This window comes from Pezoporus occidentalis, unplaced genomic scaffold, assembly GCF_034315485.1.
Source record: "Pezoporus occidentalis ecotype Australia unplaced genomic scaffold, CSIRO_AGI_Poc_V1 ctg265, whole genome shotgun sequence".
Classification (NCBI taxonomy): domain Eukaryota; kingdom Metazoa; phylum Chordata; class Aves; order Psittaciformes; family Psittacidae; genus Pezoporus; species Pezoporus occidentalis.
Genome location: NW_026914556.1, coordinates 532,243 through 603,549, shown reverse-complemented (window position 1 = coordinate 603,549; position 71,307 = coordinate 532,243). Strand labels below are relative to the sequence as shown.

Genomic DNA, 71,307 nt, shown 5'->3' with positions numbered 1-71,307 from the left:
CTTAATACATGAAGCTTGACTGGCTTCCAGGACATCAGGCTGGGCAACCAGATTAGAATAACAGAAGTTAGGGGCAGGACCTGGGTCCCCAGAAGGCTGCAGCAAGCTCACCATGGAGCAGCCATGTTTCAATGTGTTTTCACATACAAGAGAACCACTGGTCACCACTTCAGCGTATAGGAGAGGTGTCACTATGCCAGTGTCTCTCTTCTGTTGTTTCAGACAGCAACCAGGTTCTCAGATCACTGTGGAAATGCCCCCTTATCTCTCCCTGTCTCATCCATGACCTCCCTCACTTGCTTTTCTCTCCCCTCATCCGGCATGTGCTTTATAGCCATGTTTTAGACATGTTTGTGGGGAGACTGAATTACCACTACCTCCACAAAAGCACACAGACACGCTGCAGTATTTACAGCCCCATATCTCAAGGCACCATACGGATAGGTCTGAAGTGACAGTCCCTTTCCTCAGCTGGATATAGACAGAGCAGGCAAAGGCAGACCCAGGTTATTTATTATAGTTACTCAGCTGCAGAGAAAAAGGACAGGAAAGAAATGCCAGTCCCAAGCCTGGTGCTCTGCCCAGACAATTTTACCATTCCTGCCTTTAAATGCATTCAACTTTTCCTTTAGATGGCATTTAGTTGAAAGGAACTTTATGGTCCATAGCATCAACAGTACTAAAATACAGCCATTAGTAACAGTCAGCAGCTAAGTTTCCACTGAGTTCAAGCATTTAAGTCACAATTAGCAGACACAACATTTCAGGATCTCAGTTTAGTCAAAACATCAAAACGCTGAACCAAGTTTGATCTATGGCATTGGCAGAGATGCAACCCGCCCATTATTGTACAGCTGTATTCATCATAATTTATCTAGTCTGCATCAAACACTTCTATGTTTGCCAGGCCATGAAAGAAAGGGCTATAAGCGACCCTTGAATGTGATGATAGCTCAAACCTAGCTGGCCTAACAAGTTTTACTGTCCCATTTCTCACATGGATAGCCAGTAAAGTTCCTGAGAATAAGTGCTTTAAGGCCCAAAAGATCAAGTTTTGCACTAACAGGCTCCAATAGAGCCAGACCAGCTGCACATTCAGCTCTCAAAGATGCTGCCAAAGCTATAGCAAACAGCTCCAAAGCAAAGGAGGCCTCATCCACAGCTTACAAGCAAAACAGTGCTCTGCTGCTTACACCACTAACAGAGCAAACAGCCACTGAACACAAAAAGAAAGGAAAAAATACCTTTAACTGTCAGGGAGCTTGCTTTCTTCACCTCTGTCCTTACAAAGCCAGCGTAGCAATTCACAGAGGAGCTGCAGAGAGGGTATATGCAACATAGAACAAGAGCTGACTGCTCAGACTCTTAAATCTGACCACCAGCAAATCAAAGCTCTTTCCAGGGCAGCTTCAGGTGCAGCTGAAAGACTGGCACAGGTGAAGCAGATGGGGCTAAAATTGCCTATTGAGATGCATGTTCCTGCAACTGTGCCTGTCTCCATTAACACATGTAAGGGGGTCCTCGCCTCTGAGCTACCTGCTCCTCCTGAGTCCTCCTAATTGCACCTTGCAGCTGGCCAAGGCCTGAAACTCCCCTCCCATTCAACTCTGGCTTTATCCAGCATCACCACCAGCTCCATATGCATTTTAAGTCATCAAAGAGGAATAAAAGCAATCCAGCACATATTAGAATCATAGAATCAGCTGGGTTGTAAAGACCTTTAAGATCATCAAGTCCAACCATTACCCCAGCACTATCAAGTCCACCACTAACCCATGTCACCGAGGACCTCATCTACACAGTGTGTGAACACTTCCAGGGGTGGTGATTCCACCACTGCCCTGGGAAGTGCTACAGCACTGATATCAACATGTCTGTCTTAGCCCACACTGACACTGGGCTGTTCCAGCCTGAAAGGTACTACTGGAATTACAGATGTTATACACTTGGCATGGCACCCACAGAAAGAGAACTATAAATGGACTATTCTCAAAAAAAAAACATCTAATCAAAAGAAGCACTTCCTGCTCTACCTGGACAAAAAATAAACTAAATGGTTGAAAGCAGAGAAACAGAAATGTAAATCAAAGAAAAAACACAAAAAAAAACCCAAACCAAATACTAGGACCGGTTTGTTGCTTGGCAGTCACTGATGAATAACAGTGTAGAAGCAGAAGAGGAAAAATTAACCCCAAAGCATTCAAGAGGCTGTGCCCAGTGAGACTCAAGTGTTGCTTGTGAATAAGCTGCATGTAAAGGCGCATAGCTGCGATGTAGAGAGCAGATCCTGTGAAGCAAATTTATTCCCTTCATCTTCCCACCCTCATGGGTCTCCACAATCCTACTGAGCCTTCTGCTTCTCTGTCCATGAGGGCTGAGCAAGGTCATGGCCAAGACTCAAAGCCAAGACTGCTGGGTCTCTTTTGCCCTTAGTCCTCTGTGATTAAGCCCAAAGAGGCAGCACATCACTGCCCTGTGCTTGGTTGCCCCTTTGGGGCTGGCTAGACAACCACCACTGTCATCCTCCATCCTCCTGCACCCACCTCCTGAAATGGAAGAGATCATAGAATCATAGAATCATGGAATGGTTTGCATTGGAAAGGACCTTAAGATCATTCAGTTCCACCCCCCTACCACTGGCAGGGATGCCTCACACTAGACCATGTAACCCAAGACTCCATCCAGCCTGGCCTTGAACACAGCCAGGGATAGAGCCAGATATGGGGATATTGAAGCCAAGCCATTTATCCAGGTGTATGGCACAGTGCTCCAGACTTTTCCTTCTCATGTGAGCCTGCACTGACCCTCTTCCATGCTGAGCAAGAAGATGTCTTCAGCCTGAACCCACACTGCTTAGTATCCATCAACACCCTCTGCCTCTGAGCTGTGCCATTCCCTGCTGGGCACGAGCCATCTGGACTGTGACATCTTCATGGCATTGATATGGATGTCTCTGAGCTCCCAGAGCAATGGATGCCCCATCCAAGTCTCTACATGTGACCAAAATGACCTACTTTCCCTACTTGTCTGGGTTTAAAGGTCTTATAAACAGATTGCACATAGCCTGTTTCTGGCTTGGCAAATGCATGCTCTTCTCCACAGTGGACTTCTTTAACTGACGGTGCTTAAGATGATTTATAGGTTCCCAAGAGCCAAAGTCAAATCACATCACTGGGTTATTTTTGCATTATTATTCATGAAGCCCATTCAAAGCTCCATTCAAAGGGTATCTGAAAGCAGTTGGTGAAAAGCTGGAACCCCCCCTGTAACAAATGAGTCATTTCTCAGTGGAGAACAAAAAACTTACCATGTCAGCAAGATGACTGCACATGGTGCAGATGAGAGAAAGAAGAAATAGGATGAAGGAAATGGAAACAAGAGGAAGCCTTAAGGGAAACAGAGAGAGCAAAATACAGAGGTGGAAAGAGCCTCAGATGAAGATGTTCTCCAAGGACAGAACAAGGATCCAGGTAAGAACAATTCAAGGTAAGGGAAAGAAAGAGTCAGAAATATCTTTATTTCCCCCCTGTACTGTCCATAACAAGTTTTTGATCCTTAAGGACAAAAATTACTCTTGCATTGGGCAATGTCAGCCTTTCCTAAACCACCTAGCACTCCCGCCTGATGCTTGGTTAGGAAAGTAGAAAGTGGCCTTAGCATTGTGCGAGCTAAATCTGAGCTAAGCTACATTAGTGTCTATGCAGTCATGGGAGTAAATGTCCTACAGGGGTTACCAAATCAGAGCTAGGCATCATCTATCTAATACACAGCCCAAACAGCATCAAGGATGAAGGCAGATAACCTTCATAGCTGCAGTCACATGCAGTTGCTCACAGAAGGAATGATTGCTTTCCAGGACAGACCAGAGCTTGCTGACTTAGAAGATGGAGGACAAAGGTTCATCTGCTTCTCAGTCTGGTTTAGAATAACCAGGTGTTACAACCACCCTGGTTATATTCTTGCACTCACTAAAACCTTCCTCACCTCAAAGAGGAGTTCTCCATTGTGGCCAGCTTCACTGCTGGCTCCTATCCCTCTAGCTGTCCCTAACCCATCCCTCCTGCTGTCTCCATCCCACTAAAGACTGTATCTTTGGAAACATACTCCCTACTTATATTTTGAGGACAGAGGAACTACTGATGTCTTCTTGTTCTTAGAAGTATCAGTTCTTTTAAGTCACTGTGCGCTTCTCAAGGAAATCTACTGGCTCCAGATTTCCTGGGTACTTCTGTATCTGTCCCAATGTGCTTGTTTTCATCACTTTAAAATGCATTAGGAGGGTCCTTGCTTTAGACCAGGAAAGCCTGAGTGACAGACACACTTTTACAGCATCAACTTGTATTCGTTTCTTTCAACAGAGGCTTTTTCATAGGGCTGATTATTCTCTGAGCTCTTCTTATTGCTGCCCTTTGCTTTCCCTAACAAGGTGCTCAGAGTTACACAGGCCTCAACCTATGGGTCTCAGTGACACAAATGACACAATGCTGTGATATTTGCAAATCTGTTCTTAATATAATAATGGGACTTGAAGCAACCTGGTCTAGTGTGAGGTGTCCCTGCCTATGGCAGGGGCTTGGAACTGGATGAACTTTAAGGTCCCTTCCAACCCAAATCAGTCTATGATTCCATGATAATCTACCATCTTCTTTGTTTCAGGAGCCTTTGCTGACTGCTAAGCAGAAAGACTTTATACAGAGCTGACAAACATGATGATAGAGGCTTTTCCCCTGCGTGGTGGCTGCTGCTGTGAAGCCCATCACCCCATAGGGGTAGCAGGAATAGCTCTCTCTGAACAGGGAGCCCAGCAGATCAGCACCCAGCCCTGCAAACGCAGCATTTTTAGATGTAACACCTCAGCTCTTTTCCAATGATCATGCCCGTAATCCTTCACAATCACCTCAGAGTGCCACTTCTCCCATTGAAATGATTAATGTTGTGCAGGGACCGCCAGGAACATGTCAAAGGAGGGGAAAAAAAGGAGCGACAAAAGAAAAAGGAGGTAACTGAAAGGGAAGAGAATACTATGGAACTTCTGCACTGTCTCCTTTTTCTCCCTGCATCCCTCACTTTTCCTCTCTGGATTATAAATATGGCCCAAAACATGCAGGTTCTTTACAGAAAATGCTGAAATAGTCTGCAACAGCAGAAGTGATGAATGGGTCCCACAAATGTGGAGCATAGGAGTGAGGGACCCTTCAAGGCCACCAAGCTACGGGTCATGCTACATTCCACATCACTCTGTTTTGGCTTCTTGCCTCTCCTTTCTCATTTCCCACTGTACAGTGAGCCAGAACGTGAATGATTTCTTCATATTTCTAGTTTAGTATACCCATGTCCAGCCTCTAGCACTTGTCCCTGTGTCACTACCATCACTTCAGAAGCTCTTTTCCTTCCTTTTCCAACCTTAGCAATGATGGAATCATAGAATAGTTAGTGTTGGAAAGGACCTTAAGAGTTCCAAGCCCCCTGGCATGGGCAGCAACACCTCACACTAAACCATGTAACCCAAGGCTCTGTCCAACCCGGCCTTGAACACCGCCAGGAATGGAGCATTCACCATTTCCTTGGGCAACCCATTCCAGTGCCTCACCACGCTCACAGGAAAGAACTTCTTTCTTATATCTAACCTGAACTTCCCCTGTTTAAGTTTTAACCTGTTACCCCTTGCCCTATCACTACAGTCCCTAACGAAGAGTCCCTCCCCAGCATCCCTATAGGCCCCCTTCAGATACTGGAAGGCTGCTATGAGGTCTCCATGCAGCCTTCTCTTCTCCAGCCTGAACAGCCCCAGCTTTCTCATCCTGTCTTCATACGGGAGATGCTCCAGTCCCCTGATCATCCTCATGGCCTCCTCTGCACTTGTTCCAACAGTTCCATGTCCTTTTTATGTTGAGGACACCAGAACTGCACACAATGCTACAGGTGAGGTCTCACAAGAGCAGAGCAGAGGGGCAGGATCACCTCCTGGGACCTGCTGGTCACGCTCCTTTTGATGCAGCCCAGGATATGGTTGGCTTTCCGGGCTGCAAGCAAATCAAGAGAAGAGAAGTCAGAATTGCTAAGCCTTCAAAGAAACAGTCATTTCTTGCCCATGTCTAAATGAGGACAGGTATTGCTCTAAGGCAGGTCCCATTTGACTGCCGAAGCCACATAGTTCAGACACAACTTTCCTATTAACTGTGATGTGCAAGAGCAATAGGATTATTTTCTTTTAACACAGCTTGAAGATGAGTGACTCCACTTCTAGATGAGGCAATGAGTACTGAAAAGCAATCAGGCTCTACCAATAGACACAATTCAAGATTCCATATAGACAAAGAGCTTAAAATACCTGAACTCTACTGGGGGTGCTGCAGAATCAGGCTGCAAAGAGGAAACTGGAGGGCAGGATAATGATGGGGATATAGAGCAGAGAAGAACAGCTAGGCTCCAAATAGCAGCTTCCTGAAACAAACCCAGCCTGGATTTGCTGCAGTGACCCCATGTCTGACCCTGCTTGGAGCAGGAGACTGAGCCAGAGGCTTCCTGACATCACTTCCCAACCTGTATTATGCTGTGATCCCCCAGCCACTGAGGGATCACAGTGTTAGTAGACTTTGGTCTGGGGTAAAGTGTTAGTAGACTTTGGTTAAAGCCCTCCAAGAACAGTTATCCACGGTACAAATCCAGACAACACAAAGCACGCATTTGGGGTGAGCCCTGGGGTGTTATATTGAAGTCTGCAGAACAGAAATGATTTAAGAGGTGCGGGGGTGTTGAAAGGCAGAAAAGAACCATCATGGCCATGGAGAGTGACCTCCTGAACACACGGGCCAAAGTGTTTTAGCCAGTGATCTGCAGCAAACACTTCCTTGCAATGATTGCTTTGTTCATAGATGCAGAAACATTGCAAACACCTTCAGAAGTTGACATACCTTAAGATCTTAACCCCTTACAAGGATGCCAGTGTAGCAAAGAGGCACTGTAATCCTTCTGCACACCCAGTGCTTGCTTATTAACCACAAAAGGATAAAGGAGACCCCAACTACAAGTTAAGACCTCAGAGAAAAGCCTTTTCTTCTCCAGCTATCCCTGTTCTCTCCATAGGGTTCACAACCTGTGATTAAGGTCAGGTGTGGAGTTCACATCAAACTGAAAGAGGCTGTGAGGCTGTAAGAGCAACCCAGACTCAAACAACTTCTTAAATGTCTTTGCAAGGAAAAGGGACACAACATACACTTCATGTCATAGGCTCTGGAGGACCTTGAAAACTCTTCTGTCAATTCAATAGACAACGCTAACAAATATTCATATCACAAGAGACAGACTGATCACACTGGTCTGGGAGCACCAGCAACTCCTCAACAGTGGTAGAGCACAGAGACGCAGATGCTGGTCACTTTGGTCACATAGCTTGATAGACTCACTAGAGGAGGAAGTTGGTTAATGAATGTAGCCTGCTGTATGTCAAAATTCACATATACACCTTTTATTTTTCATTCAGTAACAGTTAAAATGGGATTCAGCTCCAGAGACACCCACATTTTGGCATCCAGACACAGAAGTTAGCTGGTTGTCTAAGCTAAGTCTCGATGGACATCTAAGGGTCAAGTTAGCAGGTGGCTAATGTCGGTTTGGATGTCCCAGGCTGCCCTCCCTGTCTTCCACCTGCTCTCCTCTAGCCCATGAATCTTCCATAGATGCTGTATCATGTTCACAAGCCCCATCTGGAAGTTTTGGCTACTTTGGCATGTGGAAAGTTGAATCCCATTCCTACATTGGGCAAAAGCTGGATTTAGGACCTGAGCAAAACCATTCTCCTCCTTTTCTGTGCCAACTGTTCACACCTGCCCATGGAAGGTGGATTGGAACTGGAGGATCTTAAGGTCCTTTCCAACCCAAACTATTCGATGGTTCTATGATTCTATGTCTCTTCCCCTCCTACACCACCTTACTGTCTCCTCAAACCCCACCTAAGCAGTCATCTGCTAGTTTATGCTTCCAAAGAGCTTTCAGGCTCTTTAGTGGGTGGAGGAAAAATCAGTCACTAGATAAGTCATTAATAACCAGGATACCAACATCCTTGTTCCTGACAAGCAGGATTTAACCTGTCCCATCTGTCAAGGAGTGGTTCAAATCTAGGTCTGCTTCTTTAGTATTTTGCATATGAGGGCTTCACCAGGCCAAAGGAAAGAGAGCAGGAATGGTTTGATGCAAACAGTAGGTAAACCAGAGGTCATCAATGGCTCAAATGGGTCATCAGACTTAGCAGGCTTCTGCCCTTTAGGGACCTTCTGCTATGCAGGATAATTAGCACTTATTAGCTGTTCTTTAGAGCTGCACCTGTGGAGAGCATCGTTTTCAAATGCTAAGGCTGGATTTATTTCTCTACTCAGAAAACGATACACATAAAGCAAACAAGTGAACAGGATAAAAACATTCACAAATGGAATGCCAACAAGCTGCTAATCTCACCCTCTCTTTGATCACCTGGTTCATTTAGCTAAGTCAAACAATGCTGTCTTTGGAAAGAGTCCAGTCTTTGCTATATCTCCACAAAGCCCAGCTCCCATGGTACATGGTGCTGGGTATTTCTGCATCCACATAGGAACAGGGTGTTTTATAGGCCTGAAAAGAGACAGAGAATTGGGTGTGCTTATGTGCACGTGGCCGCACACCATCTTTCCTTTCCAGGTAACTTCCAGCTAAATATCCTCTTGGACAAATTGATGTGGGGGAATTAATGGGTGAGGAGAAAACCTTTTAAACTTGCAATGCTTTGCAGAGAGGGATGTGTGCAGGATATTGCTTTCTCCTGTTACAGCATGGGCACAAGAAGCAGGTTAGAAAGTGCAGCTCTCCTTGTCCTCCTCTGGACCACGTGGAAAACATCTCCTCCCACCACGTAACCCCACAGCCCTGAGATAGCTTCGCATTGACAGAACAGGTCTGGTCAGGAAAGTAACTTTTCTTTCTCCCATGTTCAGCTTTGCTCTGGGAATTCTGTCCAGGTTGCTTGATGGCTTCAGAGACTGGAAACTGCTGCAAGGGGCAGAAGGGCCCTCGAATCTTCAGCTCTTTAACCCTCCAACAATTGTTTCCTTTCTTATGCCTTTGCAGAAAGGAACTCTCCAACAGAATGTTAAGGCTCTGTCTATCTCCAGAGCACTCAGCATAGTCTTTCTGATTTCAGTTTATAGAATCCTAGAATCACAGAATGGTTTGGGTTGGAAACGACCTTATGATCATCTGGTTCCAACCCCCTTGCCATGGGCAGGGACACCTCACATTAGACTATGTTGCCCAAGGCTCTGTCCAGCCTGGCCTTGAACACTGCCAGGGATGGAGCATTCACCACTTCCTTGGGCAGCCCATTCCAGTGCCTCACCATCCTCACAGTAAAGAACTTCTTCCTTATATCTAACCTGAACTTCCCCTGTTTAAGCTTGAAGCCATCACCCCTTGTCCTATTGCTACAGTCCCTAATGAGGAGAATTAGCTGACAAGGCACGTGACAAGAACTTGAGAGACAGCAGCATCACTTCTGGTTTAAACTTTAGGCTGACTTCCTCTAATCCAAATCATCGTCCAGCTTCTGCATGACTGATTTCAGGTGACCCTGTATGGACCCAAGAGAAATGAACCAAACCCCAGTTCATTACAACCATCCTCTGAAAAAAATATGTATATTTTCAAGCTGTAAATCCCAGCACACAGACTCAACAGCATAAAAACAATCTATCCAGGAGAAGATGCTCTCCCCATCCCGCTAGCATTATTCACGCATTAAATCAGACCTGACAACACAATCTTTTCAGCTGAGCTGTTCTCATTCTTCTGCTTTTTCACTACGATGAAGTAATTCCCCTTTTTAACAACCTCCAAATGTTTGTTCTGATGCATTATTGACGTGACAATGCAGGTTTCCAAGGGGACAATGTGTTTGGCTTCTTAAAAAGCATTAAATAGGCAGGACATTAATGAATCGGCAAAGTATTAAGGATTTGTTTTGCAAAAGGAAAGGTTTTCAACTATACAAACTGTTGCCACAACCACTGATCCTATTCCCACCACAAGAAGGCAGGTGGGGCTGATTTACAACAGCCACCCACCCTAACTGTATGATCAGATTTAATACCCTTGCCATCCCACGGCACAATGATGTATATTTGTGTGGCAATCTAGAACACAACTTGCAAGGAGTAACAGCTCCTTCTCCAGCCATCAGCCATGAAGCTGTAAGGGGAGGGTCTTCAGCCCTGCCTGCAGGACAGTGATGTAGTGAGGAGGATTGCAGAACCCCATGGGCTGAGGGCAGAATGGGAGCATCCCAAATATATGGGTATGAGCATTTTCAAGAGACTTCTTGTGAGTGAGTTGATTTTGAGCATGAACCAAAGGTTTATGTTAAAGTCTCCTTAAGAATATGCAGTGTTGACCCAACCTCACTTTTCATTGGCAAAACTTCAAATGGGATCTTACTGTCTGAGTTGACAATGTGGCATTTAGGTGTCTGGAGGTATCTGGGAATGCTTTCCCTCTGGGAAAGCTGAGGTCAAGGTTAAGGAGAGAAGAGAAGGGTAGAGCTCTTCAAGTGCCTTAAGGAAGGCTGACAAGACACAAAACATCGTGCAGGAGATCATAAAACACAATCCCAGGTTGGAAGGGTCCTCAAGGATCATCTCGTCCAACCTTTCTAGGCAAAGCATGACTCAGACCAGATGTCCCAGCACCCTGTCCAGCTGAATCTTAACAGCGTCCTGATGTCTCGGATGCCCTGAGATACCCACATAGCTGTGCAGATCCAGCCAACACCTTCACTCTTGGGCTGGCAGGGTTATAAGGAAGCTCCCAGTGGATGAGCAACCTGTTTTGTACCCTCATTAAGTGCCTCACATAAACCAATTTCTACCTATTTCTCATAAGCAGAGTTAATAAATAACAAGCATCTTGTCCTGTGCTTCAACCTAGGCTGCATTAAGTAGGTGAGCAGTAAATACAGACAACCGCCTTTCCCCTACACCATTCATAGAATTATGGAGTCATAGAATGGTTTGGTTTGGAAAGGACCTTAAGATCATCCAGTTCCAAGCCCCTGCCGTGGGCACGGACACCTCACACTAAACCATGTCACCCAAGGCTCTGTCCAACCTAGCCTTGAACACTGCCAGGGATGGAGCATTTATCACTTCTTTGGGCAACCCATTCCAGTGCCTCACCACCCTCACAGTAAAGAGCTTCTTCTTTTTGCTGTCCATCTTCTTCTTCTGAAGCTCTTTAGCACCCTCATTTAATGAGGGTTTGGGGTTTTCTCTTTCATTTCTCAGATTGCTCGATGATCCCTACCCAGGGTACACCGGCTTCCCCACCAAATCTCACTGTAAATCTGATCCACATGGGCACAAATTCTTTAGTTGACTAATTCTTGTTTATTTTTTGAAGGCTGCTGCTATAAAATTCACAATTCAATTACAATTTCCAGGCTGAAACAAAGGCTTCTTATCATATTGTTTTTCATCAAGGCAAGAGCGAGTGGGTTAATGCTGTATGATTTCATCCCCCGTACAGGAATCAGATTCCAGGGGTCTCAAATGATTTATAAAAGACACATTAAATCAACCATTAGCACTGTTTCTGCACCAGAAATGGGCTGTGCCATAAACAGGACAAATTGGAAAGTACGGGTTTGCTGCTGTGTTTCAACGCGTCAGGAATGAGGAAAACCCAGCACATACGGAGTGAAATGGTATAAACTTGACACCAGAAGGAAAACTCAGGTGGCCTTTAAAATGTGGTCTGGCAGGAACTTTCAACATGAGTTGGGGAAGTCACTTGGCCAAGAGGAGAAGGACCTTAGCTCCAGATAGAGCCACTGAGTTGTCCTGCTGATGGAGCTGTCTCCATGTATCACAGACTCACAGACTGGTTTAGGTCGGAAGGGACCTTAAAGCTCATCCAGTTCCAACCTCAGCCATGGGCAGGGACACCTTCCACTAGAGCAGCTTGCTCCAAGCCCCATCCAACCTGGCCTCGAAGGGATGGAGGTGTGAACGTGTGTGCTTTGGGTGTCTAAGTTTCTGTTATAATCAGTAGATGCCAATGATCAGATGTAGATCGATGATCAAACCATTTCGGAGGTTCTGTTGGCCTTGCCTTCTTTCTCATGTGTTCCCCAAGCATTCAATTCTGTCATGTGTCTAAACTTCCGGAGATGGATATAGATCTTGCCTCAGATTCCATGCTTTAGGAACACGTCTAGGAACCAGTCTAGGCATCTAGGAAGCTTCTGCTGGATTTACTCCCAGTTTGTCTATACTGCAGGAAAGAAGGCCAGGTTGGACAGAGCCTTGGGCAACATGGTCTAGTGTGAGGTGTCCCTGCCCATGGCAGGGGGTTGGAACTGAATGGTCTTAAGGTCCTTTCCAACCCAAACTCTTCTATGATTCTATGGTTCTCTGTAGCACCTGTCTTGAACAAACATAACACTTGCCTACAGAAGGATAAATAAAATACATCCAGTTAAATGCCTGAAGTGATTGGAGACTGAATCTCCTGCCTATTGCTTCTCCTTGCAGCCAGAGCTACAGCTAACAGTGAGACCTGTGCTCTGAAAGCAGGACAAGGAAGGAGGGGATGACCTTGAGCAAGACCCAGTCCTTCAGGCTGTGAATTCTAGAACCAAATCAGTCTGACTCTAGAGAAGCAGGAGAGCTCCAGTTCCTTATGGCACTGCTCACCCCTCGCCCTGGGTACCTTCAGCATACAGAGCCTGATGGACACAGCGGTGTGGGAGATGCTTTTCTTCAAGGAGCTCCACCTCTTGCTGCTGTCAGCAATTGGTGAGTATTTCATAGGGATGTTTTACTGCACACTGGTTGGGTTTGAGGTGTTTTGGGGTTTTGTCTGTTGTAACTAAAATACCTTTTAGTATTGACAATTCCTTTCCCTTCTCTCTAACAGCCCAAGCTCTGCTCCCCTTCTTCTGCCCTCCAACCTCATACAACTGAGTAAAATCATAGAATCGAATCACAGAATAGTTAGGGCTGGAAAGGACCTTAAGATCATCCAGTTCCAATGCCCCTGCCATGGGCAGGGACACCTCACACTAAACCATGTCACCCAAGGCTCTGTCCAACCTGGCCTTGAACACCACCAGGGATGGAGCATTCACAACTTCCCTGGGCAACCCATTCCAGTGCCTCACCACCCTCACAGGAAAGAACTTCTTCCTTATATCTAACCTGAACTTCCCCTTTTTAAGTTTTAACTCATCACCCCTTGTTCTGTCACTACAGTCCCTAATGAAGAGTCCCTCCCCAGCATCCCTATAGGCCCCCTTCAGATACTGGAAGGCTGCTATGAGGTCCCCATGCAGCCTTCTCTTCTCCAGGCTGAACAGCCCCAACTTCCTCAGCCTGTCTTCATACAGGAGGTGCTCCAGTCCCCTGCTCATCCTCGTGGCCTCCTCTGGACTTGTTCCAACAGTTCCATGTCCTTTTTATGTTGAGGACACCAGAACTGCACACAATACTCCAGGTGAGGTCTCACAAGAGCAGAGCAGAGGGGCAAGATCACCTCCTTCGACCTGCTGGTCACGCTCCTTTTGATGCAGCCCAGGATACGGCTGGCTTTCTGGGCTGCGAGCAAATCAAGAGAAGAGAAGTCAGAATTGCTAAGCCTTCAAAGAAACAGCCATTTCTTGCCCATGTCTAAATGAGGACAGGTATTGCTCTAAGGCAGGTCCCGAAGCCACATAGTTCAGACATTACTCATACCAGCTTGTAAAGCAAGACATTGCAACATCACGGACACACTGAAAACACAAGGAGGAAAACCAGGTATGTTCTTCACCACCTCTCTCCAACTCGCATAAAAGGGTATGATCACAAATCAATACAACATCCAGAAAGAATAAAGTAACAGTGGTTTGTTTTCATCTTCTATTTCTCCAGCACATTTTGAGCCTTATGGGTTCAGAGCAGGAACCAAACCCGTGTTTTAGTGTCAAAAGCTGCCACCTAGAGAGCAAAACCGTGCATGGAAAGAACCACGTTCGCAGGCTGCTGGGTTTGTTGGGGTATTTTTAACGTTACCTCGTCACGTTACAGATGTGCTGAGAACCATAAATCTGGTGTGTTGTCTTTTACAGCCGCGAAACAGGTTTTAAGGGACCCTTAATTACATATCTGCACAGCACAGACATCGTTACAGGCTACTGCACCTACTCCCAGCACAAACACACTGCTGCGTGTGGGTTAGTGATTATAGGACAGAAAAACATCTCTTCTCCCAGGTCTATCAATTTATGTGGTTGGTGTAAACAGAAAGTGAGCTCTTCCTTCTGCTTTGAGATCACATAGCTGCTGCAGAAGGTAAGTCTGTTTTTAATGAGGAGGTTTGGGTGCTTCAAGCAGCAGTGAACTATCTGGATTTGAGGCCTGCAGAAATACAGTTTAACCCCTCCCTAACTAATGGTTTAGTGTGAGGCACCCCTGCCCATGGCAGGGGGTTGGAGCTGGAGGAGCTTTAAGGTCCCTTCCAACCCAAACCATTCGGTGATGATTTACAAAGCCAGGGGCTGCCTCAGCACTCCCAGCCCTGTACAGAGGCTCCGGGAGGGGCAGCCCCCTGAATCCACAGCAGCACAACTCCTCCTCCTGCTGCTGCCTTCAGAAGTTACCACAGGCTCCGGATCATCAGACCCGCACGTTGCTGCTCTAGGAAAAGCTTCAATCTAACCCTGACCAGTGACACACAGCTGGGACGGAAAGGAAAAGGTGATGGTAAACGGAGTAAATGATTAAGGCAGGTGATGCTGAAGTCCATGGTTTCTACACTATTAAGAGCTTACAAAAAGTAGCACATCCAAAAAATGGGACGAGTGGAAGAACTGTGGATGGACTTCAGAAACTATGACAATGATGATCAAAGAATCCACCACTATTCACCTCCATAATCCCATACAAGAACATCTTGACACTGGAATGTAGAGCTGAGCATCCTTCAGCAGCTTCTCCTTCCCTCTTCACCTCCAGTGCAATAAGGAGACCTTATTTGATCAGATGAGTTGGCATCCATATTTTCTATTGTTTCCATTGTTGAGCTGCAGGGGGTTGGAACTAGGTGACCTTGGGGTCCTTTCCGAACCAACCCTAACTATTCTATGATTTTAAGTTCACAATGGATATGAGATCCCTACTCAGATCTCAGGTCAGGGCATAGAATCATAGAATGGTTTGGGTTGGAAAAGACCTTAAGATCACCCAGTTCCATAACCTCTGCAATGGACAGAGATTCATCATTTTAAGTACAAAGGTATGTAGAATAACTTACCACTGTCTTCCCCTAATATAATCCATAACAAAAATTCATCCTACAAAACAGCATCAACACAGCAGAAAAAAAACAGGTATGAATACATTCTAAACACACAAAAGGCACAGTATTCATGGGGTGTAACAGGCCTTCCTAGTCAGCCTCAAAAAGAGTTACTTGTATCACCAAACTCAAGGAGCACCTACTAGTGAGAGCAGTAGGTATTGTTCGAAGACAAATATTGCTCAGGAAAAGGAAAAGAGCATGAAGTGGACTTACAGCCTCTTCTTTTTGTTCAATAGCATCAGTGTGTCAGTGAATTCTCCCCGACCAAAATGAACATCTAGAATGTATCCCTCAGAAGTGCACTGATGCACAGACACCATTGCCAAGTCTAGATCAAGATAAAAAGGACAGTTCCATAAAACTTGATTCCTTTTCTAGTGTGAGGTGCCCCTGTCCATGGCAGGGGGTTAGAACTGGATGATCTTAAGGTCTTCTCCAACCCAAACTGTTCTGTGATTCTATGAGAACTCAAACAGTAACATTGGCAATGCTTCTCTTGCACATAAAAAATGACTTCAGAGGTGAAGCAGCAGCAGGTTGAAGGCTCAACACTAACTTAACTTTTGCTTTTAAAAACATAAAGGAATGAACAATTTTCCAGATTGGGTTACTCAAAATATTTATTCACAAGTACATATGGTATTAAACAGCTGTGAATGTTTTCCAACAGACACTGTCAGTAGCAATGCGAGAGGCTCGGATGATATCTGTCAAGTGCACGGTTCTAGGCAGCAAAGAGGAAACTGAGAAAACTAAGCCTTTCTGTCAGAGGTGGGCAGGCTTCTTCTCCATCCTTAGGGAATGCTCAGTTCCAGGCTAGCACAGACTGCTTCTCCAGGTGCAAACAGAACCAAGCAGCTGCCTTGATGCAGACCAAATGACCACTACAAGCATTAGAATCAAGGTCACATTTGCAAACCCACCCTCAGATTTCAAAAGGCAATGATCATTAGGGTTTATGGCTGTCTTGTAAGACCACTGGTGCCTCTGCAAGAGGTTCTGAGGAGCAATCCCTAAGCAGGAAACTTACTACACCAAAACTGCCCTGGAAAGTCATCTGTTACAACACTGGTGGCAATGCTTAACATTCAGGCAGTTCAACAAGAAGCATCACCCATCTCAAAAGAAGTGCTTTAAAGATGCCCGCCACTATACAGAATCACAGAGTGGTTTGGGCTGTAAGGGACCTTAGAGCTCATTTAGTTTCATGGGCAGGGACACCTTCCACTAGGCCAGGTTGATCCAAGCCCCATCCAACCTGGCCTACGGTGAGTTAATTTGATCAGCAGGCTCATAAGAAGTTAGGCTGCAACATCCCAGCATTCACTGGTGAAGAACTGCCCTCTCATGCAGACTGAGAGTGTCAGCACTGCTGTTTCTCTAGTTACAGAGCACCCCTCAGTCCTTTTGCTCTAGCTTAAATCAGGCACCACCAGAAAACTGAGCAGACCCAGCAAGAAAATTCCTGTTATCACAGGCTTTATGAAATGATTTACCACTCAATACTGCTTTCAGCCATCCAGCCTCAGGATGCCAGGTTCATTTCAGTAAATCATTCCAAGGTGAAGAACAGAATCATAGAACAGTTAGGGTTGGAAAGGACCTTAAGATCATCCAGTTCCAACCCCCCTGCCATGGGCAGGGACACCTCACACTAAACCATGTCACCCAAGGCTCTGTCCAACCTGGCCTTGAACACTGCCACGGATGGAGCATTCACCACTTCCCTGGGCAACCCATTCCAGTGCCTCACCACCCTTAAAGAACTTCCTCCTTAAATCCAATCTAATACAGCATCTGGTCTCTGTGTCCTAAGGCCTGTACCATCTGACTGATGCCTGACTGTATGTGAAGTGTATTAACACACATTCAGAGCAGTAGCTATGTCCTTCTATGCATTTTGTCAGGGCTTACCTCTAGGAATGGTAAATGACAGTTATTAATGTACCTGCCTACTGCTTGCATTAGGAAGAGAAATTCCACAGGCATTAGATTAAGAAAACTAAGACCAGTTTTAAACAAACAACGAGACAGGTTTTCATAACAGCACCTTTATGGAACACAAGGTTAGCTTTAGACAAGTGCCAGGTTACATGAACTTTCAGTCCTCTATATAAAGAAAGCAATCCCAGCTTTAGTCCACCTCGATAAAACTTGGAACACTCATTTAGAGACACAGTGCTTGGGCTATTTCCACAGTAAAAAAAAAAGGGCTTTCCATTACAGTGCTGGGAGTGGTTAACAAGAAAGTTACCTTATTACATTCGTTTCCAGAGAATAGTAATTCTCTTCCATAACATCCCAATGTTATTAGGATTTCAGAACACACAAGCAATGCAATCCTAGTTAAAGAGGAACTGTAAGTAATGTAATCTAAAGACCGTATCATTTTCATCATTACAGACAATTGTAAATATATATTTGCAAGGGAAATGAGATTCATTTGGGGGAATAAAAATTCCATCTCTCCACACAACAAACAGAATTCCTTGCCAGTAGAGGACTACACTGTGCATGGCTCACCAGCCTTGAAAGTCTGGACTTCAGGCATATCCAGCTACGTGGATCAACAAGCAACCCCTTCAGATCCAGCAGCTTTGGTTTAATGGACGGAAACTTTGGCCTAGTGTTCAAACAAACATGACTGCCAGCAACAAACAGGTACGACTGGATTTTGTAAAAATAAAGCCAAGTGTGATACTTGCATAAAGTCAGTGCCTTGATCCTTAAAAGCATCGCTAGAAGTGACTTTACCTTAAAAACAGGCAGTGCTTAGGTTACAAAAGAGTATTTATGCTGATGGAAGAAATGGCTCTGCTTCAGGAATTCAACAGATGAATCAGATTTACTAGCAGATTTATTAATTTGCTGGGATTTACAATGAGGTGATAATGTCTGAAACCAAGGAGACATCAAAACAGGTTTAGCCAGGAGGTTTATGGCTTCCAAGTCAAATTCATAGACCAGTGTCAGTCCTTTGGGCAACTGAAGATTAGCAGACAAAAGATAAGCAGAAGCCAGGTGCTGCACTGATGTCTTGGAGACAGTATTCCAAAGTGTCTTCTCTTACAGCAATTTCCTTTTCTCAAACTCCTGCAAACAGCACACAGACATAACCAGTGGGGGAGGGAAATAAACCACTTTATCACTATTTCATTTTAAATTACTTTGTATTTATCTTAGCAAATCTGATTTTAAGTATTAAACACTAAAATATAAAATGCATACTGGAGAAAGGAGAATAAGCGTTCTCCCACTTCACATTAACAAACCAGCTATGAAAAACCAGTAGTGTTAGTCTACAGTCAGTGACTGCACTGCTGTCAAGGAAACATTTGCTCTCAGGCATAGCACAACAGGCTTGAGAAACACTTAATTCTGTGTAAGAGCTGCAATTGCATCCTAACAGTAAAGGACTCAAGCCATGGAGGCATCCAAGATTTTCATTGTAGTAAAGGAAAAACAACAGAAGGGAAAAATCCCACTGCAGCCTAGGAGGATGCTGTACTATACAGCTGGTACAGGGAAAAAAGAAGTACCTAGCACAGGTGAATTATACGTCTTTAGGTGTGAAGCAATGCCTTTTTTCTGATATGCATTAAGAAAAAAGCAAGTAATCCTATTCCATACATAACTTTTTCAGCTGTATATATTCAGCCACAATTCTGACTTAGTACCTAACATAGAGAGACCTCCATGCCAAGGCTCTCTGACCTCAAATGCCCTGCTTTCAAAGAGTGTTTTCATATGTTAAACTAATTTAGGTTCTTTACATCCAGAAAACAGAATTCAACAAGTTGTGACACTTTAAAGCAAAATGTAATCCCTACTTTGCTGCTGACTTTCATATAATATGCCCACTTAGCGTTGCCTTTATCTAAGTAATAACTGCAGCTTGTTCAGTCAATACGGTTCTTACGTTTAAGTTCAGAGCTGCAGGGTATCTAGGTAAAAGATGCACTCCCAATCCCAAAAGCAGCTGGATGAGCACATATACCAATTCCCAAGCAACAAACCTTGTAGATGGTGCTACCTAGCTGAGCAGGAGACATGCTGACAACAACACCAGCACTCTGAAGAGCTGCTATTTTCTCTTTAGCTCCACCCTTTCCTCCAGCAATGATTGCTCCAGCATGACCCATCCGTCTGCCTGGAGGAGCAGTCAGACCAGCTATGAATGACACTACAGGCTTGGCATTCGGACCCTGTGAAGAAAGCAAAGATCCTGTTACATGGGGGAGCAATTCCAGATGGCAGGTTTATGTATTTATTTTCAATATAAACTGGCCAGGCAAATATATCAAACACGTAGAAACCTCAGACAACACAGAACCAAGAGTCTGAGGAGTATGGAATGCTTTCTCTCCTGATCACAAACCAGAAGCAAGCCACGAGAATGATCAGGGGCTGGAGCACCTCCCGTAGGAAGACAGCTTAAGAAAGTAGGGGCTGTTCAGCCTGGAGAAGAGAAGGCTGCGTGGAGACCTCATAGCAGCCTTCCAGTATCTGAAGGGGGCTGAAAGGATGCTGGGGACTGCAGCAATAAGACAAGGGGTAATGGGTTCAAGCTTAAACAGGGGAAGTTCAGGTTAGATATAAGGAAGAAGTTCTTTATTGTGAAGGTGGTGAGGCACTGGAATGGGTTGCCCAGGGAAGTTGTGAATGCTCCATCCCTGGCAGTGCTCAAGGCCAGGCCGGACAGAGCCTTGGGTGACATGGTCTAGCGTGAGGCGCCCCTGGCCATGGCAAAGAGGACGGAACTGGATGATCCTTAAGGTCCTTTCCAACCCCAAGTATTCTATTCCATGATTCTATGTTTCTTACAGAGCCATGCATATTATAAGAAACAGAATGTTCCTCCTAATATCATTACAGAACTAAAAATCTAAAGATGACATTGCTCTCCAGATAGATTTCATCTGGAGAAAGATCCTATTTTCAACCCTTTTTCTTTAATAGAAGTATACTTTGATTTCTTTGCAAGTAGAAGGGAGAGATTGAACTGAGTTTTCTCTGACACAGCAAAAACATTGGCTAACTACCAAGGTGCCTGGATGCAAGTTGCTGAAGACTTACAGAGTTATTTTCTTTCAAAAATGCTGCTGCATCTTCTTCAGCATTTCCTCCAATTTCCCCAATCAATATGATCCCCTCAGTATGAGGATCCTTCAGGAAGACATCAAGGCAGTCGATAAAATTAGTTCCATTGAAGGGATCACCTCCAATCCCTGAAAAAGAATTAAAACCATAAAAAATAAAAGAAGATTGACTGAAGATAATGATGCTGCATTTACAATAAAAGCTTCAAAGTAAATTTCAGTATGAAGAGCTTTCCCAAAGGCACATAAAAGGGGCAGCTCTGATGGCTTTTCCCAAGTCAGAATATGCTAAATTCCTGCTAGAAATATCTACCCACACAATTTACAGAAAGCTCTGGTATCTGAGTAATCACCTTTCAAACCATATGCAAAATATGATGCTTTATACAGAGGCTCTGTATAAGACACAGCAGGACCAACAGCCCAGCTCTAGAATCTTGCTGTAAGAAAACTGAATTTACTTAACATACCCAACTAAATGCCTCAGAATGCCCTACCCCTTTATAATATCAAACCTCTTTGGAAAACCTGTTTCCAAATTGCCATCATGTTTGCTGGCAGTTCTTTGTTCAAATTTCTTGCTTTAGGCTTCTATTAATCTGATGCAGAAATGGTAACGGAGAAGGGTTATACTCTTCACAGCACACAGGGATCTCAGTTCTCAAGTGGAATTCAGCAATTTCTATGCTTGCAAAAAGACATTACTTTGGATTTCTTCCTGTAAAGCAGCAGCAGATTAGTGCAGGTGTAACAGGCTGAGGAAACTTACCAACGCAGAAGGACTGCCCCAATCCAACTTGCGTTGTCTGATGGACAGCTTCGTATGTCAGGGTTCCAGATCTTGACACAATACCTTCAGGAAAGAAAGGGTGATAAACTTAACACTAACATAGTTAAGTGCATGATTAGAGGCAGTTGGTCTTATATTAATGAAAATCACTTAAATAAACTGAACATGAGATGCCAGGTTTTCCAGAACATGAAAACTCTATGTCAGATTCTGTCTATCCTATTTCTTGGTTGGCATTTTGGATAGTTAATTGTCAACAGACTAAACCTGCAAACAAAGCAGAAGAATATACATCTTGTCTTGTATGCAATTAGCTGATGCACTGAACTTGAAACAGCCCAACAATTAACAAAAGAATCCTGTATTAATCCCATCTCCAGTACGGCCAGGCACACAAGAGATCCTTCAGAACAGAAACACACTGCACAATGAAAGTCACCACTATTAAGGTGTATGTTGCTGCAGCTCACTGCTCTACAATAACACATTCAGCATCTCCATTACAGTATTACAAGAGACCACAACCCCAGTTTTAAATTCAGGATGGAAGGTAATACACAGCCTAGATCAGGGGCAAAATATTTGCATGGGGTTTTGGTCATTTTTCCAAGTAAAAATTTCTGTTAGTACTACAAAAAGGGAAAACAGAAAAGGTCATCGCCTTCCATCTACTTCAAGCCATCTAAGAAGGAATATAATAAGTATATTGCATAAACAGAAGAAAAAGTATACCACTAGACTAGTAACTCTGGTTTTATCAAAGGCTTATACTGCTGGACAGCTCAGATGTCTACTAGCAAAGGTTTTTTTCCTTGCTATGTTTGCAAAGAGCTTCCTGTTTACTATCAAGATCAGATTGCCTCAGAGAAGCTACAGATAAAGGCCCAAAGACTATATTTATAGCTTGCATCCCAAAATTAACAAATGATTCCTGGACACCTCCAGTAATAGAAAGCTGGGGAGCACATCACCAAAGGTCACAGTGTTAGACGAGGCTGGGAGGATGGCAAAGTTACATATTTATTCCCTGGTCCTTGGATCACCACGAAACCATTTCCAGCATTGGTGGGAGCACCTGGATTTAGGATTTCACGTTTTCTTTCACACTTGATGCTCTTCACACGTTCAGATTGCAGTATCCTGTGACTACAAAGCATCTCTTGTAGATACTTAGAAAAACTGAACAGGACTTTGATTTGGAAGGGAGACCAGGGCAACATCAGTTAACATTGACTTTTACAGTCACAGAGCAATGCCTTGATGGTATCTATAAAGGTAACTGCAGTCACCTGGTTTTCCAGTTCCAGATTTATAGGTACTTCTGAAAGCTGGAGGTGTAACACCAGTGTTAATGCATCCTCCAGCATTCAACAGGTACAGCTTATTCTCATGTCAGAAGTGGTGAAGTAGCAAAGATAGTTTGTTGTGTTAGAAAAACTGCACTGAGTGTACATAGTTCAAGAGCACTGAACAGGTTTTCCCCACAGGAAACACATTCTTCATCAAGAAAGTGGTAATGTTGGAAAGGGTACTGTGCTCGAGTTAACCTGGTTACTTCCTGACAGATAGCAGCAGTGTGGGCTGTTGACAACAGTGTTTCTGAAGCTCTATTTAAGTACAAAAACCTATTTTGGAAGAATTTTCTTTATACCTCCTGAACATCATTACTTCTAAAATAATCAAGTTGTTATTTCCATAGTTTAGAACAAGGAACCAACAGAAGTCAGGGCAAGAGACTTGCATGCAACAGTGTGTGTAACTAACATATGATTATGAACAAGTCACTGCCTTTCTGACCTTAATAGCACTGTCTCAGAAGTGGGTACATTTGTCACTCCCATCCATCATGGTGTAATTGTCCAAATTATCATGTTATAAACTTGCCTGTAATCTCTTCTTTCTGCTACAACTCTGAGCTCGCTATAGGTGTAGGACCTTAGTCCTCAGGAGCCAGGCTTTTGGAACAAACAGCATTGGAGGGCTTAGTGCTCTCAAATCCCAAGGATAAATGGAAGTATCCTCAAAGAAGAGTGTTAAGAAAATTAAGTCAATGACATTATCTGCAGAAACTTCCAATTGCTCTGCCTCTGTCACCAGAACTCAGTGCTTACTATGGCTGACTGACTGATATTTAGGCTTTCAGAACTGATAATGGCAAAGTTCGCTCACAAACTGAAGGACGTACAAGCTGCTATACAGTGTGTTAACTGTCTTCAGGGCAGGATGTAACTAGCCTCATGAGTAAGAACACCAGAGCACCATACTTTAGCTTTAGATGATGCATAAATATTCAAAAACTCACCAATTCTTCCCTTCTTGTGAATGTGACCAGGCATGATACCAATTTTACATTCTCCAGGCTAAGGAAAGAGTGGGAGAAGTCAGATGGAACACTCAAACCATCACTAAGAATGGTTCAGCCTTGGAGCAAATCCAGAAGTCACTTACATTGATGACTCCAGGGCAGTTGGGACCCACTAGTCGAGTCTTACTTTGCCGAAGCAGTCTGTGTTTAACCCGAACCATATCCTGCTGGGGAATACCTTCAGTAATGCAAACAACTAAGGGCATTTCTGCATCGATCGCTTCATTGATCGCAGCAGCAGCAAACGGAGGAGGTACATATATAACAGTGGCAGAAGCACCGGTTTGTTCTTTGGCCTACAATGGACATAATAAAAAAGGTACTGAGTATTTAGTGGGGCTGAAGAGAACATGTGATAACTGGTTATTAAAATACATCCATTCACAGGCATAAATTAAGTAAACTGTTATGGATTAATTTACTATAATCCAGGGAAGTGTTAAATCCAGTGAAAATGGGATATACAGTGTGCAACTAAGGAGCTGAGAACGAACCACTGGCTGGATAGGATCTGCCCCTTGAACACCATCATAGAATCACAGACTCATAGAATGGTCTGGGTTGGAAGGGACCTTAAACCTCATCCAGTTCCAACCCCTGCCACAGGCAGGGACACCTTCCACTAGAGCACGCTGCTCCAAGCCTCTGTGTCCAACCTGACCTCGAACACTGCCAGGGATGGGGCAGCCACAGCTTCTCTGGGCACTTTATGCCAGTGCCTCAGCACCCTCACAGGGAAGAACTTCTGCCCAACACCTAATCTAAACCTAGCCTCTTTCAGTATAAAGCCATTTCTCCTTGTCCTACCCCCACATGCCTTGTAAAAAGTCACCCTCTGGATTTCCTGTTGGCTCCTTTAGGTACTGGAAGCTACTCCAAGGTCTCCCTGGAGCCTTCAGTACTCCAGATTGAACAAGCCCAGCTCTCTCAGCCTGTCTTCAGAGCCTTAGGTAACAGTTAGCTAAAAATTCTTCATACACACCAAGATCAGTGAGGAACTAGTTGCATGCATAAAATAAGTGTATCAACCTCACAGTGGAAGCCAAACTCATGGCTGACCACACTGAATGCTCCCGCTTTTACAAGGCTTCTACTTCACTCCATGCACAGTGACATCTATGGCCTAAATGTCTCTTCAGTGTAAGCAGTGACATAAGAAGCCCGTCAGCAGCATTAAACTCTTTGCCCTCCAGTCACTGCTGCAAATTACCTCCTTCACAGAATTAAACACAGGCAGACCGAGATGAGTTTTCCCCCCTTTCCCTGGAGAAATTCCTCCAACTAGATTGGTGCCATAGTCCAACGCCTGCTGGCTGTGAAAGGTGCCCTATGAGAGAGAAAATAAGTAAAGTTAAAAGGCATGTAATAGCAAACAAAATGAACCACAAGCAGTTGTTGTTACCTGTAACTCTGAAGGCACTCAAATTTACAACAAGGGAAGCTTTCACTACATATATACCATCACTTATTTTAAAGAGTGTATCATGTTTTAAATGCATCCAGAATATGCTATGCTTTTTCTTTTAAATCAGAGCACTGTGGTTGCATACTAAAGTGATTTTGCTGTGTGTTCCTAATACACCTGCAGACTTAACAGCCACATTTTATTTCCCATATCAAGCCTGGCAGATGAACACTGTAATGAAATAAAAGAAATTTGCACTCTCATCCATGACTAGCTGAGAGTTGTAGTAAAAGCAGCCTTCTCCCCTTGCAAAGGTGTAAAAGAGGGGATGTAAGAAAACTATTAAGTATCCTGAAATAAAAACAGAAACTTAACTAATAGGCATTGACATTCAAAGGCATTTGTGAAAGAGGCACTTCTAAAATGATAGTTTTTGTAGGTTCCCGCAAAACTCCTTTTACAAAGAAACCCTTTCAGGTGGATACAATAAAAAGGCTGAAGACCAGCAGGAAGAACAAGAAATAAAAGTAATACAATAGAGGTGACTCAAAACCAAGTTTTAAGCTTGTACACAAGTTAAAAAATACCTAGTATGACTGAATATGAGTGTCCATTTGGACCAGAGAAAGGAAACGACACTGCTGAAGGGACCTTCCTGATCATGATTTTCAGCTCCCCATCAACACAGTCAAAGTCAGCATATCATAGAGTCATAGAATGGTTAGGGTTGGAAAGGACCTTTAGATCGTCTAGTTCCAACACCCCTGCCATGGGCACGGACACCTCACACTAAACCATCTCACCCAAGGCTTCCATTTTATGTTATTACATTTTTCAGCCAACTAACTTTCTGAACTGAAAGGGTGACAGAAAAAATCCTTTATATACATACCTGTTTGCCTGTAAAACCCTGACAGATAACCTTTGTATTTTTGTTAACATACAGGTTTTTCCTTGATGCCGTGTAGGAGCAGTGTCGTACACCATTCTGTTGCACTGGAGAGAAAAAAAAATGAGAGTGCAAATCATTAATTCACTGCTCTGTTAGTCAAAACCATCCTATGGAGTAAGTAAATATATATTAATGCTTATATCAAAAGATGAATTGATCCAGAAGCTCATATTCGGAAAAGCAGCTCTTAAAGCTGCATGCAGTGCTTGTCATTAAACACCCGCAGATCACTCTATCAGTGTGATATAACAGTTTGCTAGGCGTCATAGAATGGTTTGGGTTGGAAGGGACTTTAAAGCTCATCCAGCTCCAATCTCTGCCATGGGCAGGGACACCTTCCACTAGAGCAGGTTGCTCCAAGCCCCATCCAGCCTGGCCTTGAACACTGACAGGGATGGGGCTGTCACAGCTTCTCTGGTCAATGTGTGGCCAGGGCCTCAGCACCCTCATAGTGATGAATTTCTTTCCTAATCAGGCCAGGTATTTCTCATATTGAGTACTTAATATCAGAATTCATCACAAAAAACAACAGACAGAAACTTCTTAACCATTATTTTCATTTGCAAATGACCATTCTCTGTCCTCTAAGAAACTCCACACAAAGTGACAACGCAGAACTAAAATCCCTATATCCCAGAGGCTGTTACAACATTGGTACCATGTTACACCTCCCATGAGTGTGGCACAGTCTATACTAGCCAGTGAGAGGATACTGAAGAGGCTGACGATCCCTCAGGCCAGGCGAAACCTAATGCCAAGCAAGACATCCAGCAGGAGACCTTTTTCCAGTGGATGCCTAGCCACAGGAGCCTGGGCATCACTTGGGCTTGTGAGGAAAGAGCTCACCAGAATGCTTCTATACAATGATTTTCAACGTAATTCTTACAGCTCTGATACTGAAACACAAAACATAACAACACAACTACAGAAAAAGAGCACAATGCATGCTGGTATCAGGGAGACAAGGAGAATGACTGCATCTCTGCTGAAGGGAAAGATGTGGACATCAAGTAATTAAAAAAAGTAATGCAGAGAATGTCACCGAAGCTTGAGATAAGGAGGAAAAAGAGGTCTTCTGGTATAAAAAGGATGCACACATTGCTTATATTCATGTCCATATGCTTTTTCAAATACCAGAGTTTTGAGGGGATCAGAACTGATTTACTCCCTGCAAGTGTTTTTGATAAAAACAGTGTTTTGTGCTTAGAGTGAATACAGGAGGGCCCAATCCTAATACAGAAACTGATACCAGAGCACTACTTAATACCTTTTCAGCTCCTTTAGAACACTACCACTTCAGATTTAAGGAAGTAAAAAGTGAAGTTGAAGCAAAAAAGATTCTGAATCCCGCTCCCTGGACTGTTCCACGTACTTACAAAGGAGGGATTTTTTTCTATTTATAAACATTTTGTAATAACATAATTTCAAAGGGGTATTTAAAAAGTGCAGAACATTTAAGATCCATGTATACGCGTTTCTACCACAGCACTCTTCCGCAAGTACTTTTGCCAAGTAAATTTTAATGATACGCTGCTTTTATGCTTTAATTCTATTCCAAAAGAGCTACAGCTACACAAGACAGCACAGTATGGTCTTCGTACTTGGCCAACACCTCAGCCTTTCCAGGCAAGCCTGCAGTGCCCTGAGCTGCAACACCAAGCCATTCAAATGCATAACTGGCAAACAGCAGCCTGCCTCCAGCAGAGGGGACATAAAAGAAGCAGAGAAACATCTGGGCTGCTGGTTAGGAGAGCAGGGCATCAGTTTACCTGATCCCAGCCATCCAGGCAATCTCTCCTGAGCATGAGATGAGACCAAGTGAAACCCAACCTTGAGGAAAGCAGGTGATGATCCCCTTTGTAGAAAGGACATGGAACTGTTGGAATAAGTCCAGAGGAGGCCACGAGGATGATCAGGGGACTGGAACACCTCCTGTATGAAGGCAGGCTGAGAAAGTTGGGGCTGTTCAGCCTGGAGAAGAGAAGGCTGCGTGGAGACCTCATAGCAGCCTTCCAGTATCTGAAGGGGGCCTATAGGGATGATGGGGAGGGACTCTTCATTAGGGACTGTAGTGATAGGACAAGGGGTAACGGGTTAAAACTGAAACAGGGAAGTTTAGATTGGATATAAGGAAGAAATTCTTTCCTGTTAGGGTGGTGAGGCACTGGAATGGATTGGCCAGGGAAGTTGTGAATGCTCCATCCCTGGTAGTTTTCAAGGCCAGGCTGCACAGAGCCTTGGGTGACATGGTTTAGTGTTAGGTGTCCCTGCCCATGGCAGGGGGGTTGGAACTGGATGATCTTAAGGTCCTTTCCAACCCTAACTATTCTATGATTCTATGACAACATGAAACCCAACCCTGAGGAAAGCAGACGATGATCCCCTTTGTAGAGATGGAGATGTGACCAAGTGAAACCCAACCCCAAGGTAAGCAGAGGATGATCACCTTGAGAAGCTGCTACAGCAATGACCTACCAACAGCAATGCTTTGCAGGACACCCAATGGACTTCCAGAAGTGCATGTTTTGAAAGCCCTCTGATGTGCCTGCAAAGGCAAAGAATAGACAGGCAACACTAATTCAAATCTGTATTTTACACGCAGTGTCTGTGCTACACCTTTCTCTTTATCATAAAAGCAACTCTACAGGCCCAGTTCAGCTGTCCATTCCACATCTACTTTCAGATATTTATAACCTTGCACAAATATGTTTCTGAAAGCTCAAGTTTGTCAATTCTCAGTTTTGAAAAGACTATAGAAATACAGTTTTCAAGGATAAAAAGCTCTTGAGCATTTTCCACGCTATCAAAGTACCAAAAAAAAAGGGGGAAAAAAAGGCACTGATGACTAAAAGACAGATTAAATTCTACACAGCTTTGTATGGATTTACTCTTGAAATTTGTATGTACCTCTTATGTTACTGAAGAGTCCTGGTTCAGATAAAATAGGGCTGGTTCAAAAAAGATTGGCTATAGGCTTGAGCTGTTTACGGTCTTGAGAGAGGCAGTTCAGCATGGACACGCATTTATGAAGCAATATATTTAAGATATATACATATGCATATCAACTTGCATTTTCTGGCCTGGATGTGTGAGTTTGGGGGGGGGGGGGTGTGTGTTAAACTGACATGACACAGCTCTGTGTTTCTGCTCATAGCACTTGTCTGAAGCAGAAAGGTTTGCCCAGTTATCAGCACAGCAAGGGCATCCATCAGTCAAGAAGTTCTGCTCTCCGTGGCACAAACAGCAAGTCCTGGGTACAAACAGCTGGCTATTTAAATATTAAGAGGGATACAAGATGAGAAAGAAACAGGTGGGAAATGGAAATGGCATGCCTAAGTTCACAGCAGATAAGAGCCAGAAATAGAACCCAAGTTTCAGTTTCCAGCCAGGACCTTCATTCACCAGCTCATGCCACTTTACAGTGTCCAACACCCGTTCACACAATTGCTTTTCCTAGGCTGAATCTGGGTGCCCAAGTGCAAAAGCATGTTGCTAGAACCAGACAGGAGGAAAAAAAAGGAAAAATACAAAAAAAAAAGAAGGAAAAAAAGTTGTTGTTCTTCAGCCATGAACCAGTAAAAGCCAAACTCACTGCTGATGCTATTTTAATGCACACGTCTAAATTACAGGCCAAGTGACAAAGGTGCAGGCTCCAGATGAAGTCCTAGAGCATAAGGACAAGTCTTACCAACCCCAAATCAGAGAGAAAATGCCTTATTTTGTCATATCAGAGTTCTGACATAACATTGCTGTGTCCAACAAAGGCCTGTTATAGACTTTTAGTAAAGAGTGGATAATCTTTCTCAGGCAATCCTTTCACTTCTGCCCCATCCCTGTTCTACTTTGTGTGCTTTGTGGTATTAAAGGAGTTCTAAGAACAACAAGATGCATTTATCTTGGCTTTCCAGTACTTTAGCTTCTACGTAACTACAAGCAAATGCACTGTGGCAAGAACCTATTTTCATCTATTGTACAGGACAACCAAATAGATATGAAAAGTGCTCAAATACCAAAACCCTGTTGTCCCAAGACAGGCTTGAAAAGGAAGAGCTAAATTTAGCAAAGGGGTATGAGACTGTATATCAAACATTTTCCAGCAAAGAAACCTTGGAAGAAACTAAGAGACAGACAGGCTGATGGTAGTAGCTCTGGTATTTCCAGGGAACAAGGCCTCAGCACAGCCCAGAGCTCTCTGCAATACAGGAGGAAAATGCACCTACATTTGCTTCTAAGAGAAACCCCACAATCTGCAGCTCTGAGAATGGCCTTAACTTGTGCATTACAATTAAATAGCCTGAAAGCCACCCTATTATTTATAATGAAGTCCAAACATGAATTTACATGTTACTACGAAATCTGACCCATCCACAAGCTATTTTAAAGCACTCATTGAATGTAAATACTGTTTACACTGAGCTTTCAGGCAACCCTTGAGCAGCAGGCACTTCCCAAGCACAAATCTCATTTAAAACATACAACCCAAGCTATATTTAACAGAAACACAGAATAGTTCAGCTTGAAAAGGACCTTTAAAGGTCATCTAGTCTAACCTCGACCTTATTTAGGTTGTGCAAGCCACATGACAGTACAGATATTCAAGGCTAAACCTCTTCCTCACTGAAACTACCTGTTATTTTCAGGACTTCTTGCAAGACTTCCTAGAGCTATGGACAGGAACCCAACAAAGTGCCTCCCTCTTACCCACATTTATACCAGCCCACCCCAAAAAGCAAGCAGAGTTTGAAAGCTGAGCTAGCATTTGAGGGTGCTCAATATAAAAGTAAGGGGAAGCAGCAAAGATTCCTTTCTAGGAGGACCTGAGTGAATACCTACGTTGCTACTTTTCAAAGTAACAAGTGAAATTCTTCCTTGATTACTCCCTGAAATAACCAGGGAACTTGCAGATGAAGGGAAATACTTTTCATTTCCGTTACCTATGTCAGGAAAGCAGAAAGCCTTAGAAATCATATAGGCTCCAATACAAATGGGGAAACTGGAGGCTCTGGGGAAAACCAGGGAAGGATTGAGGTCTAAAAAGCTCTACTTAAAATGCCAAGAAGTCTTTTTTCCACACACAGATTTCCCCCCTTCCCTTATTTTCCACCAGTTACAGTCCTTCAGTTTATTTCTGAGAAATCCTGTCAATATTTTGTACATGTTCAAGTTGCATTATTCTGACCATCTCCTTTCTTCTTCCTCCACCTACAAAATCACGGCCTGAAGAGGACAGAACAGAAACAGTTCTGGACAGCTTCTGACATTACAGAAGAGTAGAGACACTTAAAGTCTGGCAAAGACCAAAGTGCTGCAGGAAATGTCAGAGTTTAATGACAAGAAGCTTGATATTAACAAGAACATTCCACAAGGAGTTTCCCACCCTAGTTCTTTATTAGGTTTTAGTTGTCATTATCAAGCCGATATCAACACACACAGAGTTATGTCTGAATAATTCCCTCCCCTCCCCAAACCATTTTACAGAATTCAGCCATAAAGACAGCGGTTACTTTAGGAGAAGCTGATCCTTATTCACAAAGAGGTTTTCATGATACTGAGGGATTGCTCAGAATATTTTACTCTTTGGATTAAGAGGATTATGTGCTCAGAGGATTTCCAGGTATCGCTCCCTGGCCTCTCTCTTCTCATCTTTCTCTTGCCAAATTCCTGTTAATTATGGAAACCCCTATCTATGAGCATGGTAGGAACTGAGGAATTTAATTAATCAGGCTGGAAAGGACAGATGCAATGACTATGCTACACCTACCACATTGAAACAAAACTGGAACTAATAGGAAATGACATTCAGAGAAAAACAGCCCTTTCAACACTCCTCTCTTTCCTAATCAAAAATCCCCACTCCTTGCACCTTTGCTCTGGAGACAAGATGAGAGCTGGACTTGTTCAGCCAGAAGAGAAGGCTCTGAGAAGAACTTACAACAGTCTTCCAGTGCTTAAAGTGGATCAACAAGAAAGCCGGAGAGCAGCTTTTTATAAGCGTGTGTAGTGGCAGCACAAGGGACTTAAACTGCCTTAAACTGACAGAGGGAGGAGTCAGATTAGATATTAGGAAGCAATTTTTTACCATGTGAGGGTGCTGAGGCGCTGGCACAGGGTGCCCAGAGAAGCTGTGGCTGCCCCATCCCTGGCAGTGTTCAAGGCCAGGTTGGAGAGGGTTTGGAACAACCGGCTCCAGTGGAAGGTGTCCCTGCCTGTGGCAGGGGGCTGGAACTGGATGAGCTTTAAGGTTCATTCAAACCATCCTATGATTCTACTGCAATGGTCATCATCGGCTACAGGGTCCATAGAAGACACAATGGCATGTTAAAGAACAGCTTTCTCCCAGATCTCTGAAGCTGGAACAAAGTGAAGCACCTCAGTGAAATTGCAGGTCCTTGAGGAAATTAATATGGTCTTTACAGCACAAATCAACTATTTCTTGTAACCAGCAGACTGTTTTTCCCCATACCTACCCCACTAAGAACATGTGAAGCTAAAGGGCTGCGAGCTTCCCTCTTACTACACTGCTGACATAGAAACAACCAACAAATCCTTCAGGTGGGATTGTTATTTCTGCAGCAATTCTTTGCCAGGGTTATTCACATAATTTACTGTAATCTTTTAATCTGCAAGCTCTCCAAAGATTTCTAACATGCTCAGAACATAAAATCCTTAATCCTGACTCTTCCAATCACAGCTAAAGTGCCCATAAAGACTTTTCAAAGTGTGGTATAGCCCAGCACAGGTCTTGCTTGACTCTGTCCATATACAATCAGTGCTCTGAACTGACCTTTGAGAAAGCACTGACATACTTCATACTATGTTTTCACAACTTCCTGAACTGAACCTTAGGGATACACGTCCTTCATGTTTCCTTCAGAATCAACAAAACCAGATATTGCATCTCTTGCAACAGAATACGCTAGAAACTCATGCTTTTAAATCACCAAGGGAAGCAGATATTAAGTATTTACTACTAAAAACATATCTACAAAGTCCAAATTTAAGGCTTTGTAAAGAGTATCAAACTAACAAAGGTTTCCAATGAAGAACTTGGAAGGGTTCTTGCAGGGTTTCTTTAAGACATGAACTGCTGCAAACAGAACACTTCTTGAACCACTTACACTACTACTTCTCCTTTACACCCCCCAAGTCATTCTAAGCAGTCTTCCCTGAATACTGCTACTTCTAAATGGAACAACATGAGGTTTTAAACACATAAAACTGCACCCAAGAGTAGCTTTGCTGGGAGTACAAATTAAGCTAGACTGTGATGCTACATTCCCATCTGTTCCCCTCCCTCAGAACCCATTCTTAGGGGAGTCAATTCAAAGAGCTGACCTGGCAGAACTTGTACAGTAAGAAAATACAGCTTTCTGCTCATGGAGGACAAGAGGTAGGAATGGACACCTCAGGGGATGATGGTAGGTATGCCACAGGAACAGCTTAGCTTACAGTGCTGTCAGATCACATTAGTAGACCCAGACCTGTAAGTTACCATCACACCTGGACAAAACACAATGTGCGCAGCAAAATGAGGTAGGTTTAAGTTTGCCCATGCAGTCTTAGCTGCAAGAACTACGATTAATGCACCAATCCCTCAGTTCAGATCCCAAGAAACTGCTCTTGTGCCTAGGCATACCCATACTGGTTTCAGTAGGAGATGCAGCTTTAACTGCACAAAAAAGCACACTGAAAAGGGAAAACAAATAAAAAGGCATTTTATTTTTATTGTTATCTTCAGAATGGCACATATAAAAACTTCCAAGCTGAAACAGGAGTCTCAGACTGCCCCTGCTAACAACTAAAGGCAAACAGCCTTATCCTTGACAACAAAACCAACTTTACCAATGTGTATTGCAACCACAGCACAATTCAGGGACCTCAAGAGGTCTCTAATCAAAACCACAGCTCGAAGTGCCTAGATCCAACTCTACGAGCTTCCTCTGGCCCTCGTCGAGGGTTTAGTAGTTCCGGAGACACAACAGCGGGAACAACTCTTCCGGGTCCCCATTCCCATCCCTGCGGTGACCGCCCTCAACGCAGGAACTCTTCCTAACCCTTAACCGCGGTCTTCCTCTCCCCTGCCCCTAGAGGAGCATATCCCCGCCTTCCCTCCGCCCCGACGAGCGGCGGCCGGCTCCGGATAACAGCACCCGTAGCCCCATCGCCTGCGGGGACACAGCCCCACCAGCTCGCCGGTCACCGAGGCCCGGGCGCGGCGTTTGCCCGCCCATACCGCGGGGTCAAGGCGGAGCGCTCCCCTCACCGGGTGACCTTGCCCCGCCGTAGGCCCGGCCCCTTCCCTTCGCTTCCAGCCGTGCACCCCCACACACCCCCCTCACAGCCCGCGGCCTACAGCGGAGGGAACGGCCCGGGGATGGCGGGGCGGGGGGGGAACAGGCCGCGGCGGAGCGCGGTTGCCAGGCAGCGGGGAGGGCCCCGCAGCGCCCGCGGCCCGGCGCTCGGGGGGTGGTGCCGGCGGGCCGGTACTCACGGCGGAGGAAGCGGCCGAGCAGGCGGGCGGCGGCGCGGCTGCAGTGAGACATCGTCCCCTTCGGCAATGACACCGGCCCGGCGGAGCGCGGCGGGCGGCCCTGCGCGGCGCCTGAGCACTGCCCACCCCGGCGTGGCGCGGGACAGCCCTGCGCGCGGATTGGCTCGCTGCAGAGGCCCCTCAGTCGGTAGAGCCAATCAGAAGTGAGGCGGTGGGGGGAGCACGCGGTGCATTGTGGGTGTTGTAGTCCGAGCCGTGAGGTGGTGGCGGCAGGGATGGCGCCGGGAGGGGACGTGGTGAGAGCCGGCCCCGGTGGGTTAAACGCTGGCCAGCAACTGCTCTTGATGGCTGTGCTGTGCCTGCCCTTTGAAAGCCGCCTTTGTACGTGGATAGATTGGCAGTAAAGGGGAGGAGAAGCGTTCCAGACAAGCCAAAGGGGTTGCAGCTGGGGCGGCTTCATGCAGGTGTCACAAATAGTCAGGTTTTGGTGTCTTCTAATTGAGTAAGTGATATATAAACCCACATACAAGGTAATTGAGCGATGCAAGTGAAATGTGTTACCTCAGAGTAGGTATAGGCCAGATGTAAGGAAGAAATGCTTCTCTGTGAGGGTGCTGGGGCGCTGGCCCAGGGTGCCCAGAGAAGCTGTGGCTGCCCCATCCCTGGCAGCGTTCAAGGCCAGGTTGGACACAAGGGCTTGGAGCCCATGGTAGGGGGTTGGAGCCGGATGAGCTGTAATGTCCCCTCTAACCCAAACCGTTCTATGATTCTGTGCTGACTCTTTTGAGAGTTATTTGCTTGAGGCACTGTAGAAAGAGAGCAAAAACCCTGTCCTGACCGTACTAAGCAAATGCTGCAAGATATGAGGATACAGCGATGGTGCTGGGAAGAGCCACGCAGGTGTAATGGGCAGCATCATAAGAGAAAGCCCTGAGCACCTATGACTTCATTGGGGTTGGGTGGTTTGAGGTTAAATTGCATTTTAAAAAAATGAAAGAGAACTGTTAATCCTCTTTCTTATTCAGCATGGACAGTTTACTTACCCGGGGCAGGAAAAGGAGTGTATTTTAATAAATCAAACAGCACAGTTCTGAAACAATAATTAGTGTTTTCTTTCCTCCCTACGCAGGTTCTTAGCAGTGTTTTCTGTCTGCTAAACTTCAGGGGGTACATATTCTGGAAGAGAATGTGGTTAATGAACCACAAGACAAGGAGTTTAAACAAACATTCACAAGAAGAGCATGTGTCAGGGACAGTGATTACAAGAGAGGCCTCTCCAGAGCAAACAGAGGGTATGTGTGTACCCGAGACTTGCAGGAAAGGTAGCAAGAGTCAGGAAAAGATGTGAAATCAGCTCATTTATTGAAAAATAAAGTTATTTCAGCCATGAGTAGATTGACCTCAGTTTGGTGTCACAAGAAGCCACTCAATGAGGCTTGCCACAAGGGGTTTTAAGATGCTTTAACTTACACACATGAGCTTCAGACGCAGATCAGTTCATCACCTGTGTAAACAACACATATATCTGTGACCATAGATGGGGCAGGAAGAGTCAAAGTATTCCTTCAGGACAAAATTAAACATGCAAACTCTGATTTCACCCTGATTAATTCATTCACTTCATGGCATAAAACAGAGTCCAGGATGAGGCAGGAATAAATAAATGAAGCATCCAAATGTTCAGCTTCTTTTGAAGTATAGATAGGTAAAGAAGGACAAATACACTGATTTTCTAAGGAAAACACTCACTACTTAAGGATTTATACATGGATCCAGTTCCAAATCATTCTTTCCTTGAGTTGAGGTATTCACTAAGACACTTGTGGGGATTAGAGAATTGGACACCATTCTATTATTCTGAGTATGAGAAGGTTTTGGTTTTAGCAGTTTCTCAGAAAAACTCTATTTTTAGGAGGGGAAGAGAAAGAAGCTCTTGTAGAAAATAGCACACAACAGGAATGAATGAGACTGGGTAACAGAAAACCAAAGGGAATGATAAGAACTCCAACTGTTTCTAAGTGACCCCCTCACCTCGGTTCATAGGTGGCAGTGACAGGCAGGACTGTCCCAGTGCTATGGGTCAGACTGAGTCCCATTCCCTGTCAACGGGGATATCTGGAGCTTTTGACCCCAGCTAAATTACACAGTGGGTTATTCCTCTTCCTTTTATATTGAGCTGTATAGTGTCAGAAGTTCATCTGCTGGATATCAAATGCACTTCAAATAACTTAGGCATGAGTTCAAACATGACAAAAGATGGACAAATACATTCTTTAGTGGTTTTAGTAGGACCATGTAAGATGAGGGTTTGGGTTGTTGCTTCGTTTGAGTTTGTTGGGGATTTTTAAATCTCAGGAGCAGAAATATCCCTTCAGTTATTTGCTTTGAAAACCTGAATGCATACTGAGGCTTTCTCATCCTAATATTGATGCAAGTCATTATCACTCAAACAGTAAAAGTTTCAGGGTATGGAAACCAGCTGTACTATATGTAATTGGCCAAGCATCCATGGAATTGAGAAAAAATAAACCTCTCTTCAGTTGTTTTAAGATTTTGGAAGGTGTCCAACCTTTGGGGGGTTGGAACTGGATGATCTTTAAGGTCCCTTCCAACCCAAGCCATTCTGTGATTTAATGCAGTGGTTTGGTTCCTGTCAGAGAACACTGTCACCAACATTAACTGATATAATCAACTGCCTAGAAAGAAACCATTCAGCCCAGGAAGAAACAATACAGCAATTAGCAACACTCAGGTAGCAGTAACAGGCTGCCTTCCAAAGTTCAGAGTAGACTCAGTTCTAGTTGCGTGGCCAAAGGATTAAGAAAGATTTGGGTATTTAATCTAAGAACAATAATTTCCAGCCGCTGCAGAAAGCCCAAAGGCCAGATCAGGGGCAGGGTCCTTCCCTAGTGCATTTTTAAGCAAGCAACTTAAAAGAGCAACACACATCCTGGAGCTGAACAATCATGCACCCAGGACAAACTGAACTCTAGGGAGAACATTTAGCTTGCTTTCTTACTTGTAGTTGGGTTTATAATCCTATTTGAAAGCAGTTCTTCCTGATACTAAACACAGGGCTTTCTGCTCAGTGTCCCTCCACAGAGGATATGATCTTCTGCTAGTAACTAGCCAAAATGAGTATCATGTTGATGTAAGCTCCAGCCACATCATGAGACAAACCCACTCTGTCTCCTACCATTTTTCCTTGTTTAGATGAAAGAGAGATTCAGTGCATGCACAAAATGCAACTGCTGTTGGTACTTCCTTAAAACTAATGGTAAAACCTTCCTTGTTCTAGATAGTGGCTGGGAAGTGGAGGGACCTGTGTGTGGTGCTCAGCGGGATGCGTGCTTTCTCATCACTGTAATCATTCCATCTGGATTCATCTTTATAAATCATTGCTTCCTTATCAGCCAAAAAGTGTAATGTAGACAAATCACAGCCCCTGCTAGTGCTAAGAGTAGCAAAACCCACTTCAGACATGCAGGGTTTTCAGGGTGTCCTGTTCAGACCCCAGAGTCCACGTTTGATAAGTAGAATAAAACCTGACTGTGTTCTAGGCACTGGCACTTGGAAACAGCAAGATAGACACCTGCACCAACACAGTGTCACCCCATGAGGCCTTGATGGATACAACAAGGATCCTCCAGACATACCCACCATGGGCTGCTTCTATGGTTCTTCTTGTTGCAACCACTGAAGATTGTCCAGCACTGTGAGGGCTTCAAGAGAGGAATTCAACCCTCTCCTTGCAGCAGACACCTATAGACAGCATGGAACTGCTCCTTGTCTCTGCTGACTGCATGAACGAGGTTTCCATTGGCTCAAGGAGAGCTGGGACAGCACAGATGAGGTCATCTTCCTTTAAATACTTTTCGCCCCTTTGCTGTGTGATCTGAAGCAAGTCCAAGCCCAGCTCTGCCATATATCAGGAGCTTATCGGAGCTTACTCATTGTATTCAATGGATATTGGCAGAAATGCTTCAGCAACTCCAGGTCTTAAGGAAAAGCTTGACATGTGATGGGGTTTTGTAGCAGCTCAGTGAGCTGCTGTACACATCCCACTGCTTTCTCCCTCCTGGAGGCAGGGCAGCCCAGCACAACGATCTGATTTATAGAAAACAAAGGAGTCAGAGCTGGGGCTGCCCCATGGTGCTGGGAAATGTTCATGTCTATGAGACCTGCTCTTCCAGATGGTCAGGTTGTCCTGCTGCTCATGAGCAATGGAGCAGAGCTGAACATGGGAGGGGTTCAGGGCAAACTGTGCTCTCAACAGCCCTGCATGGGGTTCTCCTGGTGTTTGAGCAGATACAGGATCCTGCAGAGACTCGGCCATCCAGGAAGAAGTCGGAACAAAATGGGATGTAGGTTCCTTGAAATGCGTATGCCAGCAAAGCCTCTCCTCGTGTCCTAGCAAAAACAACAACATAAAAAGTACCCAACTTGTTCATAAAGTGGTGTTTTTTCTTCGAGGCTTTTTCTTCTGCTGAAATCTGCTGTCTCAGCAGTGTCCCTGTGCAAAGCTCTGCAGGACTGAGTTAATCTTCTACTGAAATTCTTTGCTTAAGGATTAGCTCTTAAAATTGAACGTCTACAAACCGTAGGCAAATGCCTAGATTAAATACACAGGGGCCAATCCTTGTCTCACATACTTGCAGTTAAATCTGAGCACCAACACTGAAGGCACTCCAACTGCAGCACTTGAGACCTTGTGGTCTCAGTGAAATAGATCCCTCTGGCTCTATACCCTTAAAAGCTGCAGACACATCTTCATCTATATATCACACACAAAAACACACACACAAAATCAGCTTTCACTGAATATACCTATTTTTTACATTCTTAACATTATTTAGTAGACATTTTTCTATTCATTCCTAAAGGTGCCTTGGTACTGCTGACACCCCGGAGAATTAATGACATTCAAGTCTCTCTTTAAAAGTAATTTCTGCTGTTCTTACATTATCATAGAATGGTTTGGGTTGGAAAGGACCTTAAAGGTAATCCACTTCCAACCCCTGTATTCTGGGTAACCTTTCCAGCTCAGTTGCAGTGGAGGAAAGTAGGGGATTGCTGAGCATCCCTACTCCTCCTTGGGAAGTACAGGAACCACATGACTAAAATGATGAGGGCTTTTTTTTCCTGCAGCCCCATGGCAGAGGGAAGAGGAGGTTGGTCATGAAGTCTTCTCCTTTTGGTCACAGGGTGGTCAGATATATGTATATATGGTCGTATTTACAGTACTTTTCTCTGTACTGAAATAGCCAAAAGCACCACTAGATGTCACAACTGCTTCACTGTTCGACTTTTCTCCCAGGGCTGTTTCACAACAGGTTTGGCTGGAAAAGCACCTTAATCAGGTTAAGCTGAAGAGCTAAAAACAGGGACCACGCAACTAAGTGAAACCCAGGTTTTGTCCCCAGGAAGCGCAAGATGCTTTAGGACAGACCCTTCCTGAGCAAGGGATTCTTCTGAAATCCTCTGTTTTCAGGCACAAAAAGACTGCAGCTTGTTCAGTCTGAAAGAAACCTAAGGACCTCCCTGGCTCTTTGAAGCTACAGCTGAAAATCAGGGAGGAGAAGAGGTTTGAAGAGGGACACACAAACTTCACTGAAGGCAGGCAAGCAAAGTGACCACAAGGATGTTATTTCCTCCTTTATTCTGATGGTTTCAGTGTTGGAAGTAACTTTCCTGTACTTTTCTCTAGAGTATGGCTATGTATCTGCAGGGGGCCTATAAGGATTCTGGGGAGGGACTCTTCATTAGGGACTGTAGTGATAGGACAAGGGGTAATGGGTTCAAATTTAAACAGGGGAAGTTCAGGATGGATATAAGGAAGAAGCTCTTTACTGTGAGGGTGGTGAGGCACTGGAATGGGTTGCCCAAGGAAGCTGTGAATGCTCCATCCCTGGTGGTGTTCAGGGCTAGGTTGGACAGAGCCTTGGGTGAGATGCTTTAGTGTGAGGTGTCCCTGCCCATGGCAGGGGTGTTGGAACTGGATGATCTCAAGGTCCTTTCCAACCCTAACTATCCTATGATTCTATGTATGGCTTTTGCATTGCTGTGGTTATTGATGCTTGTTGGTCCTGGAACCCACAAACAGCCACCTCCTCCTCCTGAAATAGTTAAGAAATAACAATACTGAACATAATTAGGCCAAATTCAGGGCATTCTCTGTTCAAAGGGGCTAATTATAATGCTACAGAGATTGTCTGTATCTCCGCCCTATATTAGCAAACTGTGGCAGAGAGGTGAACGACTGCAATGCAAAGGAGCAAGTGCAGTTGCATTAGGCCATGTGAAGGTCGGGAAGAATATTCTTCCTCCTTTCCCAGGGATTTCTGTCTCCTTTGGTGTCATCCAAAGGATCCTGTTCAGGACTTAGCACTGAGGTTACCAAAAAAGAAAACTACATGTTTTTCTAATGGAGGTTCAAACTAATTCTCTCTGACTGGCTTTGAGAGGGTTTTTCTTCCTCCTCCTAAACATGATGTAGTCAATGCACCAGCCTGTATCATTGTAGAATCATAGAACAGTCAAGGTTAGAAAGGACCTGAAGATCATCCAGTTCCAACCATGAAAATCATAACAGAGCTGAAGATATTAATTCATTTATTCACTCTGTCATGACCAGTCATTGCTCCTGTGGCTTTCTTTTTCAGTCCAGTGGAAACAGTTATTACAAACAAAACCAAAACTGTAGTCCTGTGAAACTGCCATTCCCTGAAGGTAAAAAATGAAAGTCTAAAACCAATGAAAAAAGTTAAAAGAGAAAAAGAAGGCAAAAAAATAGGGGGAAAGTGATCATTAGAACTGCACCCCACAAACTGCAGTGTACACATTCAGTGGGGCTGTTCTTACTTGGCTGAGTCTGGGTGCTTCACACAGCGACCGCCTGCTTCTTAGTGAGCTCATTTCTAAGAGCCTGAGCTGATGAGCATTAATTCCCATTGCTGTTTGCACACAGGGCAGGGAAGTTCCCTGTATCCACTGGGATAACTTACCAGCAGCTCCTCTCCAGCCCATTGCAATGACCAGAGCTGACACTGTGCACACTGCCACCCATATAGAGCTGCTGTAAGTGTTGCACATCACTTCTCACACACCGTCTGTCAACACCCAAGCACAGCTACAGGCTGGGCAGAGAATGGATAGAGAGCAGCTCCAAGGAGAAGGAATTGGGGTGTTGGTCGATGAGAAGCTCACCATGACCTGGCTTCAGTGTGCACTTGAGCCCAGAACCCCCCCTGTGTGCTGGGCTGCACCCCCAGAGCGTGAGCAGGAGCTCAGGGAGGGGATCCTGCCTCTCTGCTGTGCTCTGGGGAGACCCCCCCTGCAGTCCTGATCCAGCTCTGGGGCAGCAGCACAAGAGGGACGTGGAGCTGTTGGAGTGAGGCCAGAGGAGGCCATGGGGATGCTGGGAGGGCTGGAGCAGCTCTGCTCTGGAGCCAGGCTGAGAGAGCTGGGCTGGGTCAGCCTGGAGAAGAGAAGGCTCCTGAAGGGGAGACCTTAGAGCAGCTCCAGTGCCTAAAGGGGCTACAGGAAACCTGGAGAGGGGCTTTGGACAAGGGCCTGTAGGGGCAGGACAAGGGGAATGGCTTTAACCTGCCAGAGGGGAGACTGAGATGAGCTCTTAGGCAGAAGCTCTTCCCTGTGAGGGTGCTGAGGCGCTGGCACAGGGTGCCCAGAGAAGCTGTGGCTGCCCCATCCCTGGCAGTGTTCAAGGCCAGGTTGGACACAGGGGCTTGGAGCAAGCTGCTGTAGTGGAAGGGGTCCCTACCTGTGGCAGGGGGTTAGAACTGGATGAGCTTTATGGCCCTGTCCATCCCAAAGCATTCTGTGATTCTATGATCCAGCCTACTGCACACACCAGGATGGCCTTTCAGGCTTGACTCATCTGGCTACTCGTACACTGCATCCAAAGCAAGGATTAAACCAAGGAAAAACCTGATTTAACTTCATCCCTAGAACGGAGATGAAATGGAAACATCCAGAAACTTTCTGTCCCAAAGCTAAATTCATTTCTCTGTGCCTTCAGCTAAAATCATTTGTATCCTGAGTGTCCTTTTCTAAAAGCAGAGCACTCATGAATCTCCATGTCCTCTCTCAGAGCACACTTTCGTAGCAAGTAAGCCACAGCTTGGACTGACACAAAGAAACCTGCCTATTTTCTGCAATAGATCTAAAAAAATATCTCTGTATCCTCCATATAATATTCTGAATTTGGGAAATCTTTGTATCCATCCTATTGCATTGAAGTAATGCAATACTTTGCTAATGTGTTATCGTGGCTCTCTGATAGAGACTGGGAGGTGGGAGGTGATACAGGTTGCATTTATTTCGGGGAGGCATTCCCAGGAGGTGACGGGTCCTGCCTAAAATTGATGGGGTGAACTCATTTGGCTCTTTCCATAGGGCTCCACGTTTGCTCAAGCTAACTGCTCACGTAGCTTCGGAGTGGGAATTTATGTGAGATAAATCCTATTACTGATGTGGTAAAACTGGATATAAGTGCTCCTGGTGATGCTGTAGCTGTTTGCTCAGCAGAATGGGTGCCAAGAGAGATCGATAGACCAATAAATGTATTATAGTAGACAATATTTGTCCATGCTTGGCCAGTCATCTGGCTAAATAGCAATATTGACCCTGTAAATAATGACATCCCTCAAATACCTCGCTTACTCCTCAAGCAGTAAATACAAGTGTTAGGGCATGGATTTCTCCACTGAGTTTTTGGGAAAGGCAGCCATCAACCACAAAGCAACTGCGTAATATGGACTCTCACACTGGTTGTATCTTGTATGTTTCTCTTACGTTAGTTAAACAAAGACTATGAAGGTATCATGTTTCTTTTCCCTCTCATTTACTGAATAGTCAGTATATTTAATCCAGAAACGTTCAAGTTTTCTAAGTGATCACTGATTGAACAAAGTTGATTTGTTCCTTTATAACCAAAATGTTCTCAATCTAGATGCCTGAAACAAGCAACAAGAACTCACATTAAGCACTTAGTGACTGCCTCACTGTCATGAAGCTGAGTGTAAGAGCTATGTTAAAACACAAACCCCATATAGAAATGGCCAATGATCCCCTATGTGAAATGCTGCCTAGCTGGGAGCTTAAAAACATGTCTGTTTGACATCCAGAAAATATACATCATAACTTTTATATCCTTTTTACAGGACCCACAGCTAATTTAGTTGTAAAACAGTGAAGGGAAAGCATTTTCCAGGAGGGATAGATTGAAAAACACCAAACCTGGGAATAACGTTTTGATGTGGTTTTGACTAACACACATGGCAAAACGTTGCTGTTATCTCCAGCTTTACCATTCTGTGAGCACAGAAGATTCTTCCAATGATTCCTCTACAAGTGAGGTTGTTCAATCTGCTAAAAGCTTCTTGCTCACTTGCTTTAGAACCAATATAAAGGGGACAGCCCTTGGATAGCCCACCAGCTGTTGCACGGATGGTGTTGGTTGGTCAGAGCATCCAGGGAACTGGGAATGAAGCCCAAACCTATGGACATTGAAGGTATTGACACATCAACCCAACCTGTCCCATGAGCTGCTCTTCAATTATACATTAATATATACATTAATTACGAGCTGTTGGATTTGATTCTTCACTGATGTGCCCCAGCCCTCATTAAGCTACACATAAAAGTAAAGATGAGATTGATAAACTCCCTTTCAAAACCAACACTCATACAAGCACTAGAGGAAGGCAAGGCTGTCTTTCTTCCAGCAAGCAATTAAGATAGTGAAAGCATCAGAGTGCACCCCCTAAGATTTACAGCGGGGCTTATCAATTTCATTTGTCATTGCCAAACACATTACATTGGGATTAATCTGTGCAGGTTATTAAACAGTGATTACTGTTTAATATTACTGCCTGCTGTAGCAGGCAAATAACTAACAAGTTACTGAAATTAAGGCTTTGGAAATGTTTTAAGGGAATTAATGTTTAATTAATTATTTGCTCCATAAGGCATTCCAGTAATAGCCTCGGTAAGAGATGACACAAACCTGTGAGACGGTTGTAAGTAGATACTTGATGTTAGTATTTGCTTTAATTAATCCTGCATTGCAAGAGTACCATGAGGGAATTTAGAGTTTGGATGCACGATAAAAGGACCATTACAATGAGCAGGCATTTAGGCCTTGGTGATGTGTTTTGCCTAATCAGATTTATGTGCATATATCATTCACAAAATGAACTTTGAATTCAGTGTGATTAAGAATATTCCTAATTAAACATCCCAAATGAACTTGGATATTAAAGCGTAGGGAGGTTTATGGTTGGCTTACTAGTCGCTTTTTAATTCCACTGAATTGCATCTTTCTGCTACTGATTTCCAGAAACAACATAAATCAGTTCCAGAATTCAGCTTTCCAACATGGATGATGATTTGCATTAGAAAACTTACCTTGCACCAAGACATCCTTGTACAAAGGCGTTTCTTTGTTCACTAAAAAAAGCAGTTTATGTGATTTCTTACAGTCAAACCCAAGGCACTGATCCTTTACTCACTACACTTGCCTCAATGATCCAACATTGTTTTCAAAGGTGTTTGTGTCAGTAGCTACAAACTACAAACAGGAAAGTCTATTGGACTGAAAACAATACGTACCTGGTATCACTTTTCCTACAGAGATGATGTTACAAAGACTCTTCTACAGAACAGCCTTCATTAGGGGATTTCACGGTAATTTATAGTGTCCTGTCAGGAGATAAATCCCACACGAGATTCAAGGTATCTAGGTAAGTTCTGTAAATATATACGGGCTTTTTATCTCTTCTGTATCCAGGATGATAAAACTCCCATTAAAGTTACTGGAAAGGGAAATGAATAAACTTCAGGTGTTTTAGGTACCAAAAAATGGCAATTTTTAGTCTTCAAGTTCATCTCCAAGCTGAAATATGTCACCTTTTTGCTGATGTACTAAGTAAAATAAAACTGGAGGATTCACAAGGCTGGAGAAACTTGAAAAATCACTTTGCAAATGAGGACTTCTTCTCTTTCCCTCCTTTCCTGGTGCAGCTGGACCGAAGTCAAGATCACTACAGAATTCCTGGTCAAATCCACCTGGTTACAAAAGGGATCTGGCTTTATGCTTAAAAGATATTAATACTCATTACAGCTTACTAATCTTCATTATGGCTACTTTTTATCACTGGTTATAATATGTTTACATTCTCCTTATCACTTTAGCTATTAGCAGTCCCTTTAATACACAGAGCACACATCCTCTATGCTGCCTGATTGTTTTCATCTCTTTTTATGTCACATTACTCAGAACAATAATAATGTCAGACCATAAATCCCATCCTACAGTGACAATAAAAACCTGACAGTAATACTTGCTGTATTGTGGAACAAGATGATCCAGTTTAGCTAAACACTTAACTCCTTTCTACTTAGTTTAATTAATTCAGCTTCATTATTTAACCTATTAACCAAAGGTTAATTAAATTGAATCTGAAGCACTCTCCTACTATATTTATATTCTTTATTTTGGGGGGAATGGGACTAGTGATTCATTACCTCTCTTGCCCATTAACTTTAGTGCTGCTGTTGCTCTTTCTTGAAACGTTTGTTTTCTCCAGGGCCAAGTTAATCCATAATTCAGTGCTAATGGTAAATCAGTTGTGCATTACCCACTGTGCAAGGTCCAAAAGGTAATGCCAGGGTTTGTATGCAGGGGCTGGAGCGCATCGTCTCACTGTGGTTAGCAATGGGTAACAGGACCCACTGCAGGAATGCACCCTAAATAGCCACAACCATCCTGCCTGGGGCTTTAAAAGGACACCTCCTTCCAACTGCTTTAGATATATGTTTTTCCAATGCCATCTTCTAAAAATACATCCCTGTTCTTCTTTCCCAAGCTGCAAGGGAGCCGGGTGGGATAGAGGAGGCATAAAGCCTGTTTCTAAAGGCTTCTTAAGGCTCTTTCGAAGAGCATCAAAGTCTAAAGCAAACGTCACAGTGCAAAACAGCCAAGGTGGTAAAATCAAATCAACAAACTCAAGCCCAAAAGCTGTTGGAGCAGCACAATGGTGTGGGCAAAGCTGAACTGCCACTACTCAAGGAAGTCATGGGTACTTGCAGTGTCCGCCCTTACTTGAAGGCCTACCATGGCATGCTCACCTATGAACCATCACCTCTCCAAAAGCATACATAATGGTAATGGTGACAGTCTAGAAAAGCAAGGACCAGGGACTAGAAACACCTCTGCTGCCTGTGCACTCATTTTCATCATCATGATCATAGCTCGCTAGCTAAACATAAGCATAAGCACGATGTGTCAGTGACAGGGCAGAGCCATGGCTCGCCAAAGCCACCCAGAAAGGGATGGACTCCCTGCACCACATCTAAATGTGCTCCATGTATACTGGCAGATGAAGATGTGGATAGTCACGACACATCAGGGAGCCTGGCAGCCTCCAAGGGAAAGGACCAGACCATTCTGAACAGCCCCTTAACTCAGAAATCCATCTACTGAGTCTGCAAATGTGAGCTGGGGGTCTTCGCACAAGGGGGATCTGCACAAAGCCTCCAGCACTGGTTCAGACACTGGGTTTTCTCCAGCGCTTCAGGGATTCTAATTCCATCCAGGGATTTATATCACTGTAGTACAGTGAACTCTGCACCCCTAACCCAAAGTCCCATCCCAGCAGGGGCATCTGTTGCAAAAGCACCCATCAGTGCTACCAGCATCCCAGGCACATGGAGCAGCTCAAGAATTGGACCTGCCACCTTCAGGCTTAGATTTAACAAACCCCTACTAAGCACAAAGCTGAATGAGATCATATCTGGTCCAGGGCCAGAAAGTAATGGTGCAGTAATGGTTTTATTGGCTTTTTGAGAAGGAGGTGTTTGATTTCAGAGAGAGAAAGGAAAGTCAACAGCAACGTTCTCTCCTGCTAATCTCATTTCCAGAAGCATGATGAGTGAGAAGGCGCCTGGGCACAAAGCTGTGCTTGATTGCTCTCTGCTTATCCAGGATCACATTTTGAGAGCAGCCCTGAGGAGAAAGACTTGGGGGTGCTGTTGATGAGAAACTCACCATGACCCTGCTGAAAGAGGGGAGATTTAGGTTGGATATAAGGCAGAAGCTCTTCCCTGTGAGGGTGCTGAGGCGCTGGCACACGGTGCCCAGAGAAGCTGTGGCTGCCCCATCCCTGGCAGTGTTCAAGGCCAGGTTGGACACAGGGGCTTGGAGCAAGCTGCTCTAGTGGAAGGTGTCCCTGCTGGTGGCAGGGGGTTGGAACTGGATGAGCTTTAAGGTCCCTTCCAACCTAAACCACTCCATGATTCTACATTAGGAGCCCAAGATGCATCTGAAAACAGCCCATGGCAAGAACCAGCAAATGGCTTCTGCAGCATCAGGTTTGCAGGAAGAGATATTCCAGTGTTTCCAGCAAAGTTGCACTAAGCACACTGGCTGCCATCCAGCCTACAAGTGCTTCAGAACTAACAGAAGAAATGTGCAGGAAGGGGAAGATTTAAACACATAAAAATAGCTCCATTTTGGTAAAAAAAGGGGCTATAGTTAGATGCACAGGTTTTAGACACGCAAATTTAAGACAGTCTTGAGGCAGCTTCCAAGTGTTAATTTAACTTATTTACCTTAAGTATGATGAAATCAAGTGCAGAAGGGTGAATCTGGCCTGGGTGAAGGCCTTTAAAGGAGGAAACTACAGCAGGAGTTAGTCTGAGGATGATCTCCCCCACTGTGCACAAACCAGTTGCTTTAAGAACCAAATTACCACCATGTCTGATGTAACAGCTCTTTATTTCAACGTCTACAACACAAAGAGAGGGCTTGCATTTTGACCTCGGAACCACGCAAAGCACCTACACACTGACAGCAAGATACTGAACGAGTGTCTCTCTCCTGCTACATGTGGAAAATTCAGGCAGGAAGACTTCAGTTTTCCTGTGCGTTCTGCTCTATCCTTCCACAGATCAACCAGCTGCGAGGGGTGACAGTAAACCTTCATTCCAAACCACGCTGCTTGCCACTGAACAGTGTTCCATGCTGCCCTGCTCAAATATGCTTCTGTAAACTTCATCAAGGACCCAGTCCTGCTCTCGATTTACAAGGACCAAGTCCCAGATATCTCCAGGTACAGGAACAGGCTTTCATCAGAGGTACTGAATGAATGGAGAGCAGATTTTGGCTCAAAGGATGAACGTCTCCTCCATACAGAGGCCTGGAAAAGGCCCTTATAATGTCCCAGACAGAGGGATGTAGAGACCACCCTAGGCTCAGAGAATTGCCACGTGCACAGAGGACAACCAGACATCCTAACTATTAAAAACCAGTGGTATAGAAAAATAAAAGGCATAAAATACTGAACCAAAAAGGTTCCAAATAAGGCATCAGCAGGTCCCGACTGGATGTGCTCCTGTTACGTACATCACCCATATGTTAGTAGGTACTAACATACTAACGTGATGTTAGTGCATCGCGTTCTAAGCCAGGGTGGTTAGGAACGATGCATTGGGATCGTATTCCTGACCTCAGTCACTGAAGCACTATGAGCAACCAGAAGGGTTCAAGTTCTCTTTGAATGCAAGGAAATAAAACCACACAAATCACAAACAAAACAAGGAGTATTCTTTTTGGTTAAGTATTCCTTAGAAAATCAAATAAAAACGTTAAAGCAATTTGTCAAAACGATTCTTTAAAAAAAGGACAACATCTCCTATAAAGTAAAAATATAGATATAGAAATAGAATAGATTTTCTGTTGTTGGTCTTTAAAAAACACAAGAAGACATTCAGCATCACGTCAGCGGATTCCGACCCACTTCCCATCATCCGTCCTCTGCAACAACCGCTGCTCATTTAAGGCAAGACGTCAGGTTGGCACCGTTACAGCAGGGGAATCAAAGTGGCTGGAGGCGAAGCAGAGGGGCCTCAGCGAGGCTGCTTCTCCCGCACGCTGACCGAGCCGTCCTCCATGCCGAAGTACACCACCTCTGCCATGTCGATGAAGAGCCCCGTCTCCACCACGCCTGGGAAATGAGGGTTCACACACTGGTTAATGCCAGAGACAGCCCAGAGCGTAGATTCCTCTGCTCTCACCGTGGTTTTGTTTGTTAAAAGGGACCAATGACTCCATCCGAGGTTTGGAGAGAGGAGTCCAGCCTGGGTGATGTTGTGCAGGAAGCCCATGGGAAGCCTTTCCCATGAGGCCATCCCCAGAAGAATCATAAGACCCCAGAGCAGCTTCCAGTATCTGAAGGGGATCTACAGGGATGCTGGAGAGGGACTCTTCATTAGGGACTGTAGCTATAGGACAAGGGGCGATGTGTTTAAACTTGAACAGGGGAGATTTAGGTTGGCTGTAAGGAAGGAGTTCTTTACTGTAAGGGTGGTGAGGCATTGGAATGGGTTTGCCCAAGGAAGTTGTGAATGCTCCATCCCTGGCAGCGTTCAAGGCCAGGTTGGACAGAGCCTTGGGTGACATGGTTTAGTGTGAGGTGTCCCTGCCCATGGCAGGGGCTTGGAACTGGATGATCTTTAAGGTCCCTTCCAACACAAACCATGCTGTGATTCTATGATTTTCAGCCACCTGATGACCCAGGCCAGCAAGAGGAAGCTACAGGCAGCCACAGACTTACCTGCTTTTCCTTTAAACACATGTAAAATCCTAACCTCTTAGAGAACACCTGGATCACACTTATTCCAATGTCAGCACTCAGCAGATCTAATGCTACTGCTTCAATCTGCAGCCCACTTGCAAATGTACTTCTGCTTGCATTTAATTATGGGGTGCTCCTAACTTCACGGTGATCACTGAGCCACAGCCAAGAAGGTGGGAAGAAATGAAGGACAAGGGTTAGGTGGTCAAAACCCTGCTATCACCACTGTATTTAGGCTGTAACAGTTCTGCTTCTCCACTTCTGGGTAGGGAAGATGCTCTTCTCCCCTTATCAGGTCTGTATCTGAGCAGCATATCTTAGCAGGTCCATATCTCCACACCAGTGTGATGGAACAGGTCCCATCATTTACCTTTCATCTCTCAACCAAAAGAGATGAAAGGAAAAAGCCCTTACAACACAGTATATTGCTGCTTTGTGGGGATGTTGAGGTTTGTGCAACAGGATCCTAACCTGTTCCAGCTTGCCCTGACAACACACAGCCAGTGACAGCAGTTGTGTTATGGCTTTCAGGGCAAACAGGTACCTGGGATAAACTCAAAGATAAAAGATACAAGAATATGTATTCAAAAGCTGAGCAGACTTGGCCAAGATCCCCAGGTGTGGCTGAGCCAGTCTATCTGCTGCTCCACTGAGGTTCAGAGAGTTCCAGAGACTTGCATTATCCAGAAGCAGCTCTGGCCTGGGCAGCAGGTCTCAGGCCAGGCAGGAGTCCTTGCAGAGAGGCTGTTTCACTTGCAAGCAATGCAATCAGCCACTGCTTCTCTCATGCACAGCAATAGCTAGGATACATTGCACCCTTACGGCATAGGAGTACACAATGGCAATGGGATGCAAAGCTATATGCAGGTCCTAGAAAATACTATAACTCGGTGTGAACCCTCCCTCCAGCATCCACCAGTGTGTCCATTAGAAGTCCCTCTCTAAATGGGCACACGGAGAGCAAGGATGAGCACAGCACTGGCGTGCCTAATGGGGAACAGTGTCCTAAGTCACCCAGCATCACCCCAGGTTTCCACCACCACATGGAAATGCCACATGGGTACTGTTGCACTAATTCAGCTTGATTTCTCAAGTAGAAGCAGATGTAGGGACCAGGAAGGGGGCAGTAAATACACACACACATGTAATTCCTCTTTTCAGGGTAGGGTTCCCATGGTCAGGGTTATCCAGCATGGACCAAGCCTTAGCCAGCTTTTGGTTTTGTCTTTGGTATCACAGACATTACCTGGTATCATTTTTATGGCAGTGTTCACTTCACCCCATTCATGAACCTTGTCAAACTTCCAGTCCAGGATGAAGTTCCCATTGTCTGTCACCACGGGGCCCTGGGAAGCAAACCCACATGTCACACCATGAGCTCCTTGTCTACCGAGCCCAGCCAGGGACTGTCACAGCCATCACCACCACAACCATTTAGAGCCATCAATGAAGTAAATCAGGGCAGTCCACAATGAGCCTGTAAATAAAACCATCACCCAAGGCAACTGCTTGTTCCTTATTCTCCTTCATACAGATAATCATGCAGAAGCTGGAAAAAACAATGGAATTTCATCACTGCAATAGGGAATCCTTTTCCCAAGAGTTAAGATAGATCGATGTCCTAAAAAGGCTGTCACAGGCAACTGAACCCAAAGTAAGACCCCTCTGCCCCAGTGATAACAGCATGATGCCATGGGGAAGTTTTGGAGTTGAAGAACTGGATTTCAGTGTTCCAGATGTGCCCAGCACTCTCTCAAGCCAAATAGAAGGGGACATTGGGTCTTTTCAACAGACTGGGGCTGAGGACAAGGCATTTCAGCAGTGCTGAGCAGGATGTGCAACCAAGAGGGATCAGCATCCTCCAAGGACACAGCAACACTGATGTGCATTCCCCAAGCAAGGCTGGTCTCACGTTCAGAGAATGAACTTGAGTTTGCTCTTCTCAGGCACCTAAATGCAATCCCTAGAGCCTCTCAGGATGAGGAGCATTAAAAACAAGCCTTCAGGTGATATCTCCAGCCTTATTGCAGACAGCTCTCTGTTTCCCTTGCCACGCAGTGTGGCTGGTGAAACCCTGCTGCCCAAGTGATGGGGCAGTGACAGCAGAGACAAAGCACCTTCAGTTTTAATTTAGTCTGGTTCTGTGCGGTATTGGGATGGAGCATGAGCTGCCCCCTAACTCAAGGCCCTCTTTGGCAGCACAGACTGCCCTCCAGCCCCCAACATCCCCACAGAGCAGTGGGTCAGACCCAGACTGTCAATCCCTCCTCTTCCTGCTCAGGGATGCTTGCTTCAGTAGACATAAGCCAGAGAGGCTTTCGATGAGCAGCCTGAACACCTGAACATACACTTCCTTAACCAAAGTATAATGAGGGGAATTACACATGCCACTCGTGGGAGTGGAAGTGGGAGATTTAATTAGATGAAAGGCCAGACCTCTGGTCCTCCATTTGCCCACGTTCAGATGGCTCCTTTGGGGAGGCTGGGCTGATGAGGGACACTCACTGCTTTGCTAACAGCCATCCGCAGCTCCACAGCACCTCCGAAGTTTTTGGTCAGGGCTCTGGTGACAGGGACGTAAGCCATGGGGATGACTTCGATGGGGATTCCCTTCTTCCATTGCTCCCCGAGGCTCTCTGACTTTTTCCTGAGGACATGGTTTGAGGTGGGGTCAGAGTCAGGCATTACATTGCTAACACCATTATCGCATCACCTCTTGCAGACCCCTCCCCTGAGGGCACAGCAATTGGTTCACACTGATTAATGTGTAGGAAGAACCAGTTCAGTGGATGATTTATTCACTCATTATCCCTGTTTTGACATGTTTTGGACAAGCAGGACACACTGGTTTTATTACAGCCCTGCAGCAGTATGTACAGAAAGGGAAATCTGTTCTGTGCTGACAGTCACTGAGCTCAAAGAGCAGAGCAGCATTTCCCCACATTTCCTAAGCAGGCCCTGCTGAGCTGAAAATTAAGAAGAAAAGCTAAACTGAATTGCTAAAGCACTGGGAGTCAGGCTCATTTCCACCTATTCCTGCTCCCTTGACCCACTGGAAGGAAAACAGTGGCCTAACACAGGACTATCTGAATCCTCCTACAGGACGCAGGTGTAATATTCTCACCTGTAATCAGCAATGACGATGAAGCATTTTGCATATCCTGCAACTATCTTCTCCTGTGTCAAGCAGCCGCTGCAAGGGGGCGAAAACAGAAATAAAATAATCAGAAAACATCAGATCGTTCCTCAATGTGCTCAATGGCTTTGCAATCCAGTCCCCTCTATCATGTTTTCGTTCATTTTGGTGCTGCCGTTGCCCCACACCAGTGCCCCTTCCCCTTGTCCCTCACACACACGTTGTCAGGAGCCACGTCCCATTGCAGGTGCATGCACAGTATCCCCTCAGCCTCTCCAGCCCACCCCAGACCATGGGCAGCCAGAAAGGGATGCTCAGAGGCCACCCGCCACCAGCACCGTGCACAGGACAGCAAGGCTCACCCGCCACCTTTGATAAGGTTGAGGTCAGAGTCCACTTCATCTGCTCCATCGATGGCAACGTCGAGCTGTAGGGGGTGGAGGAAATTGGTGTGGAAACCCCTCTTGTGCAGCACCAAGGCACTGCTCTTTGTGCAGCTCAGGATCCAAGCAGCAGCCGGAAATGACACTAGAGCTGGGACCACCTTGGTGCCAGCCTGACTATAGATCAGCATCCCAAGGGTAGCAGCCCCCACTAAACCACAGGCATGTTAAGAGCAGGAGAAAGAAAACCCAAAACCTAATTGCTGGCCTGCAAGGACATCACTTTAGCTTCTAGTGTCACTTAAGGACCAGCATGCAGGCAGGGAGCTCACGGGGGAAATCTTGGTGACAGTTCAGCAACACAACATCCCTGTCTCAACCTGGAAGAGATTCCCCCTGTAGGGAACCCAACTCAGCAGCCTATTCACTATCTAGAGCATCAAGCAGTAAGACCCGGGCTGGGGAAGAACATAAACTAAGCCATGTCCTGCAGCGTGGCTGCCTAAACTCATGTCCTCAGGGGAGCACAAAGGACCCTGGTGCTTTATGAAGGACCAGGTTAGAGGAAGGTCAGGTGAGGTCTTACCCCCGTGGTCCTTACCTCTGGATGTCGGTCCAAGTCACTTAGGGTTAAGCCGTTCTGCAGGATCAGCTGACGGGCCTGTGCACCAAGAAGACAGCAAACACCATTTACCAGTGGCAAACACCATTTACCAGTGGCAAACACCATTTACCAATGGCAGGAAAACAGGCTCATGGTGTCAATCCTTCAGCTGCAGCAAGGATGGATTCTCCTTAGAAGAGCTCCACTGCTCCACCCTGAATCTGGAGAGGATGTACCCAGCAATCGGAATACATGGCAAGGAGAAAATGATGCTCCCACACCAGATTAATTTAATCAAAGGAAAACCCTGCTGCTGATTTGAACTAAAAGGCTCAGATGGTGCAACAGGACTCATGGGTTCGGGTCTCTCTGTACTAAATAGCAGGAGGTCCCATCAGCTTGGTGGGAATGGCTTGTATCTAAGCATTAGAGCAGATATGGGGGTTTTGAGTCTTGTGTTGTCTCAGCTTGGACATCATTCTCCTTCACACACATCCAGCCCCTCTGATTTCCTTCAGCTGAAAAATGGGAGCAAGAAGATGAAGTATTTACACCACAGTGATGCGGAGCTAACAATGAAGATACTTTTCATATTGGAAACAAGCAAGCAAACAAACAAGGCTATAAAGAAACGTCCAGAAAGAAACAGGTACTTGTCAGCTCCAATCTCTTTTACTGAAGTGGCTGTGTATTTCCCTCTAGTGGCAATACAACACAGAGCACCCACAGTGACCCTCCACTCATCCATCAGTTTCAACAGAGACTGGTAGGATTGTTTAGGTTAAAATCATCAAATCCAACCATTAATCTAGCACAAACAAGTTGACCACTAAACCATGTCCCCATGTGTCACATCTACGTGTCTTTTAAATACCTCCAGGGATGGAGACTCCAACATTGCCCTGGGAACTTGTTCCAATACTTGACCACCCTTTGGGAAAGAAATTGTTCCTAATATCTAATCTAGACCTCCCCTGGTGCAGCTTGAGGCCGTTTCCTCTTGTCCCATCCCTTGTTCCTTGGGAGCAGAGCCCAGCCCCTCCTGGCTCCATCCTCCTGTCAGGCACTTGTAGGGAGCCATCAGGTCCCCCCTGAGCCTTCTCCAGAGTGAACCCCCCAGGTCCCTCAGCCGTTCCCCATCACACTTGTGCTCCAGGCCCTGCACCAGCTCAGTGCCCTTCTCTGGCCCCGCTCCAGCACCTCAAGGTCTCTCTTGTAGTGAGGGGCCCAGAGCTGAACACAGGATTCAAGGTGCGGCCTCACCAGTGCCCAGCACGGGGGGGGATGATCCCTGCCCTGGTCCTGCTGCCACCCTGGTGCCGATACAGGCCAGGATGCTGTTGTCATCTTGGCTGCCTGGGAACAAGCTGCTCATGCTCAGCTCTGTCCATCAGCACCCCCGTGTCCTTTTCCACTGACCAGCTTTCCAGCCACTCTTCCCCAAGCCTGGAGCACTGCATGGGGTTGTTGTGCCCCACGCGCAGAACCCAGCACTGAGCCTTGTTGAACCTCATACAATGGCCTTGAGCCATCAATCCAGCCTGTCCAGGTCCCTCTGCAGAACCTCGCTACACTCAGACAGATCAACACTCCCTCCCTACTTGGTGTCACCTGCAAACCGACTGAGGGTACACTTACCCCCCTCCAACAAGAGTTCCAGCTTACAGAACCTTGAATTGGTTTTCTGCATTACAAATCATCACCTGAATGAGACTCCCTGCCTGTATGGACTCTGCCCAAGTCTGAACTCCACACCATGCTGTAGCTTGACCAAGAAAACACAGTGCAATAGCCTGGATCAACCGATTCCCCTGTATTTTACCCACTAACACTGCATTCAGTTGCATGTACTGGCATCCCAGAAGCATTAAGACAAGTTAGCAAGTGGTACTGCTGGCAATGAGCTATGATCTGAATTGCTTACGGTGGCATTTCATAGCATGCAGTGTTAACTCCCATGGGCTGTGGACTCTTGACTGTGCCCTAGGTTTGCCCTAAGGACTCACGATATAACAAGAATAAAACCCAGTGGGTTTCCATTCATCACATGGCGTCCATGAAGAGGGATTTCAGGAACTGAAAGCACTGAAAAATCACTGCGCTGCACATGCAGGCCCCATCCTGAACAGGCGTGGAGTCAGCAGTGTGGGAACAAGGTGGCTTTCTTCAGGCTCTCTGCTTGGAAGGCAATGGAGCAGAGCAGCAGGAGCCAAAGCAGAGCTGCCACAGCAGGGGAAAGGTGATAACTGCCCAGCACTTGCCAGGAATGGTCTCACTCCGTGCTCTCGGCACACATCCAGGTGAAAAGGAGAAACACAAAAGCCAAGGGATAGATACTTACCCTGGCTCTAGCTTTACTGGTGGTGATGGAATAACCCAACCTGACAACAAGGAAGGGAGGAGAACAAAAACCCACTGAAACCAATTCTTCCTTGCCACCGACCTCAGGCAGCCATTTACACCTGTACATAGCAAAAATAGGATGCTGTTTTGCTGACCTGGGAGTGCTTCAATCAGGACTGGTTTGGGTCTAAGAGATGGCAAAAGATAGGAGGCAGCCCTGTGTCTGGGGGATATTGGGTCCTACAAGTGTACGATCTACCTTTTCCCTTTCACAGCAACCTTTTGGTTTTAGTGTAGCATTACACAGGCTATCCCAACATTTCAGGGCAGGACAGGCTCAAGCCCGCAATCACTGCAAGAGCTTTCATCAGTATTTTCTGTAAGACCTAATAACTGATCTCAGAGCTCCAGGTTCCAATGGGACACGTTATGTCCGGATGGGGATCATTTTAGACATGTCAGAGACAGACTCTCACTACAGTCTACAGAGGCAACAGAAGGACTGATAAAGGTTAAAAAAAAGGAAAAAGAAAAGTACTTTTTACTGGTTTTGTCTTTTGCAGCAGTTTGCATTGTACCCCAGTTGGCCACTGGTTGTTTGCAACTGCCAGGAAAAGAGCAACTCCCATCAGCCCATACCCTCACTTAAAGAACACCTGCAGGGTAAGAGGATTTTAACTGTTCATATAATCATAGACTCATTTAGGTTGGAAAAGACCTTTAAGATCATTGAGTCCAACCCTTACCCCAGCACTGCCAAGGCCACCACTAACCTATGGCACTAAGAGCCACTTTTACACATCTTCTACATACCCCCAGGGATGGGGACCCCACCACTGCCCCAGGCAGCCTGTTCCAGTGCTTGACAGCCCTTTCAGTGAAGCCATTTTTCATACTATCCAACCTAAACCTCCCCTGGCCTTTCTTGTCAATGGGCATCACACTTGCTAAGTCCAGCCAATGGGACCTTCCCACTGAGCCAGGACTGCTGGTAAATGATGGGAAGTGGCTCGCTGAGCACTTCCACCAGTTCCTGCAGCACCTTTGGGTGGATCCCATCCAGCCCCATAGACATGTGTGCATCCAAGTGGTACAGCAGGTCACTGATCATTTCCCCTTGGATTATAGGGCTTCATTCTGCTCCTCATCTTTGTCTTCCAGCTCAGGGGGCTGAGTACCCCAAGAACAATTGGTCTTGCTCTTCAAGACTAAGGCAAAGAAGGCATTAAGTACTTCAGCCTTTTCCTCATCCTTTATCATTGCTTTCCCTACCATATCCCATAAAGGATGGAGATTATCCTTAGCCCTCCCTCCATTGCTGATTTATAGATACCCTATTTATTGTCTTTTATGGCAGCAGCCATAGTAGTTGGGCTTTAGCTTTTCTAATTTCTCCCTGCATAACCTCCCAACACCCTTGTAGTCCTCCTAAGGCTCCTGCCCCTTCTTCCAGAGGTCATAAACTCTCCTTTTCTTCCCGAGTTCCAGCCAAAGCTCCCTGTTCAGCCAGGCCGGTCTCTTCCCTGATGGATCACCTTTCGGCATATGGGGACGGCTGCTCCTGTGTCCTCTCAGATTTCCCTCTTGAAGAACATCCAGATTTCTGGACTCCTCTGGCTTTCAGGACTGCCAAGGGACTCTGTCACCCAGGCTCTTAAACAGGCTAAAATCAGCCCTCCAGAAGTCCTGGTTCTGCTGACTCTGCTCCTTGCTTCTCCAGGAGTTATAAACTCTTACCATGGTGTTATTGCTATGCCCAATACTCTCACCATGGCCATGCCTTGCTGGCCTTCCTCCTGATTCTTACCCATAAACACTCAAACCTATCATCAGCATCATTAAGCTCTAGACAGTCAAAGCACTCCCTAACATACAGAGCTAACCCACCTAACATACAGAGCTAACCCACCTGACATACAGAGCTAACCCACCTGACATACAGAGCTAACCCACCTAACATACAGAGCTAACCCACCACCTCTCCTTCCATGCCTGTACCTTCTGAGGGGTTTATAGCCATGCACTGCAGCTCTGCCCACCATGTTTCCATGATGGCAGCTCTGTCATAGCTTTCCCACTGTGCAATGGCTTTCAGCTCCTTCTGTTTGTTGCCCATGCTGTGTACATAAGTACAGATGCACTTCAGTTGGGCTGTTGATTCCATCCCTTTTTTTGGGCTAAAAGACCCAATTCCCACACGATCATTCTCAGGGGCTTCTGTGGTTTCTAACACATCAATAACCCTGGTGAATTTGCTGCTGCATGGATTTCCATCCCCTACCTCCACTAAGACTGAAGGACCTCACTAGCATACTATCCCTCAAACACTGGTGTGCTGCCCCCAGGCTGATCGCTGGTGAGTCTGGTTTGATCCCATTGTCCCTTCAGATGTAGTTTAAAGCTCTTTCAAAGAGCCCTGGTTACTCCTGCACAAAGATCCTTTTCCCCCTTTGCGTCTGGTGTACCCCATCTGTCACCAGCAGGCCTGGTGCTGAGTAAACCAACCCATGATCATGGTGACACCAGGCTCAGAGCCAGGCATTGACCTGCTGGCTCTTCCTGTTTCTTCCCTCATCATTCCCTGCAACTGAAAGGGTGGAGGAGAACAATCAGATTTTGGGGTAATTTAGGTTGGTCTCTATCCACCCTCCACATCAAAGCAGGGTCAGCTACCAGGTTGCTCAAGGCTTTACCCACTCAGGTGCTGAAAACCTCAAAGGATGGACTCTGCCCAGCCTGCCCCACTGCCTGATTGTCCTTTAGGTGAAGAAGTTGGGACAAAAGTACAACCCCAAGGTCCACACCAGGACCATGAGGACGCATGCCCAATTCCTAGGGTGGAGCATTGCCACCCAGCCTCAAAAACCCCACGGATGGTCCCCACCATGTCACCTCTCCCTCTCCAAAGGGACCAACATCTTGCTCCTGTGCAATGTGTTCCCACCTCAGGGAACAGAGGCAGAGAAACCAAAGCCAGTTGCCTGGAGGCATGGAAGCAGCTCAGAAGCTTCCCCAGCACCTCTGCACTTCACCATGTTCTCCCTGCAAACCTCTCAAGAGTTGGCATGGCATGAACCAATTCCTGCAAAAGCTGTGCAGCAAAGGAAAGATGAAGCTTATTTCTCTTCTGCAATTGCTTATAAAAGCCAGTTCATGCATTTCAAACCCTCCTGAAAAACACAAGCTCGCTATTATTGCTTGCAGCATGCTTTTTTACAGCTTTCAGGGCTTCATACAAAATCAAAGCAGACTTAAGTGTCTCCAATGTGTTCTGCATTATGAGTCTGGTTCACCACTAAACAGCACTCCTTCCACAAGCGGGATGCAGAGCAAGCCACGTACCAACACTGACATGACCAGCGTTACCACACTGGTTTGAAACACACCTCAAAGCATTACAGCATCCCTGCGGTTCAGGTCAGGGTAACACAGCACCATCACCATCACCATCACATCTATCTGCAGGCTGCATCACAACTGCTTTCACTGGTGCTTTCAGTTAATCACACCACTGTAAGCCAGCCCAGACAGCGGCGTGGTTCCCTCCCACAGCCAAAGGGACGATCCCCTGTGTGAGTGCTTGCAAAGGAGGAAAGCTCTTACCTGGAAAGACGTCGGGATGCAGACAATTGTCAGGTTCTCCTCTTTAACCCGCTCGGCTGTAGGGAAGAAAAGAAGTCTCAGTTTGTTGCAGAAGGTAAAACAACACCAACTATCTCTTTAAGAAATCTCAGTTCCGAGCAGCCCCTTTGAATGAATCACTGCAATTACTTGCTTGGCTTGCAAATAACTCAGGCTCCAAACACAAACAGGTGCCACCCTGCTGAGGCTGAGACTCTGTTTCCAGGGTCAGAAGGGTTTAAACACCCACCCTGGCTCAGCCCAAGGCACCACGAGCCATTAACCTTTGTGTCTCCAGCAGCAGAAGAGCCTCGTCAGCAAATGTCACCTGGGAAATAAGCCCCATTCCCCCCTTTCACTCCATTAGACAGGTTTTAGCTACACTCCTTGTAAACAGCAGCTGTCTGAAAGGTTTTCTGGCTTGTTGCCTTGGGGAACAACACATTCGTTTATTATAGAACATTTAAATATATGGCAGGGAAAGGACTAATAAAATACAGTATTCCATTAAATGGAAGGAAATATTTCCTCTCCCAGGTTAACCTCAAATGACTAAAATCTATTACTAAGATATCATTATGGACAAAATGTTGTTTTAGTAATTACAATACTCGGGCACAAGCCAGCAGCCCAGGTGTCAGAGGCAGCTCTCACACCACAGCAAGCACTCGGGCTGCATGCTCCATGTAACGCTGCTGTGGAAGGGCTTAAGATGCAATACGTGAGGCCGCGTGTCATTACAAACCCCATCCCAGTGCTAATGCATTCAGTTGACATGGAAAGTCAGAATGTGCGGCCTGGAACAGGCACTCCACTTTAAATACTGCACCCATTCATTCAGAGATTGATTCTATGTAGTTGGGAGTGGTGGCAAGACTGAGCCCAACCCAGAAAGCTGAACCGCAGCTCCCAGACAAGTAAGTGTACTTCAGACACAGTGAGGAGTGAGGTGGGTGCCTGGGGCAGGCACAGCACCATCCTTTCTGCTCCCCTGCAAAGCAAAGCACTGTGCTATGCTCAGACCTCAGCACCACCTGCCCTCTGTGGGTGACACTGCCCAAGGGAGCTGGAGGTGACAAAGGGACTTCCCAACCATGCAAAGCCACCCATGTGGCACACATCGAGCTCTGCTTCCAATGAGAATCCCCCTCTGCATCCAAGCAGGACCCTCAGGAACAACAGACCTGACCCTGTGCTCCTGGCACCCCCTGCTGCTCTGGTTTGCATCCAATCGAAGCAGGACAAGGTACAGCACCTCCCCAGGCAGATTTGCCCTAGGGCTGAGAGTGCCCTGTGAAGGGAACCTGAAACCTCTGTAATGAGGCATGAGGATAATTGCCCTCATATTCCCGTTGCAGAAATGCATTCGCTTCACTTGAATATGTTGCTGAAATGTTCTGAATCACACCTGGAGCAAACCTGCACCTGGGACAAGCAGGTAAACCTAGCTACGAGGTATGAAAAATGCAGTGGGATTTCACATTCCTTTTTGCTACACCTCATCAGGACCCTCAATGTGAATAACGTGGATGCGAGCAATCAACGTGAGCTGCATACAAATGGGTTAACGGAAGCAGAGCAGCTGCATGGCCCAAAGCCACAAAGCAAGTCAGGACTGGGGCAGAGCTGGAATGAAATGCAGGAGTTCAGCTCCAGTTTGTGGCGGGTGCCAGAAAAGCGCTTTGCCTGGCTCTATGGGAGAGCAAGTGGTAAATCACTACCTCCTCTGGACTCTCTGTGCAATGTATTTGGAGAACAAGACCCAGTTTTAGCCTTCAGCTTCAAGGAGGAGACAGCAGTCAGTGAACAGAGCTGACACATCAGCTCTAAGTCAGCATCCAGATGATTTAGCATGGTTTTGAAGTAGCTGGGGCAGCCGGGCAAGGGGAGGGATAGGAAGAGGAGCATCCTACCTAATCGATGCACCGCGTGGACTATCGTAGAACCACTTCCAATCCCAAGAACTTGATTGTTCTGCAAACCAAAGAGAGACAGAGGAGAGCTGTTACTGGGGGCTCGGCACAAGGGCTTCCTGCTTTTCCTGGCAGATTCAACATTATAAACACATGCAGTGGAACCTTGCTCGGAGATGCACACTGACACACATCACCTTAGCACGCTGCAGGCAAGGAAGGGAACACACTGCCAGCGAGGGCACAACCCTGTCTGTGGCTAAGGGATTTTAAGCTACTCACCCCCTTATTAAAGGGCACTTATTAAATACCACCCTGGTCTGAATCTCAGGGTGTTCAATGCACACTCACTGCTGGTTGCTGGCACTCCATGCATCCTCTCCTGCCGGAAAGCTGGGAGTTTCAGACAATACCGCAGAGGAAGAAGCTGAAAGAACCTCAAGATAACATCTCCCAAGGAAGCCACACAGTAAAAGTATGGGTTTGCAGCCAACTGTATTGTTAGTAAACAGTACACATGCACCAGCAGCTGCTCCTAGGGAATAAAAACTGCCTATAGGAGAGTCCAGCTGCACACTTGAAAGATGGGTGAGCCTGGCAGTATATAATGAAGAGGATCCTATTTTAACCACAGCTCAGCCCTGGCCTTTCCCTGCTTATGGTGTGGTTAATGAAGGATCACTACTATCTCATCCATAACACAGACATGCCTCTAAAAGGGGCTGCAGGCTCATGGTGGACGGGTTCAACTGTGTTACCTCTCAAGAGGATGCCCTGCCATGTAGATCTGTTTATTATCAACTCAGTCTCACTGAGAGCTACCCGCAGCCTCTCGTGCACTTCCCGTTTTCAATGTCCTTCCCCTTCTTTGGATGGGATCCAAAGCTTAAATTGACTTAAGGAGGCCCAATATCACTACAGAGACTCCAGATGAGAAAGACCTGAAGCCAGCCAGAGATGCAGGCACAGAACTGGTGTGCGTTATCTCTTGGATATTAGACAGGTCTGGAACTCTTTCTCCATGTGCAGCAGATCCAGAGTTCAGCAGCTATGGAAAAAGCCACACCTGCAGCATTTGAACCAGCTCAACTCTTACACAAGCACACAAGCTGGCAAGGTGGAGCTCAGGACAGGTCATACTCCCATAGGATTAATGATTTCCCTCGCTTATGCAGGTTGAAAGCTCAAAGAAAACAGAGTTCTCCAAACCCCAGCACACAACCAGGGACTCAGCTCATATCCCAGCCCTCAGTAACCACCGTGACCCTGCAAAAGGCAGGGAAAGCAGGAGATGGCTTTCTGCATGCTTGCAATGGTGCCAGCAGAAACCCAATAGCTCCCGAGGTTCCTGAGTTTCACCTGCCCCATGGAAGAGCCAAGTGTGGCCAGCCAAGGAAGGGGAAGCAAAGCTGCATGGAGGCTGGTGAGAACACCGGTGCTGCATGTCCTAAGAGACTTGTTTTGATCAGGGAAGAGGCAATTTCTTCTCTTTGCCCTCATTTCTCCCTGGTGAGACAGCTTCTTGGAGCAGCTGGATGGCCAAAGGGATGGCGAAAGCCTCTGCATCAGCCGCTCCGCTGTAATGAAGAAGGAAGAGCTCACAAGGGTTCCAGCCCATGACTGGCAATAAGCTTGAAGGTATTTATTCAGTGATCACAGAATCAACCAGGTTGGAAAAGACCTTCAAGCTCATCCAGTCCAACCGTTGCCCAGCACTGCCAAGGTCACCACTAACCCATGGCACTGAGGCCTCATCTCCATGGTGTGTGAACACTCACAGGGACGGTGCCTGCAGCCCTGCCCTGGGCAGCCTGTTCCAATGCCTGAGCACCCACTGGGGAAGGAATTGTTCCTCAGCTCCAATCTAAACCTGCCCTGGTGCAGTTTGAGGCCGTTTCCTCTTGTCCCATCCTTTGTTCTGTGGGAGCAGAGCCCAGCCCCTCCTGGCTCCATCCTCCTGTCAGGCACTTGTGATGAGGGGAGAAGCGTCCTTCCTTAGGCAAGACCTTGGGCTAAGTGGGTTTCGCAGATGAACAGTTTAAGCCAGTCTAAACTGGTGCTGTCACAGCCCCTGCCTTACTGCAGCTCCCACCTCTCCCTCCTCAGCTCCAACCCAGCCAGACCAGGGGCAAAACCAGCCAAACCCCTTTAAAACAGGGGCAGGACAAACAGCAGGGAGAAGCAGAGCACAGGGTCAGCGTGCAAGGGGCAGGACCAGCTCACAGCACTAAGGAGCAGTGCTCCATGCAAAGAAATAAGTCATTTCAGGTTGTTCTACTAAAACCCCAGCAAACAAAACCAAGGTACTGACCCACAGCATAGCTGAGGACCCATGTATGGACTCTGGGAGTGGAGTCAGCAGCAACCATAGCGCTTCCTCAGCTAAAGAAAGGGTGTAGAGACGCTGCTTGGCATTACAGATGTGGACAAGACAACGCACATGGAGTGGGTATCAGCAGCACCACAGGGGCTGGTGGGTCCAATGTAAGTTTATGCAAAGAACAGGAGATAAATACAGTGCAAAGCCCAAAGTTTCCTCTTATAAACGCTCAGTCCACCCATCTTTTTACTTCCAACAAAGATGTTGACAGGGCCAGGGCCTGCCTTCAGAGCTGATGCATAAATGCAAAGCCAGCTCTGCCCAAGCAGCTTATGGCTCTAAAGCCCCAAGCCCTGTGCCAGCCCCACTCCTCCGAGCTGTCAGAGCCTCACAGCCCATGACTCCTGAGGTTGGTCACTCAGTGTCCACTGTGGGTAAACACACCAACCTGGTTTTAATAATAATAATAACAATTACTGTTATTATATTTAATAATACAAAGAGAGAAAAGTTCTTTCCTAATCCCCCCTTCCCAGTTTTACATCTGCCGCAGGCTGCATGAGATGCAGGCACGGCTAAGGATGGGTGAGAAGGAGAATGCCAAGTGAGGACCCTCATCCAGTACCCTGGTGCCATGGATTTACAGCACCTTAACCTTTATGTCAAGCAAAGAGATTTGTCCAACACAACCGAACCCTGAAGTCACTGATGTCCTCCCACATCTCTGCCATGCAAGGAAGGGAATCTGCAGCTTTGCTTTTGGAGATAACAGTGCTCCCACCGTTAACAGCCAACAACCACACACAAAACTCTCCCTTACAAACAGCAACTGCACCCTGACAGTGCAAACTGGAAGGGAGATGGGTTTTCTCTGATGGCTGAGCCCCCCTAACTCCTTGGTGGTGCCTCCAACCGGCTTCTCCACCACTGCTTCGAGCCAGGCTGCGCACCGAACATTGCGGTATTACCCCAGATGCTGCCTGTTTGACTTATTCAGAGGGGCACTGAACTTTAATCGGCTGCAACACGGCCAGAAACATTATCCCAAGTCTGCTTGACCATACGGCAGCACAAAGGCCAGTATTTCATCAGGAAAAGTCCAAAACGAAGAGTCACCTTTTGTCCCAAATCAAACCAGATAACCCACAGTACAGTCGTGCCTTGGCTCCGCACCTTGCAACACGAGTGCTTCCTCAGTGTGCAATTTTAGGGCTTGCTTTGGGTAAAAAAGAGGGGTTTAATGCAACTACCGGTCCATTGCCCAGGCTCCCTCACCCCACAGACCGCCTTTGAGCTTGCTGGCCTGGCAGGGGGTAGGTCTCACATATGTAGGTGTGCTCTCTGCAGGCAGGTACAGAGTGCTCAGAGGAAGGACAGGCTGCAATACAAGTGAAACATTATGGGGCATCAGGGAAGTCACCAGGATGCTAACCTGGAAGGGGGAAGCAGGAAGGAAAAGGAAACTCTCCCCCCCACACTGCTATAATCAACCTTCTTGGCACCGACTCAAAGCCAGTTTCATCACCGCTGTTGCAACAGCACTTGCACAGCAAACACTGTGATAAACCAGTGCGTGACTTTAACCGTTGATCTCCCAAGTGTTCACAATCAGGCTGTGACAAATCTCAAGCATATCCAGTCCTATCTGAGTTTCAAAGGTTTCATTAAAGCCCCTTCCTGCACTCCACTCCCTGCAGAGGATAAGACATGACCCCCTGGTAAGGGGCTGTTGCTCTTTGCTTGGGTGCTCAGAAACAGGGTGCAGCAGTGGAGCATCCCGGACTTGAGAAAAGGAGATGGACATGGCATTATCCTGAACCCCCGACACAACCCAGGTTGCAAGAGGGTGCATGGTGAATGCTTGGAGATGCAGGACATTGAGCCGTGCACTGGGCGAGCACTGATGGGAGGGGAAAAGCAGTTTTCTCCCTTCTCTCCAGGCTAAAGGATCGCAGTCCAAAGCAAAGGAGGAATAAGCTCAGTGGGACACAACAGTCCCTCCTTGCATCCCAGGACTGTCCATGCTACAGGGAGAGGTTGGGTTGTGCATGCACCCCATGCACCTCAGAGCTGCTCCATGCACTGGAGGGTATCCGTGCAGCCCAAAGTCCAACCATGTACCGGCAAGCTCCGTGCACCCCATGGTCACTGTGGAGGTCCCTGCATCCCCGAGCCTGTTCCTGCAACCCGGGTCCATCCATGCACTAGGAGTCTCCGTGCTCCCTGTGGTCACTCCATGCAGTGTGGGGTCCTTGCACCACAGAGCCTCTTCATGCACTGGGAATCTCTGTGCACCCCATGTCCGCTACATGCATTGGGGGAGTGCCGGCACCCCGGCGCAGCTCCGCACACCCTGGGATCAGCCCGCGCACCGGGAGGCTCCGTGCACCCCGTGGCCGCTCCTTGCACTGGGTGTCCCTGCACCCAAGAGCCTGTCCGTCCACCCTGGAGCCCGTCTGTGCACCGGGAGGCTCCGGGCACGCCGTGGCTGCTCCGTGCTTTGGGGGTCCCCGCATCCCAGAGCTTGTCTCTGCACCCTGGAGCCCGTTCGTGTTCCGGGAACGCTCCGTGCACCCCGTGGCAAGCTCTGTGCTTTGATGGGTCCCTGCACTCCAGAGCCTCCCCTGCACCCCGGGGTCCGAACGTGCTCCGGGAAGCTCCGTGCACTTCGTGTCCCCTTTGTGCTTCGGGAGTCCCTTTACCCCGGAGCCCGTCCGTGCTCTGACAGGCTTCATGCACCCCGTGTCCGCCCTGTGCTTTGGGGGTCCCTGCACTCCAGAGCCTGTCCATGTACCCCGTGGCCACTCTGTCATTTGGGGGTCCCTGCACCCCGAAGCTCATCCGTGCTCCGAGAGGCTCCGTGCACTCCGTGTCCGCTCCGTGCATTGGTCGGTCCATGCCCCCGGAGCCCCTCCGCGCTCCGGGATGCTCCTTGCGCACCGGGGGTCCGCGCCCCCCGTCGCCCCCCATGCCCCGGGCAGCGCCGGGGTCCGTGCGGTCTCACCTGGACGTGCTTGTCCACGGCCGCGCAGGCAGCCAGCCGCTTGGCCTCCTCTGCCATGGTGCCGCCGAGCCGCCCGCGGGTGAAGCCGCGCCGCCACGGCCCCGCTCGCAGCCTCCCCGGCGGCCGGGCGGCCAGCGCCGTGCTGCGGAGCGGGCCGGGCCGGCCGAGGAGCCGCATGCCGCCACGGCCCGCCCCCGGGGGGGTCCCGCTCGGGCTGCAGGCCTGGGCCGAGCCGGCTCCCTTCCTCCTCCTCCTTCCCCTCCTCCTCCTGGAGGCTGGGACTTGTAGTGCTGCGCGCTGCGAACTACAGCTCCCACAATGCATGACCGGCCCGCCGCAACACCGGAGCGACGTGTCCGGGTGATGTCTATGCGTACGTACACACCTATAGCGGGTTGGGCTGGGATGGGGAGGCTGAGGCTTTGCCGTAACGCTCAGAGGAATGGGAAGTGTCCCTGCGGGAAGTGCTGAGGAAGAGAGAGGGTGGCTGGGAGACCTGCACGGCACAGGGAGCTCTGGGATTCACCTGACCTCTGGGCTTACGGAGGTGTTAAGGAAGAGCCTTCCTTGGATGTGTACTCAAATTTGTAGCGTGATGCGGATCTCTAACGGGTTTTTATGTCCATTGGGGATTAAGGAGTGGGGAGCCAAGGACAGCCCTGGCTGTGAGAGACACTGTGTCACACAAGTAGGAACACTGGTGTGACAAAAAGCGCTGATCCCCCAAGCATCACGTTATTGACCGTCAGTCACTAGTCCTTCTCCCTCCCCACAGGAGGGTCAGGATAAAACCCAGTTGAGGTTTTCTGCCCTGGAGCACACAGAGCTTTCTCCTCCTTCCCCCCATATTTTTTTTTCCCCTGTGAGGGTGCTGAGGCACTGGCACAGGGTGCCCAGAGAAGCTGTGGCTGCCCCATCCCTGGCAGTGTTCAAGGCCAGGTTGGACACAGGGGCTTGGAGCAAGCTGCTCTAGTGGAAGGTGTCCCTGCCCGTGGTGGGGGTTGGAACTGGATGAGCTTTAAGGTCCCTTCCAATTCCAACCACTACATGATTACTTGATTCCTCACACACGCACACACCTCCATCCTGGGCTGGCATCTGCTTAAACTGTTTCTGAAAAACATGAGAGGCAGATCATAGAATCAGAGAATCAGAGAATGGTTTGGGTTGGGAAGGACCTTAAGATCATCCACTTCCAACCCCCTGCCATGGGCAGGGACACCTCACTTTAGACCCTGTTGCCCAAGACTCTGTCCAACCTGGCCTTGAACACAACCTTCGAGTCTCTCTCCAGAGTCCTGGGGTGACTGTGAACGGTCATCTCAGCTTCTCGTTCTGCAGTCCCAGAGCTGCAGGTATTTGCCTCTTACTACTCACTCCAATGTGTAGAGAATAATATTTTCTTATGACTATAATAATTCTTACTTTATTTGCATCACAGAAAAGCCGCTGTTGGCTTCTTTATTTTTAATCCTGTGCATGACTGACTTGTTGCCAACCTCAACAATTCTGCTGTGATTTTTAACGGCTATAAACGTTTCCTTTTGTTTTCACTCCAGGCTGTGAACAAAGGGCTGGCAGTTCAACAAAGACTCTGTTACCGTCACCCACCCGAGTTATCTCTGTCCGGCAAGGCCTTACCTTTCTGTACAGAGCAGGTGACTTGCTATTAAGAGCAGCACGTGGTGCCTATAGAGTCATTCAGTGCTTTCTGCCAGCTGGCAACGATCTTTCCTGGAAGTTACACGCTTTAAAGTGTAAACACACACATCTAGTGGGATGTATAGTTTGGAAAGAATCAGACCGAAGCGCTGTGTTCTTCCATGGTGCATTAATGGTGAAACTGAACGAGCAGCTGACGGGGTTTGGGGTTATTCCTGCAGTATCCTCAATGTTTGACCTCTGACTGAAACAAAAACTGGTCAGTGGCATTCCACACAGATCCCAGAAGCCCATCCATACATCTCTTGAATCCCACGGGAGCAGTGAGCTTTATCCCAGAAGTTAAATAAGGGCTGAGAAACCTGTTTGTACCCTCACAGCAATGGCTGATGACTTTGGCTTGAAACACACCTTGCAGTGTGTCTACCCAGAGGAATGCAGACATTTCCACTGCTAGAGAAGGAGTTGTTCTGTTAGAGATGTATCTGAATCTGCTGGTGAGCTGCAGTTTCAGTGAATGCAGGAAAATCATTCATTTATGGTATGCTGAGCCTTGCCTATGCACAAAAACGTGGTGCTGGACATCTTAGAAATGGATTTTCTTCTAGCTCTCTTTGCAAGCAGCTCAAAGTCCTTTTATACAAGCCAGTGTTAGTCCCGTGTCAAATCCCGTCCATGAGCCACCTCTCATCCTCTCTGCTGCTGTACAGAGGGGTTGTTTGAACCTGCTCTGTTTGAACAGGCATTCTCCTTGTCCAACAGGGTGTTAACAGTGAGGTGGTAGCCCCAGTGAATGATGGATGAATCCACCCAATGATGGATGGAGCAGCTTGGACCATTGGGCTGTTGAGGGCGGCTGCATGATTCTGGGTGCTGAGTTCTGCATCTGAAGCTGAAATTACAAGCTAGGAAATTACACACTAGCTGAGATAACAGCTTGTTGTTGACAGAAAAGGATAATCCTGCTCTTCACTCCTTTCATATGCCAGCCACATTCAGCCTGGGTATGGGGTTTGGCATTCCTGTACCCCTGTGCTGATTCATCTTGACACATAGACAAAAAGCCCCAGTTTCTTCTTGCCAGGTGAATGAGGTTGAACTGGCTCAGTCAAACCTCACCCATAACATCTCTCTGAAGGGGAGTTTTGTAACTCCCCTTCCAGAGCTGCTCTGGTCTAAGACAGCACTGTCCATAAAAAGGAGCATTCCCACCATTTACCAAGTTTTTCCGTGTGTTGGGAGCTGTTTTTTTCCTGAAAGGTAAAGCAACCAGCAAATCAAGGTCAGTTTTCCTTGCCCTTTCCTGAGGAAGGCAGCAAGATCAGTCAGTTAGAAGTGGGAAGGCTGTAGGACCATCTGCTGTGGTGGATTTAGCCCAGCTTATACCTGCTGCAAAAGTGAATACTGAGTGAAATCCACGGGCACAGCAGCCCCTGGATGTCAGCTGTGTTCACCCAGTTAACTGCATGTCTCTCTCATTTGATAAGGCATGAAACAGCTGAAAACCAACCAGACCTATGAAGGTAAAAATTCACCAGCACACTGATGGAGAAAACAAGTGGAAGGTTGAGTATTTCTAACTCATCTTTCCAGATAACCTCTCTTTTTACTTGGCAGTGGTTCTCCAAGCCTGTCATGTCCCAACAATTACATTCTTGCTACCTAATTTTTTTATCCTGTAAACTCCATTCCAGTTTGGTGACATTTCTTCTGACTAATACCCACTTCATAGAATCCTAGAATGGCTTGGGTTAGAGGGGACCTTAAAGCTCATCCAGTTCCAACCCCTGCCACGGGCAGGGACATCTTCCACTAGAGCAGCTTGCTCCAAGCCCCTGTGTCCAACCTGGCCTTGAACACTGCCAGCGATGGGGCAGCCACAGCTTCTCTGGGCACTCTATGCCAGGGCCTCAGCACCCTCACAGGGAAGAACTTCTGCCTAAGAGCTCATCTCAGTCTCCCCTCTGACAGGTTAAAGCCATTCCCCAAGCCCCTCTCCAGCTTTCCTGTTAGTCCCATTTAGGCACTGGAGCTGCTCTAAGGTCTCCCCTTAAGGAGCCTTCTCTTCTCCGGGCTGAACAAGCCCAGCTCTATCGGCCTGTCTCCAAAACAGAGCCGCTCCAGTCCTCTCACCATCTTCATGGCCCTCCTCCGGATTCACTCCAGCAGATCTTCACGGCTTGTCTCTGGTTTCACCTGTTGG

At 46.4% G+C, this 71,307-nt stretch overlaps 2 protein-coding genes and 1 long non-coding RNA gene across 3 annotated transcripts; 1 reads left to right on the top strand and 2 right to left on the bottom strand.

Moving 5' to 3' along the window:
* Positions 1-17,395: 17,395 nt before the first annotated feature.
* Positions 17,396-34,621, bottom strand: SUCLG1 (succinate-CoA ligase GDP/ADP-forming subunit alpha). The gene is made up of 9 exons (XM_062624324.1): positions 34,463-34,621; positions 25,912-26,015; positions 24,825-24,941; positions 23,698-23,910; positions 23,552-23,609; positions 21,229-21,312; positions 20,437-20,588; positions 19,377-19,565; positions 17,396-18,453 (listed from the first exon to the last, which is right to left on the bottom strand). Exons 1-9 carry the CDS (start codon positions 34,512-34,514, stop codon positions 18,427-18,429), a joined length of 996 nt encoding a protein of 331 aa, XP_062480308.1. The 5' UTR covers positions 34,515-34,621; the 3' UTR covers positions 17,396-18,426.
* Positions 27,540-28,524, top strand: LOC134166572 (uncharacterized). Its single transcript, XR_009965918.1, has 2 exons — positions 27,540-27,815; positions 28,407-28,524. It is a non-coding gene; the product is annotated as an uncharacterized LOC134166572 (long non-coding RNA).
* A 13,620-nt stretch (positions 34,622-48,241) lies between the features above and the next one.
* On the bottom strand, positions 48,242-67,634 carry RPIA (ribose 5-phosphate isomerase A). The gene is made up of 9 exons (XM_062624323.1): positions 67,443-67,634; positions 62,119-62,179; positions 60,188-60,243; positions 54,239-54,298; positions 53,617-53,681; positions 53,243-53,311; positions 52,624-52,765; positions 51,365-51,464; positions 48,242-49,488 (listed from the first exon to the last, which is right to left on the bottom strand). The coding sequence occupies exons 1-9, from the start codon at positions 67,617-67,619 to the stop codon at positions 49,391-49,393; spliced, it is 828 nt and encodes a 275-aa protein (XP_062480307.1). The 5' UTR covers positions 67,620-67,634; the 3' UTR covers positions 48,242-49,390.
* Positions 67,635-71,307: the final 3,673 nt, after the last annotated feature.

What these genes read in the sequence shown, in the direction of transcription:
- SUCLG1 (XM_062624324.1), bottom strand. Translation starts at nt 34,514, where the DNA reads ATGTCTCACTGCAGCCGCGCCGCCGCCCGCCTGCTCGGCCGCTTCCTC. An exon ending in ACTGCCCTGGAGTCATCAAT is followed by an intron (nt 23,610 to 23,697) that starts GTAAGTGACTTC and finishes CTCTTTCCTTAG; the next exon opens with CCTGGAGAATGTAAAATTGG. An exon ending in TTTTGAAAGAAAATAACTCT is followed by an intron (nt 19,566 to 20,436) that starts GTAAGTCTTCAG and finishes CTTTCTTCACAG; the next exon opens with GGTCCGAATGCCAAGCCTGT.
- RPIA (XM_062624323.1), bottom strand. Translation starts at nt 67,619, where the DNA reads ATGCGGCTCCTCGGCCGGCCCGGCCCGCTCCGCAGCACGGCGCTGGCC. An exon ending in CCGTGGACAAGCACGTCCAG is followed by an intron (nt 62,180 to 67,442) that starts GTGAGACCGCAC and finishes TTTGGTTTGCAG; the next exon opens with AACAATCAAGTTCTTGGGAT. An exon ending in ATCGTCATTGCTGATTACAG is followed by an intron (nt 52,766 to 53,242) that starts GTGAGAATATTA and finishes CCATGTCCTCAG; the next exon opens with GAAAAAGTCAGAGAGCCTCG.